The sequence below is a fragment of the Carlito syrichta genome, unplaced genomic scaffold (genome assembly GCF_000164805.1).
Source record: "Carlito syrichta isolate Samal-C Ts95f unplaced genomic scaffold, Tarsius_syrichta-2.0.1 Scaffold316292, whole genome shotgun sequence".
NCBI lineage: Eukaryota > Metazoa > Chordata > Mammalia > Primates > Tarsiidae > Carlito > Carlito syrichta.
Genome location: NW_007260388.1, coordinates 92,761 through 164,849, shown reverse-complemented (window position 1 = coordinate 164,849; position 72,089 = coordinate 92,761). Strand labels below are relative to the sequence as shown.

Sequence of the window (72,089 nt, the reverse complement as noted above, 5' to 3'; positions counted from 1 at the left end):
TTCTTTCAAAAGAGAAGAGCTGTAAGAGACTTTGTCATGGAGTCTGCCTTTCAAGCTACTGTTACTGCTTTGAGGGTCGCAATGTGTATAGAAACCGACAGGCTACCATGACTTTTTTTTTTTTTTTTTTTTTTGAGTTGGTGTCTCACTCTGTTGCCCAGGCTAGAGCACAATGGTATGATCATGCCACCGCAGGCTCGACCTGAGTACCTGGGACTACGGGTGCATACCACCACACCCAGCTAATTTTTTTATTTATTGTAGAGACAAGATCTTGCCAAGTTGCCCAGGCTGGTTTTGAACCCCTGAGTTCAGGCAATCCTCTTGCCTCCGCCTCCCAAAGTGCTGGGATTGCAGCACTTGAACCAACCATGACTTCTTAAATAAAACATGACTGCTAATAACAAATGAATGGGAAATACAGAAAGTTGGATAACTTTATTGGAGAGCTTCAAATCAGTTGGTGCCTCTCTGCCTCAAATCAATCCTCTGAGGAGATACATTGAATACCCTATCTATTGACTTCCTCTTAGGGTAGGTGTGGATGTTAGCCTCTACAACCACACTTGCTTCCACCTCCGCATCCTCCCAGTATAATTATATCACAAGTTAGGGTTAAATCCAACTTTGGAGTTTGCATTGTTATGACGGCATAAACATTGTTTTCTGGCGAGCCAAGTAGTAAACTGTAATTACATCTCTCCTATACAACTTTTTGTTTTTTCTTAGAGTTAATAATTCTTTTTTCCTCTCATTTTTACTTAGCTGTTTTTGAACCTCTTTCTGTAGCCCTCATGTTCTTAGTACAATTTCTACATGGTCAGCCTCATCAGATAATCTATCCATTTCATCCCCCGCCCCGCCCCCCACCCCAAGAAACATCTCTAGAGGCACCATCCTCCTTCACCATCCTTGGCTGTTTGCTCCCAAGGCCTGCCATAGAGCTACCATTTTGGAATTCTTTTTATCCCTCTCCCTGGCTGGGATGCTTCCCTTCCACTTTCTTGAGGAACAGGGCACCTGATGTTTTCACCATGCTGAAAACAGATGTAGGCTTTTAAAAAATGAAGTTCCTCAAAATTGACTGAAAGTGAAAAGTCAAAATGGAGTTTAGAAGAAGTTGTTTCACAAAGCAGTTCCCTGAAGTTTGGCGTAATCCAAAGACTGACAATATTCCAGAGCAGAATTTCCTATCATGTTCAATGGAAGGCTACTAAATGATACCAGAAACGGGTTCTGAGGTCCAGTGAACTGCCACTTCTGCTACGTGAGGACTTTGGATTAACCAAGTTAGAGGTTTCTTTGTGGTAGGCATTCTTAGAGTCTTTAATATGATCTGAGCATTGCAAATCTCCAACAGGGGGGTAAATATGTATGCAGCATTTTCAAAATATATTTGATGGTAGGACCTTTCTTTTCTTTTCTTTTCTTTTTTTTTTTTTGAGTTGGAGTCTCACTCTATCATCCAGGCTGGAGTACAGTGGCATGCTCATGGCCACCATAGCCTCGATCTGCTGGGCTCAAGTGATCCTTCCGCCTCAGCCTTCCAAGTAGATGGAAGTACAGGCATGCGCCACCACGCCTGGCTAATTTTTTGATTTACTGTAGAGATGAGGTCTCACCAAGTTGCCCAGACTTATCTCAAATCCCTGGGCTCAGGCAATCCTCGCACCTCAGTCTTCCAAAGTACTGGGATTATAGGTGTGAGCCACCGTACCCGGCCACTACCCTTTTTTTCTTTACCACAAAGCATCTTTTAGGGCCAGTGGTGCACAGCTCTAGTGTTACCTAGAATACAGATCTGAACCAGTGGTTTTGAACATTCAGAGTTGTGAATTCTGGGAACTTCAAACACATCCCAGCCCAGTTATGTCTCTTCAAACTTCCATCAGCTCTCACCAGGACTGCTGGCTTCCTCAGTGCTTCGAGCCTCCTCTCTTTGTCCCCATTCACACATTTCCAAGAGTGACCGGTGTGATCTTTTGGAAACTAAAGTCAGAACATGCTTTCCCCTGCTTAAAACTCTGTTGGCGTCCTATCGTCTTCAAAATAAAATCCAGACTGTTTGGTGCAGCCCATCAGGCCAGGAGGAGCTGACCCCCAGTACTTTCTAGAATGTTACTTTCTTCTCACACTGTCTGATCCTACTTCCCTGCTCTTTTTGTTTCTGCCTTAGCATCTTTATTAATTTCTCATTACTATTGTAGCAAATTACCACATACTTAGTGACTTAAAACAACATAAATTTATTATCTTAAAGTTCTGGAGGTCAGAAGTCCCAAGTGGATTTTACGGAGCTAAAATCAAGGTGTGAGCAGAGCTGGTTTATTTTGGAGACTCTGTGGGGAGAAACAACTTCCTTGCTTTTTTCAGCTTCTAGAGGCCACAGTGGCCCATGTTCTTTGGCTTTTGGCCCTCTTCCTGGCATCACCTCAACCCCTCTTCCCTCCCTCCCTCCCTTCTTCCTTTTCTTCCTTTCAAGATAGGGCATTGCTTTGTTGCCCAGGCTGGAGTGCAGTGGTATACAACCATACCTTACTGCAGCCTCCGACACTGGGGTTCAAGCGATCCTCTTGCCTTAGCATCCTGAGTAGCTGGGACTACAGGCATGAGCTACCATGACTGATTATTTTTTTTTTTCTCCTGTTTTCTTTTTTTGTAGAGATGAGATCTCACTTTGTTGCCCAGGCTGATCTTGTACTCCTGGCCTCCAGTGATCCTCCCCCCTCAGTCTCCCACAACCTCTGCTTTCATGGTTGCCTCTTCTACCAATTACTCTGACCCTCTGCCTGCTTCTTATAAGAACCCTTGTGATTGTACTTGGCCCCCCTAGATAATCCAGAATCATCTCAAGATCCTTAACTTAATCACACCCTCAAAGTGCATTTTACCCTGTAAAGCAACACATTAATGGGTTCCAGACATTAGGACATGGACCTCTTTGCAAGGCTTTTATTCTGTCTTCCATAGCGTCTTTGCACCTGCTATTCCCACTGCCTGTGTTGTTTTTCCCTCAGATCTTGGCACAGCTTCTTCCTTCTTTGCTTTGAATGACATTTTCCTCAGACAGGCTTTTTTCCTCCCACCCAATCTGCAATACTGACTCCCACTCGGTCACTGGTCACCCTGCTAGCATTTTTTATTATCTGAATTGTACAAGGCTGCCATGAACTGTTGCATAGACAGGACAGTGCACAACCCAGGGGCGAGCATTCACTTAGACTAAAGTGTGAATGGAGTCTGTGCATGGCCTACATAACTATGCATAAGAATCTTTGAATTCTGAAGTTATCCAGTTTTATTGACTGTTTTTTGTTTTTCTGTCTCTAACAGAATTTAAATTCCATGACAACAGGGACCTTGTCCCATTCTGTGTCTGGTTTAACAAAAGAGCTCTCATTGTATCCCAGAATGGTGGTGACAACTCTGGATTCTGGCTATGATGAAATCAACAACCCCCTCCCAATGTACAAGATAAGAACATTCTTCCAGTGAAAAAGGTACTGAAAAAAGAAACTTTGCACCTTTTCAAAAACATTAAAAATACTTGAAATATGGGGCTCAAGAAATAGGAAGCTTTCTCTGGTACTATTAACATGAGCGCAGTGGTTTTGTGGAAAACTGAAAATGACTGCACTGAGAATGTCTGGAAGTCGCATACACACTGAGCTTCTACACTCGCTCTATGCCCAATTCAGAATATTAGAAGAAATGACAGTGATTCTGGAGTGGACAACACCATCTGACTGAGGAACTACTAGAATTTTCTTCTTTAAGCTATAAACAAATGAGACTGTTTCCAACAAATGTGACTTCCCCCAGCATTCTCCAAAAGTGCGGGGTTTCTTTTGTTTAGCAACAAAATAAACAACTTTGCAGAATGTTTTCGAGATGCTACTTCAGTGATCGTGTTAAAGTTTCTTCACTTTAGACAGAGTCTTCACTCACTGTGCTCCCCAGGCTTCACTGGCACCATGCTTCTGGGATTAAGAAACTCATCACTGAGACTCCGCGGGCCTGCTTTGCAAAGCCAAAGGATGCCTCAGCTTCCTCATGTTCTATTTTCCTTGACACTATTCAACTTGAGAGGGGCCCAAAAGAAACAATGACTGATATTATGGACCTGATGGCAGAGAATGGCGTTTAATTTCTGCTATTGGAAAATGAATGTAACACAGAGATGATGAGGACTGTATGTTACCTTGTAGTTTCTAGGAGAATTTCTTCCCCAGTGCATTGATTAATCTTATCGTGATATCAGGGTTGTTTTACAAAGATGATTTTCAAAGAGGAAGAGAATCAAAAACAGGAAAGAATCCCCACAGGTATGCAGGCTACAGGTGTGCAGGGGTTAAAACTGGATGGGAAGATGTTGGGGAGACCTGGAACCCAAGGGGTGACAGCCCTGGGGCTTCCTTTCTCACAGGAACTGTCAGAGGACAATGGGCTCTTGTAGGAGAAAGCAGATCAACCCACACAGGATGGAGGAAGGGCTCTCCTGAACAAACTATCTGCTCTCCTCTTGCCAAGAATCAGGCCTGCCTTTTTGGTTTCTGTTTCAAGCCCAGGGTCCCCTTACGGCATCCAAAAAAACCTTTTCAGATGTGTGGTGCTTTTTGCTTAGTTTTGATTAGGAAGTTTTTTTTGTTTTTTTTGTGGGGTTTTTTTTTGAGTTGGTGTCTTTCTCTGTAGCCCAGGCTGGAATGCAATGGCACTATCATGGCTCACTGCAGCCTCTACCTACTGAACTCAGGCAATCCTTCCACCTCAGTCTCCTGAGCAGCTGGGACTACAAGTGCGTGCTACCATCCCTGGCTAACTTAAAAAAAACTTTTTTGTAGAGACAAGGTCTTACTATGTTGCCCAGGCTGGTCTTAAACTCCTGGGCTCAAGCAACCCTTTTACCTCAGCCTCCCAAAGTGTTGGGATTACAGGTGTGAGCCACCATGCCCTGCCACGTTTTTTGTAAACATTATATACTGAAAATTTTCCAAGAGAGTAGAATTTAGATGCTCTTACCACACACATGCGTGCACACACACACACACACACACACACACACACACACACACCCACACACGACATGGATAATACATTAATGAATAATGGTAAGATGTTAATGGATATGTAAAATAGATGTCTTAATTTGCTTGACTCATGGTAATCACATCACAGTGCATGTATATGAAATAATGTTGTACACTTTAAAATGGACAATAAAAATATTAAAATAAAAGATAAATGTTGAACAATGAAAACATATATTATAAAAATTATTTTAGTTCGGAATGAAGACTAAATTATTTGTAAATAAAAATATTTAATGTTTTAATTCAAATATTCATTATATTCTATCATTGTTAGACAGATGATATCATTTTTAGACAGATGTATATTCTTGATAATGTCTTTCCTTATTCTCAGAGCCCTTTGAGCAGATTTTCAAGTGGATATTCTCTGGAACTTATATTTCTTTTCTTTTTTTAGCCAGAATTATTTTATTTTATTTTAATAGCTTTAGGGGATACCAATAGTTTTTGGTTACATGGATGCATTGTATAGTGGCGAAGAAGTCTGGGTTTTAAGTGTACCTCCCACCTCCACCTGTGCACATTGTACCCGAGAGGTGATATTTCATCCTTCTATCCCTCCCCCACTTCTGAGTCTCCAGTGTCTATTATGGCATTCTATATGCCTTTGCAGATCCTCAGTTGAGCTCCCACTTATAAGTGAGAACGTGCGGTGTTTGGTTTTCTGTTTCTGCATTAGTTCACTTAGGATGATGTTCTCCAATTCCATCCAAGTTGCTACAAATGGCATTATTTCATTCTTTTGCATTGCTGAATAACATTCCACGGTGTGTAGCATATATAACTTTTCATTACCCACTGATCAGTTGATGAGCATTTAGGTTGGTTCCACATCTTTGCAATTGTGAATTGGGCATAAACATCCAAGCGCAGGTGTCTTTTTTTTTTTTTATAACAACTTCTGTTCCTTTGGGTAAATACCTAGTAGTGGGATTGCTGGATTAAACAGTAGATCTACTTTTAGTTCTTTGAGAAATCGCTATACCAATTTCCACAGAGGTTGTGCTAATTTGTACTCCCTTCAACAGTGTAGAAGCGGTCCCTTTTCACCGCATGGAACTTCTATTTCTGATTCAAAGGCGAAAGCTCAGGATGGAGAGTGTTCAGGGCAGGAGAAGCACCCCCTGGGGACACACCCCATCACCACAGATTCCCGCCCCCTCCCACTCTCCTGATGCTCTCAGATTTGGCTTCTGTGGGGACATCTGCCAAATCCAAGCACCTGCTCCCTTAAGAAATCTTTTAAACGAACTCCATTTCCTTCAAAATTTAGAACAAGCTCATGATCCCTTGCCTTGTCTTAGCGAAAACTCAGCTCCAGGCCTCTCTGGGATTCCAAAGTAGGGTAGCTTTAAGAATTTCCTTCCAATTAGCAGCCTCAAGGAGACTGCACAGCTAGACTGAGTCTCCAGGAAGGGAATGGCCTAGGGGAACCTGTCGTTCACATCTGGGGAATTCATGACCACCACATTCTGGTTTATTGTCTTTCAATCCTGACTAGACTGAGTGTTTACAACAGCATCCCTTTTGCTAGGGCTAGAGAAAGAAAATCAGACTCAAAGGCTGTGGTGTTCAAAATGGCCACACTGTGTCCCCACAGTGCTTCAGTGTGCATGACTCATAAAACAGCAAAGTCCAGAGGTTTCCACCTCTGCATAGACCATAAAAACCAGGCTTGATATGCTCTGGGCAGGCGGCACTTCCCCCACTGTCTGCTCCAGCTGCCAACAGAAAGGCTTTGGAGGGTTGTTTTTTCTTTTTCCAATTGTTTAATTTATTTTAAAGAATGAAAGTTGCAATCATTCTATAAATTCCCTTTTTTTAAAAAAAATTAAATGATTATAATCGCATAGGAAATTGCAAAAATATTGAGTTCCGTGTACCCTTTACCCAACTTCCCTCAGTGGTAACATGGGAGGTAAATATAGTATGATATCAAAAGTAGGAAATTGATGTTGCTACAATCCTTTTGGCTAGACCACAGATCGTGTGTGTGTGTGTGTGTGTGTGTGTGTGTGTGTGTGTGTGTGTGTGTATCTAGTTATAATTTTACCAGATGTATAGATTGGGGAACTACCACCACATTCAGGACACAGAACTGCTCCATCATCTTTCAGGGTCTTCCTCACTCCTTAATAGCTCTCCCCTACCCCATCGCCAGCCCCTGGTCACCATTACTTGAGTATCCCTCTCTGTATATCCAGCATCTTGAGAATGTTATAGAAATAACACACAGTGGGTAACCTGTTGAGATCAGTCTTTTCCCACTCAGCATAATGCCCTTGAGATCCATCTGAGTTGTTGTGTAGATCACTAGCAAGTTTCTTTTTATTGCTGGATAGTGTTCTGTTGTATGGGTGTTTAACTATCCACCCACTGAAGAACATTTGAGTTGTTTCCATTTTCTTGCTATTACAAATAGAGCTCTTGTAAACGTTCATGTGTAGGTTTTGATGTGAACATAAATTTTTATTTCTCTGGGCCAAATGCTCCAGCATGCCATCGCTGGGTTAGATGGCAGGTACATGTTTAATTTGACAAGAAACTGCTAATTTAGTGTCCAGTGTTGCTGTACCATTTTTCATTCCTATCAGCAATGAGTGAAAATTCCAGTTGCTCTGAGTCCTCACCAGTAAGGCTGTGCTTTTTCTATCCCTTGGTCATTTCTCCCTTTCAAAAATGTTCTATGATTCTCACTACCTTCCCTGTTTTCCCAGTCTCAGGAAGAGCTGTCTTTTCTTTACAACATCTCTGGAAACTTGTCAAAGGATAGGCAGGACTTATGATCTTGTTCGAGCCTCTGGGAAAGGTCTTGCCCAAGAAATCTGACCTGTGCTTTGCTTCCATTAGAGAGGCCAGGCTTCAGCTGCACTTTCAGATTCTCCCATGGCTCGACTCTAAAGCAACACTGCATTATCTACTCTCAGGAAATTACTAACAGCCCCAAAGTTCAAATACAATCTCAACTCACAGCCCACAGTCAGCTTTTTCAGGTTCACCCAGCTCTCTGCCCATCAGTAATGTCAACAGTCATTGCTACTAGCTCAGCTACTCTCATTTATTGAGTACTTACAGTGTGCCAGGCAATGTGTGAGGAATTTATACCATGGCTCTGGTCTTTAGACTACCCAGCAAGATGGTTATAAATAACCCCGTTGGATAAGTGAGGAAAAAACGGCTACAAAAAGCATAACTCTGACTCAAAATTTTAGAAATAAAGGAACCAGATTGTTCTTTTGCACAATCTCTCACAATTCAAAATGTATATAATATTGGTTTTGGTTATCAAAATGGCTTTTTTGGCTGGGCATGATGACTCAAGCCTGCATTCCCAGCACTTTGGGATGCCGAAGCAAGAGGATTTCCTGATCCCAGGAGTTCGAGACTTGTCTGACAATATGGTGAGATACCATCTCTACAAAAAATTTAAAAATTAGCAGGTCATGGTGGTGCACACCTATAGCCCCAGCTACTCTGAAAGTGGAGGTGTATCACCTGAGCCCAGGAAGTCAAGGTTACGGTAAGCCATGATCATGCCACTGCACTCTGGCCTGGGCAAAAGAATGAGGCCCCAATTAAAAATAAAATAAAATAAAATTAAAAAAAAGACCTTTTCTGTCATTTTGTGAGTTTGAATGTGCAATGTGCTTCTCTCTTCCAGGGTTTTATACTTGAAATTTGGGTAGCTGCTGCCAGGTGGCGCCAAAGCAAAGTTTTATTAATCCAGTGGACCAGCTAGACCTCATAAAAGGCCCCAACAGATTCTGATATCATGGTGCATATTTCCAATCCAACTACAGCATTTCTAGCACATTAAGCTCAATAGTGATTAACATCTCTAATCCGTACATCTGTCTAAAATAATATACTTACAGCAAAAAGTAAAGAAATACAACTGCTAAACTGCTAGGTATAATATAAAACACTTTTTGCCAAATATCAATTGCTTTAAACTGCTGTTTATTCTTAACTTCAACTTTTCTGAATACAGATGCTCCTAAGAAACAGATGTGCTCCAGGTCCTGCAGCATTTTGAGTGATTAAAAGCCATACATCTCTTTGCAGTTCTCTGTGTAGATGAAGTTAAAACATAGCAGTAACTTTGCTTAATATTGAGTTGGTTTGAAAAATGTTTTAAGAGCTTAAGTCCTTTTGTTTTGCTTGTCAATGCCCACTTTCTCACAACCTACCAATTTCCCCCTGTTTCTATCTACATGGATAGATTATTTTCTTTTTCTTCATTCTCCCATAAAAGGAAACAGACAACTGCTTCATATATGCCTCTTATCCCAGTGACCTCTCATGATTGTTTTTCCTAGTTGGGATATTTTCTATACAGAAACTTTCTTTCTCGTTTGCTTTTCTTTGAATTTTAAGAAGGGTGATCAACGTGTGCTAGTTTGCCTTGGAACATTTCCATCTGTGTCCTGGGAACCCCCTTAGTCCCAGGCAAAGCAGGATGGTTTGTTACTCTAGCTTTAAGTTTGATTAAAGGTTAACCTGCATTGAATTTAAGATTAAGATTCAACTTCAACCACAGACCTATTTTTCATTCATTCATTCAGCAAACATATGTTAAGTGTAACTTAACTCTCTCTACCATCCCCAATACATCTAAGTAATTCTTAACATTTCCAACATTCACTGCAGTTTTTTGATGCCAATGATGTGTATGATACATCTTCTTTTTTTTTTTCTTTTTTTGAGTTAGAGTCTTACTCTGTCGCCCAGACTGGAGTGCAGTGGCACACTCCCAGCCACCGCAGCCTCCACCTGCTGGGCTCCGGTGATCCTTCCGCCTCAGCTTTCCACGTAGCTGGAACTACAGGTGCGCGACCACACCCGGCTAATTTTTTGATTTATTGTAGAGATGAGGTCTCACCAAGTTGCCCAGGTGGGTTTCGAACCCGCGGGCTCAGGCAATCCACTCACCTCAGCCTCCCAAAGGCGCGGGATTACAGGCTGAGCCACCGAGCCCGGCTATGATACATCTTCTAAGACTTACAGTACTAAACACGGCATCTAATCTAAATAGATACCTTACTAATGGCTATTAAATGAAAGGAAAACAATGAAGACCTCCTCTTTTCTTTGGGGTCATCACTCTAGAGTCTTACAAGCCTCTGCTGGAAGCTCAAAATAGGTAGCAGAAAAGGGATGCATGGGATATCATGATGTCACATGGTCTTGGTTCAGATAGTAAGAACAGTGTCCAACACTGCTGTAAAATCTGCCTCAAACTTCAGAATTTTTTGTTACACTTCGGGAGCAAAATCGCTCCAAATTTGTTTTCCATGAGGTTAACATTTATATGTATGAGAAGTTAGTATTTAGAAGGGGTTTATAACACAAGAGAAGTCTTAATTTTGCATCAGACCTAAAAATTGAAGAAGAGGAGGTCGTGGTGACTAGGACGGGGGAAGAGGAATTTGCCCAAGAGATTGTCCTTCATTTCCAAATAAGTTCTGTCGCTCTTTCCCAGCCAGACTCTCTATAAAAGGGAAAACTGGACAACAGGCAGTGGGAAAGAGAGCATGTCCGGGCAACTTTCTGTGAAACACGTACACCACGCTGTTTACAAATTCCTGTAGCCAGTCCCGGAATCCAAATGTAGACAACTCTGTTTATGTAACTAAAATAGGCACTTCTACCATGTGATTAAGGTGGCTACTGGGAGTTGGGCCCTTGTGAGGATCATTTGCTGCAGCTGAGGCTGGAGGGGAGTGCAGGGCACAGGATTCTCCTGGGAACCTGGGCAGGTATAAAGTTTTTTAAAGACTAGTTTTCTGGTCCAGAAATCTCCCAGGATAGGCACATCTAAGATGCAGGGGAGAGCTGAGAGAAGTCCCAACCTGGCCCTTTCTTTGCTGTCTGTCACCGAGGATGGAGTTATTCATCCAAGAGATACCAATCCAGAAAGCCGCAACAATGTCCCCTCCCTGCTGGGGGCAGTAAAGTGTCTGAGCCAGCCAGCTCCTTTCTCAGCATGGTGTTTGGAATGCGCCCTCAACCCCCAACACCCGCATCACCATAAGACTTCCAACATATGGTTCCAATCAGCCACCCACTGTCTGGGTCAATAAGGAGGCTTGAATGTCTAGGATCAGGAGACATACAACCCAATAAAACATTCCTTCTGAACCCTGGTCCTGAACTCACCATGCCTTTCACACTTGTGTACCCCTGGTCTTGAGATGACAGGGATGGCCTTCCTCCAAGAAACTCATCTTCAAGGTGCAGCTCAAGTGGCGTTTCCTCTCCAAATATTCTCCAATCCCTCCCCATCCGGAAGATGCCATTGCTCCCTCCTCTGGGTACTGTAGCCACTCACTGCTAGGTCAGTTGCCTTCACTCAGTCACCTCTGACCCTGGAGTCAAGGACTAGGTTTCATCATCTTTACACCAGCCTTGGCCCTGGTATAGTATCCAACATGGGCAATCACGTTGTTAAGTGACTTATCTTTCTGAGTCGTTGGAAGATGACATCCAGGTGCCAGGTATCTGGTCCACAGGCCAAGAGCAGGAGCAGAGGTGCTGTGCCCACAGCTGGCGGTGATTAAATCTTCCCACTAACTCCCTGCATCCTTAAGAAGGAGACCAAACATTCTCATCCTGGCTTCCAAGGCCTGGCGTGACCACCATGTGCCCACCCTAGCTCACGTCATGTTGGACCTCTCATTCTCTGCCTTCCAGACTCCTTGGACTTCTCAGTTGTGGGAATGAGATATGTGCCTTGAGGGTCTCTGCACCCTGTTTCCCCTCCCAAACCTGCTCTCCTGCTACTCCCTCTCTACTCTCTATCTCACGTGCTCGCCAATCAGGTCTCCACTGAAATACCACATCCTTGGAGATTATTTCCTGGACAGTTCCCCCACTCCATGTAGATGAAGTCTCTTTTTTTTTTTTGGAGTTGGAGTCTCACTCTGTCGCCCAGACTGGAGTGCAGTGGCCGCTCCTGGCCACCACAGCCTCGACCCGCTGGGCTCCGGTGATCCTTCCACCTCAGCCTTCCACCTCAGCCTTCCACGTAGCTGGAACTACAGGCGCGCGCTACCTCGCCTGGCTAATTTTTTGATTTATTGTAGAGATGAGGTCTCGCTGCCCAGGCGGGTCTTGAACCCGCGGGCTCAGGCAACCCACTCATCTCAGCCTCCCAAAGGCGTGGGATTACAGGCTGAGCCACCAAGCCAGGCCTGAAGTCTCTTCTTGCATGTCTGCACCACATACCAGGTGCTGCTCTAAGTGACTTGTGTGCACGCCCCCTACCCCCATTGGGGGGCAGGGCTGGGGTCTGAACCTGGGAGTCTGGCCTTGGTTCTCTGTGCTTCCCGCCCAGCACTCAACTGTTGTTTACTTTTCTGCTTTCCAGAGAGCAAGAAATCTCTCTTCCACTGTCTTCCCAGTGCCTAGGCACAAATGAACTAATTAATGAACTTATGAATCAAACAAAGGGGACCTAGAGGAACCCAGGAGAAACAGTTTTGAGCAACCACAATCGAGCAACCAGAATTGAGGCAAGACCAAGCCTGAACTCCATCATGACCCATCACAAAAGAGGCTTCCAGAAAACAAAAGGTGACTGTTCTCTACCCAAATCAGTGAGATCTCGTGAGGTAATGGGGTCAGAAGGGAAAAGTCAACAGAAGAAACCCACAGCTTTAAGCTGAGTGTTTTTTCTTTTTCTTTGGAAAGAACCAAAACAAATGTTTGTTACTGAGTTCTTAGGGGGGATGCGGGAGGCTGTGGCATGCAGCAAGAGGAAGGAAAATCAAGGATGGTCAAAATCTCTGATCTCAGATGCAGACTCAAGGAGCAGGAGGCCCTGCTGAAGTCACACTTGGATGCCAAACTCACGGTGCAAGGGAGGGCACCGTGGCTGCCAGTCCCAGCCCAGCACACACAGACGGCATTCACAGCCCTGCAGCCACAGCCGGCTCCCACCCGCCTGCCCTGCGTGCCCCCAGCAGCAAACAGAACTCTCTGTCTCGGTTCCTAAGTCAAGCCTGCACGGAATTAACTGTAATAATTGGCAGGTGGGCCTCTGGCTTCTGGGTTTCAATTCACCAGGGGCCCATGAAAAAAAAACAACTGAATGTTCTGCAGCAGCCAGTATTTAGCTTAGGCTCCGAGAAACTTCAGCTTTCCATGACAAGAGACGACTGTGTGACTGCAGCTGCCTGGGCCAACCCGTGCTCCAGAACAGCCTTGGAGAAGAGGCCCCTCTGGCCAACCATCAGCTTGCTCCCAGGAGAAACAGGAGGAAGTAGCCCTTTCCTTTGACCTGCTGCCCCTCCTGGGAGCACAAGACAGATAATGGAGAAGAAGGGAGTCTTGCTGGGAGGATTTCTTTCTCTGGGTAGAAGAGAGTGATCACCATCTCCAGGCCACAAATGCCCTTGTAGTCCTTTCCAGGAGCATGTGTGATGGTGGGGTGCTTGTACCAATCCATAACCCAGGAATCATTTTAACAATATCCGCTGCCCACACTACAGGAGTTAGCCACTGCCACCACCACTCCTGTGATGTGGCTGTTGCAGGCATCACTAATCGACAGTTCTTACCTTTTCTGCTGTGTCTTTAGACATGCAGTGAGACTCCTTCTTAACATGGCACCCCAGGAAGCCAGAACAAATTGAGAGGAGTTGGCATGAGAGCAGAAAAAGAGTAGCCACTTCTATTTAGTAACTCAGAAGAGGCCCAAGTTGTTGATTTATCTGTTTATTTAGAGACAGAGTCTCGCTCTGTCGCCCAAGAGCACATAGTTCACTGCAAAGCCTCAAGCTCCTGGGCTCAAGTGAATTCTCTCACCTCATCCTCCCAAGTAGCTGGGACTACAAGCATACCACCATGCCCAGCTAGTTAAAATTTTGTTTTTTTCTTTTTGTAAAGATCGGGGTCTCACTATGTTGCTCAACCTGGTCTCAAACTCCTGGCCTCAAGCAATCCTCCCGCCTAGGCCTCCTAAAGCACTGAAATTATAGGCATGAGCCACCATGCCCAGACCCAAGTTATAATATCATCAGAAAGTTTCAGTGAAGAGAATAATGAAGTGACGCCCTACTTTAGGACTGTGGCTTTGTGCTGGTTATTGCCCAAACAGGGTCATCTTGGGACTCCCCAAAAAATCATCTGAGGCTGATCCTCTCGGAGGTTGGACAGGACTTCACTGGAGACCCAGAGCTGAGACAAACCCTGCCGGGGACACATTCTTTCTGCTCATCTCACCTGCACTTGAAGCTTGTCCCTCAGCTGAAGTTGTTATGGCCAGTCCGCTATAGCCGGCCACAGTACAAAGTCAATTCTGGGAGGCAGCTGTCCCCCCTCAGTGGCTCCCTACCATGTGTCTTCTCACCTCTTTTTCTCAGCAGGCCTGGTGTGGGCTTTTTTTTCTCACTGGAAGTTAATGGAAAGTGCTGGTGTGGGTGGGTGTAGCCTCCAGGACTGGGAAACAGTGCAGGAATATCTTCCTGAGGTCAGGCCCACAGCCCCCATGGAGGAGAAGGCCTGATGTTTATTTATGTAATTATTTTAAAATTTATTTAAAAATTTTAAAAATTTCAATAGCTTTAGGGAGTACAAATAGTTTGGGGTTACATGGCTGCATTGTATAGTGGTGAAAAAGCCTGGACTTTAAATGTACCCTCCACCCTCACCTGTGCACACTGAACTCAATAAGTGATTTTTCATCCCTCCATCCTTCCCCCCCCACCCCTGCGTCTCCAATGTCCATTATGGCATCCTCTATGCTTTTGCAGATCCTTAGTTGAGCTCCCATCTGTAAGTGAGAACATGCCGTGTTTGGTTTTCTGTTACTGAGTTAGTTCACTTAGGATGATGGTCTCCAATTCCATCCAAGTTGCTGCAAAAGACATTATTTCATTCTTTTTGATGACTGAACAGTGTCCATAGTGTATATATGCCACATTTTCATTATCCACGGATCAGCTGGTGGGCATTTATGTTGATTCCACATCTTTGCAATTGTGAATTGTGCTATTAGAAACACGCAGGTGCGGGCATTTTTTTTTTTTTAAACAACGTTTGCCCTACGTTTAGGCTCCAGGTAACACCAAAACTACTCTTTCATAGACCACTGTCCTTGTGACCCTGGACTTCCAACAGGCTTTAGGAAGATGGGTCCTTCCAGATTCCCTTTCCTATCCCTGTTTTTCCATACATTGGAGACAAAAGCTGGAAGTAATTCCAATAGTGCCTCCCACTTCTCAGCTGGATGCCCTGTGTCCTCTCTCCCTCTCACCTAGTTGTACCCTGAGAGGGCTAAGTGCTTGGGTTTCAGACTCCCTGGGATTGGGGCTGCCACTTAAGCTCCCTAAGTCTGTTTCCTCACTTGCAAAACGGGAACGATATCATCTCCTGGGATTGCTGTGAGGACCAAAATAAAACCCACACAAAATACTTAGCATTCAGTGAAACTCCATTGCATACAGGCTATTATTAATAAAAGGTTGATATTTCAACTATAGTGCCTCATAAAATTTACTTTTTTTTTTTTTGTAGAGACAGAGTCTTGCTCTGTTGCCCAGGCTGGAGTGCAATTGTGTGACCATAGCTCACTGTATCCTCACACTCCAGGGCTCAAGTAATCCTCCAGCCTCAGCCTCCTGAGTAGCTGGGACTATAGGCATATACTACCATGTCCCAAATTTACTGTATTGAAGTGTACAATTCAGTAGCATTGAATATCTTCACAATGTAATGCAATCATCTACTGTCTAGTTCCAGAACTTTTTTTATCACCCCAAATAAAAACCCTGTACCCATTAAACAGTCACTCCCCATTCTTCCCCTCCCCTGCCCTAGTGGTCCTGGCAACCACTAATCTGCTTTCTGTGTCTGTGGATTTGTCTACTCTGGACATTTCATATAAAAAGAATCAGATAATATGTGGACTTTTGTGTCTGGTTTCTTTCACTTAGCATAACATTTTCAAGATTCATTCATATTGTAACATATATCAACACTCCCTAATGGTTAAACAATATTTTTGTTGTTGTTGTTGAGTTGGAGTCTCACTCTGTCATGGAGCGGCCACTGCAGCCTCGACCTGCAGGGCTCCGGCGATCCTTCCACCTCAGCCTTCCAAGTAGCTGAAACTACAGGCACACGCTACACACCCAGTTAATTTTTTTGATTTATTGTAGAGATGAGGTCTCGCCAAGTTGCCCAGACGGGTCTCGAACCCATGGGCTCAGGCAATCCACTCACCTCAGCCTCCCAAAGCGCAGGATTAAGGCTGAGCCACTAAGCCCAGCGGTTAAACATTATTTATTGTATGGATAGGACATACCATATTTTGTTTATCTAGTCATCTATTGATGGACATTTGGGTTCTTTACTCATTTTGACTATGGTGAATAGAGTTGCTATAAACATTTGTGTACAAGTTTTTTGTTTGAACACTTGTTCTCAGTTTTGGAGTGTATTTACCTAGGAGTGGAATTGTTGGGTCATATGGCAATTCTGTGTTTAGTGCATTGACAAACCACCAAATTATTTTTCATAAGGGCTCTATCATTTTACATTCCCACCAGCAATGTATATGGGTTCTAATTTTTCCATATCTTTACCAACACTTGATTTTTTTTTTAATTGTGGCCATCCTAGTGGGTGTAAAGTGGTATCTCATTGTGTTTTTGATGTATGTTTCCCTAATGACTAATTACATCAAGCACCTTTTCACATGCTTATTGGCCATTTGTATATCTTTTTTGGAGAAATGTCTAGTCCATTCTTTTGCTCATATTTTAATTGGGTTGTTTATCTTATTGTTGTTTCTCTTATGGATTTTAAGTCATTTGCTAGCCAGTGACCTAAATGGGGTCAGGAAAAAGAGTAAAAAAAGACATGAAAGTGTGTATGAGTCGGGCTCGGTGGCTCAGCCTGTAATCCCACGCCTTTGGGAGGCTGAGGTGAGTGGATTGCCTGAGCCCACGGGTTCGAGACCTGCCTGGGCAGCGAGACCTCATCTCTACAATAAATCAAAAAATCAGCCGGGCGTGGTAGCGCATGCCTGTAATTCCGGCTACTCGGAAGGCTGAGGTAGAAGGATCACCGGAGCCCAGCGGATCGAGGCTGCGGTGGCCAGGAGCAGCCACTGCACTCCAGTCTGGGCGACAGAGTGAGACTCCAACTCAAAACAAAACAAAACAAAAAAACCAACAAAAAAGAAAGTGTGTATGGAAGGTGGACAGGTTGGAAAATTCAAACAGTACAACTCAGATGTGCAGGGACTCAAATAAATTCCCTTTATTTTGTTTAAAACTTGTCTGTCTTTCTTTTGGGTCTTTACTGCTGGTTAGTAGGGAAAATATTAATTTTAGTCCTATCTGCTTTATAACTTAGATTCTAAATTTAAATAGCCCTCGCAGTTATGGTCAGTCTTTCTAAGAAAAACAAAACAAGTCCAAGTTCTAAGTCACTGAGATTTCCCTTACTGAAGGGGAGTCACAGCCTGTGCAAGTATGGGATGCTGGTAGATTTGTAACCTCAAGGCAGAGCGGACCTCTGAGTTTCCTTGGTGCAGTGACTTCTGCCTCCTCTGGCCTCCTGGGCCATGTTCTGTCTTTTAGTTGAGTCTCGCCTTGCTGAAGATGGAAGCCAGAGGCTGTGGCTGTGGGCTCAGCCCTCCCCTCTTGGCTCTGTCAGAAGGCATCTGATCTGGGTGACTTAGCCTCCCCTTGGAGGTCTGGCTGTGACTTCCCCTGGGCCCTCCTCACCAGTATCCCACCCCAAACCCAGCCAGACCCTTGGTTCCCCTGAATCTCACATTCATCACAGGTAAACCATGGGCAGCTCTTGAAAGTAAAGCCTTGGTGCTGAGCCCCTTGCACCACTATTTGCATGGAAGAGCTACCCCACCCACCCACTCCAGGTAACTGTAGAGGCCCAAAGACAGAGCAAGCAGAGTGACAGCATCATGGTGGTTTAGATGAAGGAGTATTCCAGAGGTGGTAACTAAATCAGTCCTTGAAGGATAGGGAAAGCATGTCGGGGTGGGATCTCTGCCTCTGATCCTCCTTGGCTGCCCACAGGACCTGACACGGTGTTAGACAAAGAGAAGCTCACACAATCGATTGCTTAGGCTGACTGTGAGGGATGAAGACCTTGGGATGTTGAAAGCAATACTCTCATGGTTGTTTCCCTTTGAATTAGAAGAAACATTCAAATGACCATCTTGAGCCCATCTTTATCATTGGCCGTGAAATCCCCCAATGAACAAACTGACAAATGCAGAGAGTCTTTTTTATAATCTCTGCCTGCTAGTCCTGCAGGCTCAGAAAGAGCTATACTCCTCTCCCACCTTTGCTCATAATTCCCTCTCCCCCCATCTTCTTCAATACCTTGACCTTGATCCCAAGAAGAACCCAAAGCAGAGAAGATGCCCTGCTCAGAGAAGTGGTTGACCAGTGCTGACTCTGAAAAGTAGAAACTTCTGTTCTCTGTCTGCTGGTGTTGCCACTGCTTGATGAATGTTCACATCTTTATCTGCCTACCAGTGGGCTGCAAAATCGTGAGCATTAAAGGTCTCTGTGATGAGGGGGAGAAAGACCGAGCCTCCGTCATAGGCAGCCCCCATTGGTGTGAAAGAGGAAAACACAAGTGAATAGAATGCTCAAGAAGGCACAATTTGAATCTGAGAAACAGACTTCCTGGAGTTAAAAGAAAACTATTTTTTATTTTAAAAACTCAAAAAATAGACTGAAAAGAGAATGATTATTGTTGAGTAGTGAATTAGAGGTTTAGAAGATCAAGTGAAGGAAATAACTCACAATATAAAAACACAAAGATGGAAACCAGGAGGGAAGAGTAGGAGACTTAAAGGACAAAACGGGAGACATGACATTCAAATAATAAAAGTTCCAGAGGGGGAGAGAGAGAGAAACAGATGAGGAAAAAGTAATATTTAAACAAATAACAGAGGAAAATTTCCATGACCTGACACAAGACTTAGACTGCAGATTGAAAGGCCCAAGCCCCAGACACAATTATTATTTCAGAGACACACACCTAGACATAACTTGGTGAAATCTTAGAATTCTAAGGATAAAGAAAATTGAGGGAGAGAGTGAAGAGTCTGAAGGGAGATACAACTTGTTCTGGTTAAATCTTTGTATTGTTCTGATGAGTACTATGAGAATTTTAAAATAACAAGTATTTTACTTTAAAATTCTTTTATTTATTTTTAAATTTTGATGAAGAAAAATGTGGTAATGGTTTTTCATGATTTTTGGCTGTCTATGGACCCTCTTAGCCCAGTATGTAAAGACACACATGACCCTGGACCTGGCTTGCTCCTTTAGCTCTGCCTCTTACACAGAGCCCTGACCAGCCTGAAACTTTCAGACCAGTCCAGCACTTCTTGTGCCTTGACTTTGAGCTTGGACTGTGCTTGGCATTGAAGTGCCAAGATAAATAAGGCTTGGTTCCTGCCTCGAGAAGGGTATAGTCTCTTGCCCAGTCAAGCCTCTGGGTCTTTGCTCTTTTGCTCTCTGCTGGTTCTCGAGGAAGTGATGAGATGGGGGGAAAATCATGCACATTGTCTCCATCAACCTAACTGTCTCCTATCCCAACAGTGTCAGAGGAAGGTAGCCTGAGGTTATAAACAGTGGTTTCCATGTTTCCATGACGATGACAGGAAGTTCTTCTGAGATATGATGGGTCATTTGGCCACCCTTCACCCAACCTAGGTACCTTTCCTGCTCCTGGCACCCACCTTCCACACATCTGTCCCCCACATCCTCACCAGCCACACTGAAAGTGAGAATTCTCTTATTCTGAGAAACACGTTCTGTATTGGACTCAGGTTCTGTATTTGTAATGAGTCATCTCTTGGGCTTGCTTTCCAAAGACAATGGAGAGCATGCTCCAAAGGCAGGCCACCTTGAAGCAGTGTCACCCAAGTGGAACAAGGGATTGCTTGAGGCTAAAAACCAAGGAAAAAAATTTAAAGTGGGAACTCTCAGAAGGGGAGGGGTTTCCCCTTCTCTGGTGTCTTTCAGGTAAAGGAAGAGAGGTGGAGATGTAGAAAGTTTTAAAAGCCAGCAGGACATACGGCTGGCAGGAAAAGGGAGGTATCCCTGTGGAAATAGCTGTGGAGAGTGCCACATCCGGGACCTCCAGTGCCAGGATCTGCCAGGGGGCAGCTCAGGAGGGTTGTGAGTGATGTTCAGTAGAGGCTGGAATGCCATCATATTGGACAAAGTAGGGTTTTCAAACACCTTGTGAGGCTGAGGGCTAATGAATTTGCATGTCTGAGGGCACCTGACTGACATGATTACGATCTCCCAGGTGCTCAGTGACCCTGAGTGACACCAGGTAACACCTTCAGCACAAGGCAATAAATATACCCTTCTTGCTTGCTTGTTTGCCATCTCTGCTCCTCTCCTCACCACTCCAAAACCATCTCCTAACTCCCCCTCTACCTGCCTGGTCAGGAACTGGCCAAAACCTGGGACTTGGGACTCTTCCTAACTACAGAGCATCTTCCTAATTCCAGAAATGGAGAAACAAGATCATGGGTCATCCCTTCTTCCTGTTCCCTGAGGTACACAGCAAAGTTGGAGCAAAGACCCCAGAGGCCCATATGAGGAAATGTCAAGGCACCCCAGGGAAGCTGAAGGCCATACTGGCCAATGTCCGAGCCAAAGGACATAAAGAAACAGGCTCTCCATGGAGAATATCTTCAAGGATTTGCACTCCTGCCCAGTTGACAAAAGTCCCAAACTGCCGGCTCGGGGAGAGGAGTGCTAGCTTTCTGTTTAGTCTGGCACTGACCAAATGTGCCTGCAAGGACCAAGCAAGCTGTCCAATGGGGATTTCAAGGCCCCTGAGTACCCATGTTTATCTTTAGGCTCTATTCCAGAGCTTGACAATGTGTCCATTTCAAAATAATAATTACAATTACCTGTCTCCAGTAAGATACAGACTTTGGAATCCATGTCAAAGTACAGTAGAACAAAACACCCTAAGAAAAAGCAATTTTGTCTAATGATTCTGGTGCATCAAGAATGAAAATTATCTTAAGAATTCTGAGAATGCACGTGGGCCTTAAACACCTAGGTAAGGATAGGATTTAAAGATGTTACAGTTGAAAGAGATAATTAGGGAAATGGCCGGAGCATAATATTTTGCAAAATTGGGTGTTTTAGCTGGTTCTGGTCATCACACAATGGAAAGACCAGAATTTGAATATTGAATTACCCCCTGACTCTGAGCCAGGCTCCTTCAAAGTCCCCAGTGATCTTGCACTCCGGGGAAGCCAGCCATAGAGACTCTGAGGACTCATGGAATATATTTGGTTCCAGAAATGTCCCAATGAATGCCAAAGAAAAATGGTAGAAAAGGCTTTGAACTGAGGCCAAGCTATTCTCACAGCTGCAGAAACAAAAGACAAATTCCAGAGCACCCCGCACCCCACCCCACCTACCCCCAGCCCCCATATGGCTTTAGGAGATGGCATGAAGCAGAGCTTGACATCAGCCTGGTCGGTGAGCATCCGAGATTCACAATAACCCCAGGAAGAGCCCTTCTGTTGGCCCATCCTATTCCTAAGGTGCACATCTCTGTCTCACTAAGAGTGAGAAGTACCGAAGCAACCGACTACTGGCACTGGGCACCCAGGCCCCTATGCCCCCAGTCACCTAAATATCTGCTTCTCTGCTTCCTTATGAAAAAACACCAACCTCCCAGTCACACACTGACATTCCTGGCAGAAACAGCCTTACTATTCCACCTGAACCAACAAGAAACAAAGCCAGTCAAGAAATCTGCCTATTGGGATTGCGAAGATTTGAATGCCATCAGTCATGTGGAAAACGAGTCTGGCAGAGGCCCCCAAGACCTTCAAGCAAACAACAAAAGGCTGCTGGGTGCTTTCGAGGTCACATGGAGGAGGAAACGTTCATCACAAAGCGAGGCACCGAGTTCCTCTGATGGCCCTAATGAGGACCAGGTGACCATGGATGAATGTGACCATGCTGTGTTAGTCATGTCTGAGATTGCTGTGGAGTCTGGAATGAATGAGTCTACAAACAAGCACATCTATCTGTCCGGGAGCTTGAGCGAATAGGATGTAGAGAAGACCGGGTGGGGGCAGGGGGTGTCATCAGTTACTTGTGGTTCTTTCAGAGAGCCAAGGAATATGTTTGGAAGGACAACTTCAGAGCGTCTGAAGAAGTCTTTGGTCAGCATCCTCCATCTTCTGGATAATATCAGAGTCATTCAAACCATCCAAGCCAGGCCAGATGGAGGTAATATTGTGTCATGTGCAAACTTGTCTTTGGCTCCTCTCTGCCCTTCTCCTAATTCTTGCCCATCTTCCTCCTGGTTGGACACACACACACACACACACACACACACACACACACACACACACACACACACGTACACACACATGTACACACGCACACACACACACACACATGCATATACCAATAAGAACAGTTTAGGGTCTTCCCTTCTCCCCTGCCAAAACCTGTGCTAGGAAAAGATCTGATGTCACAGCCTATGCACTGATCACAGGTCAAGAATTATAATAAGAGTAAACGCCACTGGATTAAACGTTGCAATGTTCACTGTCCAGTGCATCCAACAATGCCTTGGAGAGGGAGGCTCACCTAGCTCTGCCCCTAACTTCATGTGGGGCCTTGGGCATTGGCCACCTTGTCTTGGCCTCAGTTTCCTCATTTATATACAGAGGGATATAACTTAGGTGACTTCAGTGTTTCTCTAGTCTTGACCAGTCCGTAGGCAGTGAAAGCCTCTCATGAGTTCCTCAGAACTAACCGGGCATGTTCATGGAGATACAGATATTCCATAGCTAGGCTTCTTCAAGGTCCCCAGTGACCTTGCACTCTGGGGAGGCCGGCCATAGAGACAGGATGGGGCCTGGGGGACAGGCTGCTGCTTACAAGCTGTTGCTCTCATGAGGCTCTTGGGGAGCATTTGCCATCATATTGGTGGTTTGGTAATACACATGCTGGGGATTCTCCTCTGTCCCTAGTGGGGGCACTGGGAAAATAGACTCCCCTGCCTAAGCTCCTCAAGTCCCTATTCAAGTCCTAATGACTACACAAGGCACCCAACCCAGGCCCCACTTCTTGTTCTAGGGCTTTTTTCTGTGCCCAGCCCAGGTTTACCTCAGATTTACTCCTTGCAGGGGCACCAATTGCACTTCAACCTGGATAAATAACAAGGGTGAAGGATACCCCTAGAATCTGCAAGGCTGTGACCTTGTCTTCTTCTAGTTTTCCCTAATCAATAGTGCATGTATTGCAGGATTCCTCAGTCCACTGCAGACATTTGCAGTTTGCTAATCATCATTTCTCCTGTCCCCAACATCCTGTAAGCGCCATCTTTTTTTTTTTTTTTTTTGAGTTGAAGTCTCACTCTGTCACCCAGACTGGAGTGCAGTGGCTGCTCCCGGCCATCACAGCCTCGACCTGCTGGGTTCCAGTGATGCTTCCGCCTCAGCCTTCCAAGTAGCTGGAACTACAGGTGCACGCTACCACGCCCGGCTCATTTTTGATTTATTGTAGAGATGAGGTCTCACCAAGTGGCCCAGGCGGGTCTTGAACCCATGGGCTCAGGCAATCCACTCACCTCAGCCTCCCAAAGGCATGGGATTACAGGCTGAGCCACCACACCCAGCTTTAAGCACCATCTTTTAAGAAGCCTTAGCTCCCTTGCCTTCAGTGTCTGTCTCTAAGCCTCACACAGGACTCGACACCCCGTTGACTTAACCAGACTCAAAGTCTAGGCCACAAATGACCATTCCTTGTTATTCATAAGTTTTGTGGGCTTTTTTTTTTTCCATAGAAGAGGTATTTGGGTATCTGGGAAAGAGTTTTTAAAATAACTTTTTATAGCTAATGAAGAATTTTTAAATATCGCTTAGAACAAAAGTCCTCTTTGAAGCCCTGTCCCCAGAACACAGCCACAATGAACATACTGTTTACTTGCTACAATTGTTTACTTTGCTGCAAATTGAATTCAGAGAGAGGGCTTTGGGGGCCTACGGTTGCACAGATCTCAGCCTGGAAAAGAATTCAAGTAACCTCAACCCCATTCCACATGCTGCACCTCAACTATGTGCTATGGAATGGTGTTGTGTTTGGAGCGGCTTCTCATCAGCTCCAAGTTGGCCCTGGTGTGAGGCGGGTGGCAGGCAGTGGACGGGTCTCTCATTATGACTCTGAATTTTAGATCCTAGGGGACAGGGATTAATAGAACAACTCCCTATTTTTGACTTGTGGAACAGACTTATGAGTTAATTAGGGATAGAAGGTGGGGGTGTGTGGGAAGGAAGGAGAGAGAGATACTCTGTCCTTGTAGCATAAGCTTCGTCCTTTCTCTTCCACTTCCCTCCTCCCCAGGCCTGGCATTATGAAAATGCACCTTCCCTGGTTCTGAGAGGACGTCTAACAGGACTCGATGACCTCCTTAGTCCTATCTTTCCCCTTAATTTACCCTACTTGCTATCTGTTATGGGTTGAATTGTTATCTCCCTCCTTGATTTATAGGTTGAAGTCCTGGCCCCCGTAACTCAGACCCACTAACTCAGAATGTGACAGTATTTGGAGACAGACCAAATACTGATTATGCTAAAATGCAGTCTTTAGGACAGGCTGTAATCCAATCTGACTGGTGTCCTTACAAGAAAAAATTTGGACACATAGGAAAACACCAGGGATACACACGTAGAGGAAAACCCATGTGAGGACACAGTGAGAAGACGGCCACCTGCCAGCCAAGGAGAGAGGCCTCAGAAGAAACCAAGCCTTTCCACACCATGATCTTGGACTTATAGATTCCAGGACTATTTGACAACAAGCATCTGTTGTGGAAGCCACCCCTTCTGTGGTACTTTGTTTTGGCAGCCTGAGTAGACTTGGACACTGTCATAAGATCAGCCATCCTGGAGCTCTCTCCAAGCTCCAGTTTCCTGGTCTATAAAGTAGCAATATTATCTCTAACTTGCAAGGCTCTCATAAGGGTTAGCATTACCCATGACACCTGGCACAGGGTCTGTGCACAGAGTAGGCACTCGCTAAATGATTGTGATTGTCAGAATTGCCATTATTGCTATTAAGGAACAACTCAATGTTTCTGTGTTACTTACAGATCCCATCAAATCTCTATCCACTGATTTGATGAATAAGTACCAAAGAATTTCATGATTTTGGTAATCCTGGAGATTTTTATTCTCCCTGGGCCACTGTGTTGCACAACTCTGGAGGTGTTGACCCTAAATCAATTCCCTCTTTATGATTTTACAACCCCACCAATTTCACAGAAAGTCAGCATTTTGTAGTGACCATTGGTAAGACAAAGCTTTGTCGAAAGTCCATATAAATGATATCCACAAGGGCTACTCACCTGCATGCCAAGTTCTGATAAATTAGTCAGGTATGATTTCACCCTTGTATAATGTTTTCTCTCCCCAAAAGAAATCATTTCTATTCATTTAATTTTAAAGATGTGTGGTACAATTTAGTGTTAGGTATATAAATGTTCATTATGCAGGTACCCTTGTTGATGAGGTGTGCCCCCAACTCCCCTGGCAGTTTCCCTTTGCTGCCAATTCCACCATCCCCTCTCCTGGCAGTTTCCCACTAAGAAATCATTTTTATTTAGGAATTGGTAACTGTCCTCTCTTGTATGCATACCAAGAGACATAATAGAGAAGAGAGGTTTACACACTGAGCCTTCTCTTAAGAAGAGGGTTTCCGGGGACACTGTGGCTACTCGTTGATGATGGCTACACCCTTTGCCAACAATCTAGGCCATTAATCTACATTTAGTTTGTTTGTCATAGAAAATACTGGATGTTGACCCTCTGTGAATTTGAACCTCTAATCTGATAAATTAGAACCTTCCGAAAAGGTCTCCCAACCCACAATGATTTGAATCTTAGCCAAATACCACTTCCAGACCTCACTGTCCCTCAGTGAAGGGAGCACTGATAAGCCTCGATTTTTGACAGCCACTGAGACTCTGCCCAAGTCTCTCTTTTTGGACAAAATTTTCTGTAAACACTCTGTAGGCCCTGCAAAGTTGTTTTTACCACAGTAGTTATTTCAGATTTCTCATCTCTGTTTAATTGATTTGGGGTACAAACAAACATGCAGTCAACAGTAACACACCAGAGATGAATGTCTGGTATTATGTTTAGTTACTGTTTTTCAGTTTTTAATATATTCTCTCCTTCCTGGCTGATCACTTCACCTGTAGGATTGTAAAGAAGGCCGTGGTCATGAAAAAAGGATTGCCTTCATTGACACTAACTTTCGTCATCAGTCTTTGGTGACAACTTCCCTCTGAGGCTGGCGTCTCTTTCTTCTACTTGGCCTCAGGAAGCAGCAACCCACTGGGCTGTCTCTGTACCTGAACTCTTGTCCAGTGTCCACCCTCACCTCAAAGGACCTTCCTCTCCCTTCCCACACACAGGCTCCCTCCTCACATTACAAAGCCATCTTCTTGCCAGCCGCTGCTCTTCCCCAGTGGGCCATTTCTCGCCGTCACGATTCCTGACCATGGGGTCTTCACCCAGCACTGCATCTTCGCCCGGAACACTCAAACGGTTCACTTCTGCACATCTGCAGTCTGACTCCCATCCCACTGCCCCATCAAACAAAGCTCCACCCCGAGGCCAAAGACTGAGCCCCTGAGCAAATCCTCACCCCAGGGAGAGAGACAGAAGCACAACAGTTTGAGCAGGGGATTGGAAACCAGGCCTGGTGGAGATACTCCACCTCATTCCAGAATCACGCACAGCAAACTTCCGGACAGTCAAAATGGCACCTGGGCATCCATCACCGGCCTGCTGGAGGTATCATCTCCTTTCCTTCCCTGCCCTACGTCTGCCATCCCATATTGCCTCACTCCAAGTGTGCTGACCTGCCCCATTCATCTTCTTTCTCCTCCAAGATGTTTTCCCTAGGTCAGGTGTGGTGGCTCATACCTGTAATCCTGGCACTTCGGGAGACCATGACAGGAGGATTGCTTGAGGCCATGAGTTTGCGATCAGCCTGGGCAGCATAACAAGAACTCATCTCTACTAAAAGAAATTTAATAAGAAAATAAAAGAAGAATTCTTCCCCATGCTTCCCCTAGTCTAAGCAAGCCCCACCTTTCTGCATTCATGAGAGACCCGCATAACTCATTCTGCACTGCACTTCAGTTCTGCACTGCAGGTGAGCACCACTGTATACTTAAGGCAAGTCAGGTTGTCACTCAGCTCTTCTGTCCTATAGCAACCCTACAGAATAGGTATAATACTATTGACATCCTTGTTCACATTTCATAGGTGAGGAAACTGAGTCCTAGAGCAGATAACAGTATATTTGCCCAGGTTCTCTCTTTTTAAGAAAGTAACAGAAGCCAGATGCGGTGGCTCATGCTTGTAATTCCAGCACTTTGGGAGGTAGAGACAAGAGGATTGTCTGAGCTTAGAGGTTTGAGACCAGCCTGGGAAAATTGACAAGACCTCATCTCTACAATAAATTGAAAAGTTAGCCTGACGTGATGGTATATGCCTGTAGTTCCAGCTACCTGGAAGCCTGAAGCAGCAGGAGTGACTGAGCCTGGCAGGTGGAGGCTATGGTAGCCATGAGCATGTCACTGTGCTTCAGCCTGGGTGACAGAGTGAAACCTCGACTCAAAAAAACATTTTTTTTAATTAAAAAAAAAAAATAACAGAGCCAGAATTAGATTGCAAGTTCAGCTCCAACAAGTATGTTCTGCCTCATATCTGTATCTGTTTGGCACATGTCCTTGAGCAAGGGGAGCTGCCCAAGTCATCCTGGACCAGGGGGCATGTCCTCTTCTAGAGAGCTCTGAGCAGTTCTGAAGAAGACCTGACATTTATGGCTGAGACTGCTTGACCCCTTCCTCTCCCTTCTAGATTCTTCTCCCTCCCCACTTCCTTTCCCTCCCCAAAGACAACTGTGTTGCCTCCCACATCTCCTGCTGAGTTGTCACCATTTGAGAGGGACCCAACTTTTCTTCTAAGGAGCAGAAGAAAGGAACAGTTACATCATGGATTCTATCCTGGGCCCTTCACTTATTCACTGTGTAGTTTGGAGCAAGTTACTGAAGCTCTTGGTGCCTCAGACTCCACAGCTGCAAAATGGAATGATAATAGTACTTTCCTCTTGCAGAGGCTGTGAGGATGAAGTGCTCTCATAAGCACCAAACAAGCTTTATGATCATTATTTGCATTCATGTGGCCCTAAGGAAATATCCTTCTCTTGGAGATAATATTTAAATACGAGGCTCTTGAAAGTGGAAAACACTACTTGAATAGCCAAAGAAATACATCTCTAACAGTAGAATCGCAGTCACCATGGAAGGCCAAAAGTCCTTCCTTGCACCCTCAAAATCTTATTCCCAAGGTGGCTGCCCACATTTGCTGGCCATACTCTGAGCCCCAGGGACAGCCTCACGAACTGGTTTGCACAAAGTGGCCAGTCACCTCTCGGCAACACTGAACTCGAGGTTTTAATTCATCAGATGCGTGCAGTGGAGATTCATATGCTATTTAAATTAGCTCAGTGGAAGATTTACCTCTGCCGTGGGGGGACCATCATCCCAGAAATGCAGCAAATGACAAGCAGACCCCTGACCCCAGACCGGCAGGCCAGAGGGGAACTGTGTAGTGGGAGAACAAACAGCCCTGGGGGTTTTGCCGTGCACAGTTGGAGCTGTTACCAGTCCAGATCGCGACGCCTTGTTTATTGATTTCACAGGCTCACAGACCAGAACATGATGAATATCACTTTTCCACTGGGGCGAAAGTCACACGGCCAAAGAAGCGAGGCAATCATCCAGAAAACAAAATTGTTTTTGTCGGAATGTGCCATTGGAGACACTCTGAAAAACAGGCTCTTCAGGTAATTACAGAACTTAAGCAAAGCAAGGCACTTGTGTGAATTATCTGCATAACTGCCTTCGTTCTCCAGTTTGTCCACGAAGACGTGACCTCGGTGAATGGCCAGCTCACCTAAGCGAGCACATTCAGCGTCAGGCAATGATCATAGTGATGATGCCAATTTAATAAAGGGAGAACTAGGCTCTACTGAGCAGCAGGCTATGGCGACTGCTGGTGTTTAAGGACTTGTGTTTAAGGACAATTCCTTTGGCGATGGGTTTGATGAATATTTTTTATCGCTAGTTGTCTACAATAATCCTGGAAGTTGTCATTCTCACCTTGAGAATCGTCTATATTCCTGACCTTATCTTGTCATCTTGGATGTCTTTCCCTGATCTCTGTCCCCTCACTTCTGGAGGTGTCCTCAGCATGCAGGTTCCTCCAGGGAAGCCATCTTGACTGTATTGGCCAAACTGGACACCACCTTGCAAAATCAGCACATTTGCCTGGAGACGCCCTTCGCTGGCTAGGCAGAGTTAATCCCTTTGGGGATCTGAATACCAGAGCACATCTCTGCCTTTCTCAAAGCCCTCACACAGTCAGGATCCCAATAGGAGATTTGTATGGTAAAAGGGATCATTCAAGGAGGGAATAATTAATTACAAACGAGTGTAGTGGAACTGTGGTGATGGTACAGGACCCTGGGTCTAGTAGTGTTGGTGTTGTAATGGACCCTCCACCCTCCTGATGGGACAAAGGATGCTAAGACCCCAGAACATGGTGCAGAGGGTCATATGGAGCAGGCCATCTTGAGAGGAGCAGTGAGGGACACAACCAGCCAAGAATCACTTTGCAGAGAGGAGCCAGGGGAGTAGTCCACAGTGCCTCCACCTGCCTCTGAACTCAGGCTGGGTATCCTGCTAGCTGAACCCGATGAGGAGGTAGTGTCCCCACGATCCCATCTGTAAGCCAATCCAGGGCAGAGAGCAGAGGGGGAGAGGTGCAGAGTGGTTGTAAGAGAGTGAAGACAAGATCTGCAGCAAACAGAGCAATCAAAATCCAACTATAAAAAGAAACCTGGCCAGGCATGGTGGCTCATGCCTGTAATCCCAGTGATTTGGGAGGCCAAGACTGGACGATCGCTTGAGCTTAGGATTTCAAGACCAACCTGGGCAACATAGTGAGATCTCGTCTCTATAAAAATCTAACCAGGCATGGTGGCATGCACTTATAGCCCCAGCTGCATCGAAGGAGGAGGAGGAGGAGGAGGAGGAGGAGGAGGAGGAGAAGAAGAAGAAGAAGAAGAAGAAGAAGAAGAAGAAGAAAAGGAAAAAGGAAGCCAGCTGAGAAGTTCAGAATTGAATTTCCTCAGATGGTGTAACCAGTACACCCTGCATCGCACAAGAATGAACAGAATCTAGAACTTGCTGCCTTGAACTAGGTTAAGATGATACTTTTACTTTGGGTCTATTAAATTACTAGACCCTAAGAAATTTGTATTGTACATAAAATTTTAAGAATGAAATTTCAAGAATGGATAGCAATAAAAATAAGTAAGAATAAAGAAAAAATCTATTATACTAGTACTTTTGTAATTGTTTTAAGTGTAATTACTATAAAATTTGATTACCATTGTGATAATATTTACATGGTTTGAAGTGTGAAAAAGAATTTAATATACTAGACTTGTGAATTTAATTGGAATGATTAGAAAATTTGATTAAAGAAGCTTACAATCAATGGTTAAATATCCGGGAATTTTTAAATTTGTAAATGTATAAGTTTTATTGCATAAGTGGTGTTTGATTTTAAGAGAACAATATTTAATAGGCTTCTGAGATGAATAAGTTGGGTATTAAATTAACTACACATAACACTAAGTATTGCTTAAAGCCCTTGGACATTCACAAGGGTGTGTTGATGCTATTAGGGACCCAGTGACTTAAGCCCCAACCTAAGTCCCATCCTGTCCATGAAGTCTTTATTGATCCTTCTAGGGATGTCTCATCTCTCATTTCTTCAGTCACTAGGATCATTTTGGGGGGGTGTCTCTGCTGAATAACCTAGTTCTTGTCCCCTTGTTATTTGGGGTATGAATGCCTTAACTTCCCACTAGGCTGTAAAGTCTTTAAGAGACAAAAACTTAAACAGTCTCCATTTATTTTCCATTTCTCCAAGCCTAGCACTAGACACATACTAAGTACTCAATATATGCTTGTTATTTGATAGGTTGGATTTAGACATGTATAGAATAACAATGTTATACTACAGATATCCAAGTAAATTAAATCTAAGTTTTTGTCAAGGAAGGAGTTAATACAGAGGTACCTGGTTTGGTCCAACTGAATATTTGGGAATGGGAATGATTTATCAAGGGCTTCCATACTTCATTTCTAGGAAGACTCCTCTATTCTTTTCTCACCTCACCATCACCATCAAGCACAAGTAGACTTTTCATCACCACGAACTTTATTTATTTATTTTTTTGGTAAGAGTAAAAATTTTTTAAATTTTAAATATGTGGGGTACAATTCAGGTTTAGGTATGCAAATGTTCATTATGCAGGTACCCTTGTTATTACCACAAACTTTGTAGACTCTGAGTTCTCCAAAGGTATAAGACATGACCTAGTCATTTGAGGAACCTCGAAACTCATTCACAGAATTCATCAATTTAAAAAATGTCTAATAAGAAGCTACTGTGTGCCCAGCACTGTAATAGGTCCTAAGAAAACAGCAGTGAAAGAAGCCATGTCCTGCTCTTAGCAGGTCATGATCTAGTCAATATCTCACAGAACAGCAATACTGAGCAGTACATGCTGAGTGATATGAATGAGTGACAAGAAGTACTGTAGGACTTGTGAAGGAAGAAATGACAGAGCAACAATGTGGTAGGGTGACAAGGTAGACCTTAGGGGTGGAGGTGGGGGATCTATTCATATTCCAGACAGGTGAACCACATAATAAGAGAGGTAGACATTGATTTCTGTTCTGGCTATATTATGTGTGAGGCACCATTATATTAGGGGGTCAATGCTGAGATAGAACCATATAGAGGAGATTTGGGTAAGCCAGAGCTGAGTAAGGACAGTCTCAGGAATAATTTCTGCACGTCCCAGGTTGAGGATAGATCCATACATTGCACATTAATAGCATAATGTATTAAAAGTAGTGTTTTTAGTTCTAGACATTCCTTTCTGCTTACCAGCTATGTCTCCTGTTCTATAAACTGGGGTATTCCAAAGTTAGGACATTTAAATTGATACAGCCAAGGTGGGGGTGACCTGAAGATATGCAGTGGGGGATGGGGCAGGAGCAGGAATAGGAATTAAAGAAATGTCGGCACGGGAAATCCATGAGTGAGATACTATTTTCCATCAGAAAGAATTACTTCTCTTGAGGATTCCTGAAAGGGGGCAAGCCTAGGAGGGTGCCTCCATGCTGGGCATGAATCCTGGAGAAGCAAAAGCTGGGTGCTTGCACAATGAACATTTGTATACCTAACCCTGAATTGTACCCCACAATTCTAAAATAGAAATTAAAAAAAAAAATGAAGTTGAGATGGACAATAATAGAAAACGGAAAACAACCCAAATGTCAAACAATAGGTGATAATTACAAAAATTATGACACATTCATACAATAGAATATCATTTTTTAAATTATACTGTAGATGAATATTTAATGATTTGGGAAAATACGTACAATATAATGATGCAGGGCAGTAGGTTACAATGAGAGCTGGTCTTTGGAACATCATTTGTTTCATTTATAAAAGAGAAAGATGTGGTCTTAACATTAACAATGCGGTTCTTTAGGTATTAAGGTGAGAGGTCATTTTCATTTCTTCTTTGTGCTTCTCTATGTTTCACGCAACAAATTTGAACTATGACTGTAATCAAGATTTTTTAAAATGTTTTTATAGAGGATATTTTGCATACAGTCTCTCTTTATAATCTTTGTGTGTGTGTGTGTGTGTGTGTGTGTGTGTCAGAGTCTCACTATGTTGCCCAGGCTGAAGCGCAGAGGCACACTCATGCTACTGCAGCCTCAACCTGCTGGGCTCAGGTGATCCTTCCACCTCAGCCTTCCAAGTAGCTGGAACCACAGGTGCGCATTGCCACGCCCAGTTAATATTGATTTTTTGTAGAGATGAGGTCTCGTCAAGTCAACCAGGCTGGTCTCAAACCCCTAGACTCAAGCAATCCTCTTGCCTCCACCTCCCAAAGTGGTGGTATCACAGGCATGAGTCACCAAACCCAGACTGCTTTATATTCTGATGTCAATTAATCTCTCAGAAATATGTCAGTAAACACTCCGTCAATAAAGAGTATTTTGTTTGTCCCTGGCTCTGAATCTTTTGAAGTGTGTTTTAGTGGATGTTGGGGAACTTTTAGTGGGTTTTGCCCAGAAGGTTGGGATGTTTTTGGTAGGGAACAGTGAGAGCAGCTGCAGTTGATGGAAGGACAGAGTGAAAAGGTTTGGTGGTAGATAGTTCATTCTCTTCTTCTCTCCTGTAATGCAAACATCCTCTGGTCTAGTTCAATATAATAACTTCAAGCTACAAACAGAGGCCAGAGTGGGTATCTGTCCGTGAGGATTATGTAGCTGGTGATGTCTTTGTAAACAGAATTAAGAAACATTATTCTTATATGCCAGCCATGGAAATAGTTCTCCTCTCTAGTGGATTGTCAGCTTTTTGCATCCCAGGATGTTAAAATGTAATTGCTCTAGAAGAAGGAAAAATAAAAGAGGTGAACACTGTGAGTGCCTTCCACCCTCTAAGATGCAATTAATTAAAAATAATGATTAATCACTCTGCCAGTGACCTTGTACTAAACATTCTGGAGAATATAAAGACATGATGTTCCAGTAATCTTTTGCTATGCAACAAAACCCATCAAAACTTAGTAGCCTACAATAGCAATGGTTTTATTATGCTCTGAATTCTGTGTATTAAAAATTCAAACAGGACTCAGAAGGGGTGGTTTGTCTCTTATCTCTGATGGCCTTGAGCTTCAGGGTTTAATTCATGATGATTTGAGGACTGGAATCACCTGAAGGTTTTTCACAGTTGGACTGTGTTGACTCAAGGCCTGAGCTCAACTGGGACTGCTGGCCAGAGTGCCTATGCTTGGCCTCTCTATATGGTTTAGGCTTCCTCACAACATGGTGGTTGGGATCCAAGAAGGAATATCTGAGAGGGAGTGTCCAGAAAATGAGCCCTCCAAGAGAACCAGCAGAAGTTTCATTGCTTGCCTTTCCTAGTTTCAGAAGTCACATAGTATCTCTTTTTCAGCATTCTATGGGTCACAAGAAAATCACCAAGTCCAGTTCAGATTCAAGGGGAGAGCAATTAGATCTTGTCTCCTGATGGCAGAGTGGCAAGATCGCATTGCAGAAGATTATGCAGAATGTGAGATATGTTGCCTATATCTTTGACTCAAGACCTTCTTGATGAGAACAGCTGCTTCTGAAGTCCTCATGGCTGTTGAGATGTGATTATCTTGGCCCGGTATTACCAGAACTTCTAATTTTTTGGGAGAAGCCTGCAAAAATCTTGATTTTAATCTGAAAAATCTTTTTTTTAAAATGTTGATAACTAACTCCAAACATTTTAAGAATGTTTCCAAGTCACTGTCCAATGTCGCTTTTTCCATAAAGTTTCCTCTTATTTCCCTATGACAGTACCTGTCCCTTCTTTAAGTGGTGACCATTTTCTTTACTCTGATAAAACAAGTTTTCAACTTTTATATAGAGGAAAGGTGAGAAATAGAATGTCACTTAGAGAGTGACAATGTTGAGGGCAAGAGGAAGATGACATTGATGGTTATGGGAAAGAAACTAGGTAAGGACCTGGGTTGTAGAAGACAGAAGCATGACAGAGCAGGAGAGGAACTGTGTCTTCTTTTCTTAAGAGAAAGGAGGGAGGAGAAGAGAATACAAAAAGTTTTGTCCAACGTGAAACAGCACTTTGCTGAGAGCAAATTATATGCCAGGTATTGTTCTGGGCACTCTTCTAGGCACTGGGGACATCAGTAAGCCCAATCATGATCTTTGTGGTGCTTCTTACCTTCTAGTGGGTTGTCCTATCTTCTAGTGGGCCCAGGTATCTGCTGAGAATGAGATGCTGAGAGTGGTGAGGATTCATAGGAGGGGAAGAGTAACCGTCATGTGTAGTGAGCTGGGAGCTCTCTGGAGTCGATCCTTAGTCCCGCAGAAATTCTAGAAGGTGACCTTGCAAATGGGAACCCATGAACAGAATCCTTCGGAAGCTTGGGAGGAGGGACATTAATACATAAAATGACCCTGAGTTGAGGATTAGGACAGGGGAGGCCAATGGAGTGAGGTGTATGTGGCCTTTAAATGGTGGGGCTCCAGTAAGGCACAATGGCTCATGCCTGTGATCCTAGCACTTTGGAAGGCTGAGGTGGGAGGATTGCTTGAGCCCAGAAGTTTGAGACCAGTGTAGGCAACATAGTGAGACTTTGTCTCTATAAAAAAACAATTAACCAAGCATGGTGGCACATGCCTGTAGTCCCAGCTACTCAGGAGGTTGGGGTGGAAGGATTGCCTGAGCCCAGGAGGCTGAGGCTGCGATGAACTGTTATCGTGCCACTGTACTCCAGCCTGGGCTACAGAGTGAGACCCCCAAAATGGGAGGAGAGGCTCCAGGAAAGGCCCAGTGGAACCCAAGGTGGGAATAGACACAGACTCTTTGGGCACAGGCTCCTCACAGGAGGTCTGGGGAAACATCTGGGACTGAGCCCAGAGGCCATGCGAATCTGCCAATCCTGCCAAGGGCCAGCATTGTGACTGCACCCTGACTGGTTGATGGATAGATCCACCTAGTCATGAGATAATGTGGTCCTGTCCCTCTGAGAAAAATGATGGTCCCACAAGTAGTCAAATCATTTTAAGAATGTGGTAGAAGGCTGATCATTCATTTAAAACAAGAAAAACACTCATGCGACTTTTGTATTTGATCCAATTATAAAGGACTGGAAGGAAAATTAACAGCTGCAACTTAGCTGAACTGAACGTGTGCTGTAATATTCTGTAGCTATATTAGCAATGTTTTTCCTCAAGGACTTTATTGAAAATATTTCATTTTTTTTTTTAAGAGATGAACAGTTACAACCAGACTGTAACAGAACTTGTAGAGATTCACAAGGAAGAATATTAGAATGCGTCAGTAAATGAATAAAAGCGAAAAATGGGGGCTAAACATATACTAAACTAAAAACCAAGAGAAAGTTTTCCCTATGTCTACAGATACTGGATAATCAAATCAGATCCATCTCTGTTGGATGCTTTCTGTAAGAGTATTCAGAAAGTTGTTTAGTTTCTGTGAAATGAGGCATACCTTCCCAAATTTTATTTCCAAACTTAAATTTGAACCTGGAATCAAATTCAATTCCTCCCTCACCATGCTATGCATCTGTTGAAAGGAAATTTGAGACAAATTTTCTATTGTACAGCAAAATCAATGCCAATTCATCCTGATGTTTCTAATCAACATGTCTCATTTTCTTCTCTGTTCCCATAACTTTTAATCATTTGTGGTACTCTCCAAACAAACTCTTCTGTTCTTCTCCTTAGTGTCTCCTCCTGGCTTACGATTTATATATGTGGAAATCATTTGAGACTGGATGTCACTGATCAATGACAAAGCAATTCTTTGGGTCTTCAAGACTCCCTGCCATTTTAAAATACAGAGCTCTGTCTCATGGACTCCAGGAGATCCGGTAGAATCTTTTAAAGAAAAGGTGAAGTTCCTAATTAGAAGAGAGGCACGAAGCCACACAGTTTCTTAACTTGGAATTTGAGAAAACAAATCATGGTCTTAGTGCCACGATCCCTGCTAAAATAATTTTCACAAATGCTGGAGGCCTAAAATATTTGATTCTTTCTCAGAAATCCCATCCAATAATTTGACACTGGCACATTCCCACCTGGGCTTTCAGTTCTAGGCTGCCTCTCGTCCAGCCCTGCCATTTCCCATTCTTGATTGATCTCTTTGGGATTGTTTAAAATATATGGGCATATTTTCAGCTTCAAAATATTGAGAACACTTCCAATAAGTTTTACAATGATTGAGGCTGTTTTGGAGAACAAGCTTTTCAAGTAGACCTCAGGCCAGAGAAGTTCTAGAGAAACCAGGCCTCACGCACCTGAAATGCTGGGGGCAGAGTTGGGGCTGACACTGTAACCCCAGTCTGAAAACTTCCTGCTTGCCTTGATCTCCCTCTTAATTAGAGCCATGCACGTTCTAGGAATAGAACTATGGAGCCGGGCGAAAGCCACTGCTTAATTTAGGCAGTTTTGTGGTTGAAATCAAGACAGCAGGACAAAACACTCACAGTGAGTTAATCCACGACATATGAGCAACTGAGTTGAAATCTCCTTTGCTCTCTGCCTACAGTGAATCCAGGTGATATAACTGGGTAATGTATTTTCCCACTGCAATTTTTCACAGGGCTGAGTAGATAAATGAAATTTTGTGGTCTCTCGAACCATTCCACACTACCGATTTTTGGCAAACAGAGAAATTCTTCCCTGCAGCACTCGTGTCTATATCCCACTGGACTGAGTTTTCACAACTAAGCGGAAAAGCCCCACAAACACGTGCAATGCAGCAGGCCCCTAGGCTTCATTCTGTCTTCAGTCTTTCTCCATCAGATATCCAAAAATGTCAAGGAGGATTGCGAAATCCTCCCAACAAAACTGATTTTAATTCACTCTAGTCAAAAACAAATAAACATACAGCACTTAATGGGGGAGGGCAGTGAGAGAAAGGTTGTGAAAGAATTGTTTTTTATTGTAGGTGACCAGACATCCCCAAATTTAGGGATGCTCTCTGGGAACTATCATCTGAAGATGTATTTACCCACTTGGGAGATGTCGGTAGTAGGAAATAGACTCATGACTGAAGGAGGAACAGGTGGAGCCTGGTAAGGCAGTGAGGAAGGGTGCGTGGTGCAGTTGTGTTAGAAATGGCTTTAGGGTAAGATGGCAACATGTGGAGAACATTCTCCAAAGATGGGCCCATTGGGTGGGGTAGCTATGGGAGAGAGTTGGAGGATACTTACATCCTCTCTTGACTTAGAATACTCAAGAAACTTGAAAAGGAGCAAACTTGATCAGTCACCCCAAAACTTGATCAGTCACCCCAAAATGTAGGAATAGAAAGACATTACTTCACACATTCTTTCTCCTTTACTTTCTTCTGCATTCGGAGTCTGAAGTGATCACCAACAAGTTTGAAAAAAGAAATGGTTTAATGCATAGAATATAATTTCAGAGAGATGTAATGGGAAACAAAGCCATTTTATCAAGGAAAACAAAGATAATACAATTAGCTTTACTTGAGAAATACTCCCTCAGATTCAGCTTTATATATGATTTTAAAAAACTGAGACAGAGTCTTGCTGCCACCCAGCTGGAGTGCAGTGGTGCAATGATAGCTCACTGCAGCCTCGAACTCCCGGGCTTAATTGATCCTTCTACCTCAGCCTCCCAAGTAGCTAGGACGACAGGCACATGCCACCACAACTGGCTACTTTTTAAATTTTAATTTTTATAGAGATGACGTCTTGCTATGTTTCCTAGGCTGGTCGTGAGCTCCTGGCCTCAAGCATTCCTCCTGCCTCCACCTCCCAAAATGCTGGGATTACAGGCCTGAGCCACCACATCCAGTCCTTGTTTCACCTTTAAAAGAATCTCTCAGAGATTGGTTGGTTATGACTGTGGGCGAGATGGGTATCCCACCAAGCAGCTGGAGTCCATTTTGACCTGTTGATACCGGTCATTAAATATTTTTAGTATTGCTATCGATGGCTATACACTGAGGTCAAAAACAAAGGAAAGAACTGAGTCCAGGAAGCTGAATTTGAATCCCAGTTTCACAACTCCCAGGGGGAACTTGACCTTCAGTTTCCTCCTTCCCCTTTCCTTTAAGCCACAATGATACATCACATCTCAGGTAACTCAAACAACAACATCAACCAATAACTGCTCTAGAACTGAGTGCTACCAGCCTTTCTCCTCCATCAGTCATTTCGCAAGCAGATGAAAAGGAAAACAGCAGGTAAACATCAACCCGTGGGGACTGTATCTCCAGAGACTACCTTTAAGTCAAACTTTGTTAACCCTTCACCTTAGTGTTGAAATTGGCAAGGCTTTGCTACTTCCTCATAAAATATGCAGTGTCATTAATAAGGAGATAATATGGATCCTCTTATGTCTGTCGAGGTATCAGTTTTTAACCAGGCATCCGGTTCCCCTTTGTATCTTTGCCTTTTCAAATCTGAGAAGGTTTGCTCATCAATTATGTACTTCTGCCTCCCAGGGAAGACTCCTTCACCTCCAAGTCCAGAGGAAAAAAAAAATCCATCACCTGAGATGAGCCCATCTCTCTGTGTTCTCAGGTTAGTTTCTTCTTCCATATTATCAAAGAGAATTGTAAAAATTGAATTTCACCATCATTTTGGTATTCGATGGTGATTTCCCCATGAAATGTCCACATTTGCATTTTTATAAAACTTCCTCTGTATTTTCAGATCTAAAAACTTATAAATGCAGGATAACTGTCTATACATTTTGAAGAACATTCCCATGGAAGGAGCACTTAGTTTAATCTACATTGTTTCAGAAAGAAGAATTAGAACCTAAGGGGTGTGATATACAGGAATGGATTTCTTCTTAAAAATAAGGAAAATTTTTTCCTTAATAGTTTGAGCTGCCCAAAAAATGGAACCTCTTGCTTCAGGACAGTGGGGCCAGTTACTGGCACTGAAAAATGACACCCCTAATAGTATTTCAAGATACTATCCACCAGGGATGTAGAAAGAGGGGTTCAACACTGAATAACCAATATGGTTCTTTCCAATCCAAAAGCTCTCAATATTGAGGAGTGTGTTGGCCCACTTGCTGGAAGACAGAGTACTCAAAATAATCTTTTTCTTCATTTAAGTCTTCCTTTAATAGAGTTTTATAGTTTATGGCTTTATTTTTGTAAATACTAGAGTTTTTGCTTGGCTTGGTTTCTGCTTTCTGAAATTTAAAAGTTACAGCAAAATAAAAGGAGTAACTTAAACTTCCGTATTCCCACAATTTAGAATTAACAAGTGTTAACATTTTATCATATCTGCTTCTTGTCAATTTTTAGGAAGAAAAAGAGAAAGAAGGGAGGCTAGGAGAGAATGAGGAAGGGGAGGGGAAGGGAAGGAAGGGAAGACAATAGGTGAAGCAAGGAGAGATATTAGCTATGGTCCCTTAAACCATCAAACTCCACTCCCATTTCTCTCCACATTTCTCCAGAAACTAAAATGATTGTGTATAACTCCATTCCTTAAAGTGTACGTGTGTGTGTTTGTGCGTGTGTGCGTATGTGTGTGTGTATGGGGGGGACCCCCAAAATACCCGATATTTATTTATAGAAAATTGTGTACTTATTCTTATATGTTTAAACTTCAGTCACCTTCAAGGTATTCTCTGTTTGATGCAATACACCTATCGAGACACTTTTTCCAATGCTCAAACCTGTTTTTGAATTCATCAATTTTGATGCCTTTTAGTACATCTGCCATTTTTTGTTTCACTTCTTTCACAATGGCAAAACATTTCCCTTTAAGGACTATTTTTCTTCCAGGGAAACCAAAAAAGTCTCGAGGGGCGAGACTGGATGAATATGAGGGTGGGGCACTGGGGTCATGCTGTTTTTGGTCAATAACTGCTGGATACTCAGTGCAGTGTGGGCAGGTGTGCTTGTAAATCACGCATCATGAAATGGGCAAATGCACTGAAAGAATCTCCCAAAAAAATTCACTAAAGCTGAATGCAGTCTCTCAACAACATCCTTGGCTGGTACATGGATGCCAAGGGGTTCCTAGTCAGGGAAACCTGTGCTACAAGGGACCCACCCTCCAAAAAATAATTCCATATATATTTTTTAGATTTATATGCATTCATTAAAATACACAGTATGAGCCAGGCTCGGTGGCTCAGCCTGTAATCCTATGCTTTTGTGAGGCTGAGGTGAGTGGATTGCCTGAGCCCGCAGGTTCGAGACCCGCCTGGGTAGGTGAGACCTCATCTCTACAATAAATCAAAAATTAGCCGGGCATGGTAGCGCGCACCTGTAACTCCAGCTACTCGTAAGGCTGAGGCGGAAGGATCGCCGGAGCCCAGCAGGTCAAGGCTGCGGTGGCCGGGAGCGGCCACTGCACTCCAGTCTGAGCAACAGAGTGAGACTCCAACTTTAAAAAAAAAAAAAAAAAAAAAAGTATGATTTTGGTTTTTAAAATATACAAGTACATTATCTGTATAAATTCCAACAAAATCAAATTTGCATCTTACTTTTTATACTTTACCTTTATGTTTTTTAAATCTTTATGGAAGATGGCTGTGACATTTTAAACATGAAGGGTCTGGTCACAGTTATACCCAGAGGAGACTCAGACCCGGGCCTGGCCTTGGTGGAGCGACTGGTAAGGCAGGGGGCTGCTGCTGTGCTTCTGGACCAGCCCAACTCAGGTAGGGAGGCCCAGGCCAAGAAGTTTGGAAAGAGCTGCATCTGCCCTAGCTGACGTGACCTCTGAGAAAGATGTGCAAGCAGCTCTGACTCTAACAAAAGAAAAATTTGGCTGTGCAGATGTGCCTGTCAACTGTGCAGACATTGCAGTGGCCATCAAGACATACAACTTAAAGAAGAGCCAGGCTCATACCTTGGAGAACTTCTAGCGCGTTCTCAATGTGAATCTCATAGGCGCCTTTACTATGATCCACCTGGTAGCTGGTGAGATGGACCAGAAAGAACCAGACCAGGGAGGCCAACATGGGGTCATCCTCAACACTGCCAGTGTAGCTGCCTTTGAGAGCCAGGTTAGACAAGTTGCATACTCTATTTCCAAGAGAGGCATAGTAGGCACGACATAGTAGGCATGACATGCCCATTGCTCAGGATCTGGCTCCCATAGATATCCGGGTGATGACCATTGCTCCAGGTCTCTTCCAGAGAAGGTGCACAGCTTCTTGGCTGTGCACCTGTGTCCTTCCCCAGCCAACTGGGTGACCCTGCTGAGTACGTTCACCTGGTACAGGCCATCATCAAGAGCCCATTCCCCAATGGGGAGGTCATTCGACTGAATGGAGTCATCCGCATGCGACCCTGAAAGAAGAAAGCAGAAAAAACACACACTCCCTCTGCCCTTCTTTCCCTGGGATACTACTCTCCAGCTTGGGAGGATGCCCAGTACCATTTTGTAACTGCCCACCAGTCACCCTCTGTGCCTAATAAAGTCTCTATTTCTCACAATAAAATAAATACATCCATTCATGCTGGTATAAACCGTGTGTGTGTGTGTGTGTGTGTGTGTGTGTGTGTGTGTGTGTGTGTGTGTTTTTAAGTGTTGAAGGGTATTTGATCATAGGAAAATATTACCTTTTATTTATTCATTCCTATATCTAGATATGTTTCCATCATTTTCCTTTTTTCCATGATTACAAAAAATGCTGGAACAGACACCGCTATGTATAAGACCCTCATGTAAACATACAGAAGGTTGTCTACTGTGTATACCAAAGCATAATTCCTAGGAGATAGAGTAGGTACATTTTCCATTTTCTTTTTTTTGAGTTGAGATCTCACTCCATCACCCAGGCTGGAATGCAGTGGCATGCTAGGCTCTGGTGATCCTTCCACCTCAGTCTTCCAAGTAGCTAGAACTACATGTGTGCACTACCACACTCAACTAATTTTTTATTTATTGGAGAGACAAGGGCTCGTCAAGTTGCCCAGGCTGGTCTCGAACCTGTGGGCTCAGGCAATCCACTCGCCTCAGCCTCCCACAGTGCTGGGATTACAGGCAGAGCCACCGAGCCCGGCCTCCATTTTCTTAGATGTCGCCAAATTTCTCTCCAAAATGCCCTTATCAATTGACATTTATGAGAGTACCATTTCCCCTACAACCTTGCCAACAATTAAGATAGCTTGTCAGATCGCTCAGTATTATAGATTCTAAATCCATCCAAGTTGCTGCGAAGTTCATAATTTTGTCCTTTATGGCTACGTAATATTCCATCGTTTATATGTACCACATTTTTTTTTTCTATCACAGAAACAAAGAACTGAGTATCACATGTTCTCACTCATAAGCTGACCTAGAACAACTTTCATAGTATTATAAGAAAGGGATTAGCAGCAGTGGGAAACTGTTGGGGGGGTCACACCTCATCAACAAGGGTACCTGCATAATGAACATTTGTATAACTAAACCTGAATTGTACCCAACATATTTTTTTTTTTAAAAGATAGCTTGTCTATTTAATTTTGCCAATGCCATGGCTGGGAAGTGGTCTCTCTCTGTTTTTTTTTTTCTTCTTTGTTTTCGCTGAGCTTGAGCAACTTTTTATTTATTGACCATTCATATTTCCTCTTCTGGGAATAAATTAATTTTTAAATTCTTATTTATCTTATCATGTGTTGTGTGTACTAATTCCTGGACTATTTAATGTGTCTCCCAGTCTGCTTTTAATCTTTTGCCAACAGAAGTTTTTATGTTTTCTGTATGCATTTCAAAAGTTGAAGTAGTTTAACTTGTTTCTTTTTCTTTATCATTTGAGCCTTATAAGCTCTTTTTTGAAAAAAAGGTTTTCTATACTCTAAGATTATACAGATATTGTCCTTTATTTTCTTTAATCATTTAAAAAATACTTTTTACATTTCGCTCTACTGGTGTATATGTAAGGTGTGTAGCATGAAGTAAGGATCTAATTGCATTTATACTGCCCCTTTTCCTGCACTGCCCAACCTCAACACTGTAAGTTTTCTTTCTCTTTTTAAGTTTTGGAGTCTCAAAACTCACACACTCACGGCCACCACAGCCTTGACCTGTTGGGTTCAGGTGATCCTTTCGCTTCAGCCTTCCAAGTAGCTGGAACTACAGGCATGCACTATCACACCTAGCTACTGTAAGATTTTTAGGATATAGTTTCTGCCACCCCAGAGCTGGCCTGTCCTCATCTTAGTTTAGTGGTTTTTCGTATACATTTCCTTTGGGCCAGAAGGTGACCAAGTGATATGATTTCAATTGATTAGTGCGTATCACAATACACACTAGTATAAACATGGAGTGACAGAGAATAGTCCTGAAATTCCATTTAAATAGTATGGTCCTATCTGCTTGACTGGTACAGACTGTCTCCCACATGTATTCAATGTAGGTGTTTTGGGAATTTTAATGTGTCCTCCAAAATTTATAGATTAAAACACACATCCCCAGTATCTTAGAATGTGACTAGAGATCTGATCTTTAAAAAGATAATTAAGTTAAAATGAAGTCATTAGGGCAGTCCCTAATCCAATCTGACTGATATCATCATAAGAGGAGAAAATTGGGTTACACAGACAGACACTAGGAATTTGTGTGCACAGAGGTGAGACCATATGAAGACATAAAGAGAAGGTGGCCATCTGTCAGCAAAAGAGAGAGTCCCCAGAAGAAATCAACCCAGCAGACATCTTGATCTTGGACTTCCAGCTTCCAGACTGTGAGAGAATAAATGTCTATTGTTGAAGCTGCCCAATCTGTGGCCTTTTGTTGTGACATCCCTAGCAGGTTAATACAGTAGGATAATTCCCAACAAAGATGGACAAAGATGCTTGTAATTACATGCAGTTAGACTTAAATCACTCAACATGAATTTTTCACTATGGATAGTGAAAAATTTATGAGTAATTCATACTACAAACTCACCTGGTCAAAGGAAGGCAGCCAAAGAAACTGTATGAAGGTCCATTAGAATCGTTTATTTCTCAATAAGTTGGGTTGTTGTTTTTTTTTTCAAGTTAGCAGGCAGGAGGTGACCAATCACAATAAGCTGTATTAATTTCCTACTTGCCACTATAAAAAAAAATCACCACAAATGCCATGGCTTAAAATAACACAATTGCATTATCTTATAGTTCTGGAGATCAGAAACCCTGAAACAAGGCATAGACTTGACAGGGCTGCCTTCCTTCTAGGTTCCAGAAGAGAATCCATTTCCTTGCCTTTTCCAGCTTCTAGAAGATGACTAGTTTCTTTGGCTTGTGGTCCCTTCCTCTGCTTCAGTATCACCCTGACCCCTGCTTCTAGGGTCTCCTCCCTTTCTCTGGGTCTCTCTCTACCATATTTTAAGGACCTTTGTGACTACAGTGGGTTTACCTAGCTATTCCTGGATCATCTCACATCTCAAGGTCTTAGTTGCAATCACATCTACTAAATCCCTTTGACCATGCAAGGTAACATATTCACAGGTTCTGGGGACTAGGATATGGACTTCTTTGGGGGCCATTATTCTGTCTATTACAGTTGTAAAACAGTTCAGTGAAACAATTTTAAAAGAAAATAATCCCATTATGTTCAAAAGTAGAGAATTTGAAAAGAATGAAAGCATTGAAAACCTTCTCGCTTTTTAACTCAACAGAAGAGCTTTCAAATTAATTTTTAAAAAGCTGTCTATTAGTACCAGAAGTTTTCAAACTAGTTTCTAAGTCCTTGTTAAACTTAAAAGGTGTTGTTTTGGTTAATGTTCTGTTTAGTTTGAGCCCTCTGCAGGGCTTTTTTCCACATTCAGCTGGATTCCATCTGCCAATGTGCAAACGGGCCTGTTTTCACTTAGGCCATCCTCGCCTTGTGCAGCCCCAAGGCAGAAGTGTCCCAAACTACTGAAAATGCCTCCCTATCCCCAGCTTCTTCCACATCTTATGCAACACTGGGAGACGAGCTTCAAGTCAGAAGGGCAGCTCTGTTGGAGACATGGGGAGACAGTCACTGCTATGGCCCAGCATGATTCAGTTCCTTCGCTGCTTCTGCTATGGACCCTCTCAGGCAGTGTGAACTGTGAGTTCTTGCCACCAAAGACCTCCAGTGGGGGTACTCAGTGTCATGAACTGACGGCACTAAATTACAGCCCGCCTCAGGCATTGAAGACACACTGTACGGAAGCCGCCTGCAGGCAGACTGGGATGAACACGCCTGTACATTTGCCAGAAACCATACTGGGAGCTTCAGATACAGAGAGAGCTCCACCAAGTGCAGCTGAGTGATAGAGGTGGCAGAGCTGATTGTTCCAGAAGGCTGTTACATTCCCAAAGGGCACATGTTAGAACAACTCACTCCCCAGGCTATCGAGAAAGCATGTTTACCAGCAGCGCCTGCTTATGCTGTACTTCAGAGATGGCAAGATGCCTTCATCATCTGCGAGTGTATCTATAACAGATATAACTCTGAACATGCACACACGTAATCATGCACATGCATGCTGGGTGTGTGTGCATCCATGCATGCCTGTCTATCTGTCCACACCTGTGCATTCGTTCATTTATGTGTGAGTGTGTGTATATGAGCATGTCCTGCTTTTACAAAGATTCAAGAGGTACCAGAAGTGGGATCTTCCAACTGCCCTTCCAGCCTCTCTCACCTCTCCTTGATGATTCTCAGAGATGCGGGTTTCTGCCCGACACCAGCCTACCCAGCAAGCCACCCCTTCAAAGTTTGGGGAGGCAGGAAATGTCAGAGGCATGAATTCATTGCTCCCTCCAACAGTGAGGATTCTCCCAGCTTTTGGGAGAAGGTCCTCCATCCATTCCACACTCCCTAAACCCAGAGAAGCCATTGCTCCTGTCTCCATCCTAGAGCCCAAGATCTCTCCCCCAGCCAGGCAACAGTGCACAGAGTGGTTAGGCCCTGCATGTGACTCGAAGTCGGTTGTTTTTCTCAGTAGGTAACAGCTACTCCAAAGAAGCAGCTGAGATACAATCTCATTACATTCTGCAAACTCTTTTTTTAGTAATAGACTATTTTTTAGAGCAGTTCTAGGTTCATAGCAAAATTGAATGGAAAGTATGAGGGGAGGACCCCAAAAAACCCACGGAGTTATCTTTTGGAGGGCCGGCCCCTTGTAGTACTGGCTTCCCCGACTAGGTAAGTGTTCTAGGAGCCCATTGGCATCAGTGCACCAGCTAGCATTGTTCTGAGAGGCTGCGTTGCAGAGGAAATGTCCCGAGTTGTGGCAAACAGGTTCAGCAGTTTTTGACCCCAAATGGCATGACCTCCGTGTCCCACACTCTCTATTCACCTCATCTTGACCCAAGTGACTTTTTCTTGTTTCACAGATGAAAAAAGTCCTCAGAGGGAAACATGTTGCCCATGTGGAAAAGATGAAACAAAAAATGACAGAAGCACTAAACAGTATTAAGATAGACTAGTTCAAACACTGTTTTGAGCAGTGGAAAAAGCATCTTGATAGGTGTATTGCATCAAATAGAGATAACTTTGAAGGTGACTGAAGCTTAAACATGTAAGAATAAATACATAATTTTTTATAAACAAATTCTGGGATCTTTTGGGTCTCCCCATATAAAGAATGCCCATACAACCCTGCTCCTACACACATACAGCCTCCCCCACTACCAACATCCTCCACTCGAGTAGTACATTTGTTACAATCGAGGAACCTGCATGGATGCATTATTGTCACCCAGAGTCTGTAGTTTACATCAGGATTCACTCTTGGTGTTGTACATTCTATGGGTTTGGACACATATATAATGACATGCATCCACCATGATACCATCCTATGGAATAGTTTCACTGCCCTAAAAAATCTTTTGTGCTCTGTCTAGTCATCCCTTCCTCCCTCCAATACTTGATCTTTTTTAGTCTCCATGGTTTTGCTGTTTCCAGAGTGTCATATAGTTGGAATCATATGGTTTGCAGCCTTAACAGATTGGCTTCTTTCATTTGGTAACATATATAAGATTCTACCATGACTTTGCATGGCTTGAGAGCTCTTTTTTTTTTCTTTCATTTTTTTAAAGCACCAAATGATAATTCATTTTCTGGACGTATCACAGTTTATTTATCCATTCACCTACTGAAGGACATCCTGGTTGCTTCCAAGTTTTGGCAATTATGAATACCACTGCTATAAACATCTGTGTGCAGGTTTCTATGTGGACATGTTTTCAACTCCTTTTGGTAAATACCAAGGAGCACAATTGCTGGATTGTACGGTAAGAGTATATTTAGATTTGTAAGAAACTGCCAAACTGTGCTGACTCTGTAAAAATTTAGCATTTCTGCCTGACTTTATTTTTCATGAAGCTATTTATTAGTATGCCGTAATAGTAGTAATAGTAGGCGCTTGAAATCCTCATGGGATGGCACTCTTGATTCTTCCAGAATTCCCCAACTGAAGAATGTGGAAAATTTGTACAGGCTCCTGGCGTCTTCCTGACTCACATGTCTACTGGGAGTTAAGTGTTTCTTGTACATCTCACACACCCTTCAACTTTCACAAAACATCTAGATTTTACTTGATAACTTTTCACACACACATGAAAATTATTTGTTTTATAGCTTCCAAAGAGTTTAAGGGTCAAGGAGAGGAGATCAACACACTGTCCTGGAATGAGGATGCTGGGTGGTGGGCTAGGCACATTCAGAAAGCTAAACAATTTGTTCTCTATGGAAGATTCGTGGCATAGATGTTTCAGTGCCCCAGCAAAACGAGGGCCTTCTGAATCACATGGAGAAATTCAAAAATTCAAGTGATAGGTCCACAAATTCTATACAGCACCTTTTAAAAAAAGATCCTGTGAAAGAGATTGATTCACATTATTAACCTGATCTAATCTAAGGAGCATGTCATTAGCCTACTCTTCAATTGCACAGTAGCATAATGACAATATAACAACAAGAATATTGAGAATTTTTTTAAAATCGCTGATCCATTCATTTTTTTAAAAATCGTTCTGTTGGTTTCTCTATTCAGAGATAAAGAAGTAGAAACAAGAACTGGTTACCTACTGGTGTCCCTAGCAATACAGTGACATCACTCCCAAATAGACCACTAAAAATGCTAGAGTTTTTCATAAAAATATATTTTTAAGCACAGCTTAACTGGTATCAGAACAATGGATGCCTTGAAAGTCAGAAACTTTGAGGAAGCATTAATCTAGAGAGGAGAGCTAATGCTGGAAACATTGGTCACCTACAGTGGGCCATGTCTTGGTGGACTAGCCCAGGCTTTAATAGGTCATGCAATCACCAGGGGCAGGCAGGGTGAGGAGATGACTGGGAGAAACCTCACATAAGGTCAAGATCACTGAAGAACTGAACTGGAGAAAAAGAACCTGCCCCTCGGAGGGATCCAGGAGGAGACTTGCTTATCTCCATCTCTGCTCTGGGAGGAGCAAGAAAGAATTGTGCCACCTGAGAATTTCTAATAGCAAACCAAAATTCACACTACTTGGGAAGCTCTAAAGCCAACAATTTATATAAAGTGACACCAGGTTGGGAGTGTTCCCAGGAATCAAAAAAAAAAAAAAAGTAACACTTTATTTGACTCTAGGCCTCAAAGAATTATCACAGATCAAGTTCTAAGGAATACAATTTTAAAATTCCCTAAATTTGTGAAGAAACAAGCCACCATAAATGAAAATCAAGAGAAATCATAACCTACAGAATCAGACATACAAAGATCACAGATATTGGAAAAATCAACACAGAATATGAAATAAGTTTGCATGACAATTTTTCAAGAAATAAACGAAGTGATTGAATAGATGACAAAGAGATTATCAAAATATATCAGGCAAATTTGATAGAAAACCAAAAAGTATACCAGAAATGAAAAACAGAGGTGAATGCAGCACTGAAAGAGAGAGAGGTAGAAAATATAAAAGCAATTAAGAGACTTGGAGGATAAAGTGAGACAGTCTAACATATGACCAGATCTGAGTTTCATGGATAATAGAAACAATGTAGAAAGGCAATATAACCATGAATCTTACCAAATTGATGAAAAATATCAATCCCCAGATTCAGAAAGTCCAAAGGACAGCAAATTAGGTAATTAAAAAGAAGTTCTCACTTTACTTCAGCAGGGGTCAACAAATTACAGCCCATGGGCCAAATCCTGCCTGCCACCTAGATAACATTTTTGGGAACAGCATCGCACTGTTTGTTTATGAATTATTAATGGCTACTTTTGTGCTACAATGGCAGAGTTGAGTAGTTGCAACAGGGATCTGTATGGCCTGCACAGCTAAAAATATTTATTATATAACTTTTTACTGAAAATGTTTGCCTAACAATTGTAGAACATCAAAGCAAAGATAATATAATGAATGTGTACATTTTATGTTGACTTTATAGCAAAATTAGGATTTTATCTCATAACTCTTAACATTTGAGAACTCTAATGGTTCTCAAAGTTGGTCCCAAAATAAGAACCAGTAGCATCAGCATCACCTGGGAACTTGTTAAAAATGCAACTTCTTGGACTCCATATGCCTTCAGGAAGACTCTAATGCCAGCAAAAGTTTGAGAACTACTACTCTTGACTAATTTACTAGACCAGAGGTTCTTAATCTTCCAATCATTCTAATGTTCTCCATTAGAATCACCTGGGGAGCTTTTAAAAAAATGTCAATGCCTGGCCTCACTTCCAAAGATTCCCACTTGATAAGTTTGGAATGGGATGTGGGAATTGGTATATTTTAAAACCTTCCTAAGTCTGGGTTCAATCTTTATCTGGGTGAGAACCACTGTACTACAGGTCGCTGTCTTTCTTATTTTATTGCTGGTGAAACAAACATGGAGAAAATCAGACAAATTTCCAAAACTTTCTCTGTGTTGCATAAGATATTCTTGATTGTGCAGACTAAATAAAAACAAGGGGCATTTGGGAGTGAGGAGGACTATTTTGTTGATATATTTGAACCACCTAACTAAGCCAGAGTTAAGTCTTACCCTTCCCCATCTTCCTCTTGGAAAAGAAACTGTTAAGCAATGAAACAGCCAAATATCAAGCCATTTGAATGGATAGAGAAAATGCTTTATACACAATCAACTTTGTTAAAAACAATTTGAGGATAATGTAAGGTTTTTGTGAGACCCAACTATACCAACAAAGAATGAAATTTGATGAGTTAATAAACCTTAGCCCAGGGAGTCTTCTGCAGCGTAGGCATACAAGACGGGGACAGATGGGGGACAGAGTGTTTGTACTAAAGTTCTCACAGATGTGGGGGCTAGAAGAGGAAGGCATAAGAAGGCCTGCCCTGTAACCGTCTACTGTCATAATAGTGTCACTGCTTCCCAAGAACCAGGACATCAAGTCATCACTTAGGTTAAAGGGACTATAGGACCAAGTGCTTCCTTGACAGAGTCATAAAACTCAGGGGAAGAGGATTATGGGGCCAGGAAAGGGCTGAACACACTGCTTCCCAAACTGCAAATATGCCCATGAGTCAACACAGGGTCTTGTTTATCTGTTGATTCTCAATTGGGAGATCTAAGTGGAGCCTAAGATCCTGCATTTCTAACAAGTTCCCTGGTGAAGCTGATGCTACTGGTCCTCAGACTACACTTTGAGTAGCAAGAATGCTTCTGGGTCCAGGACCCTCCAACAAGTTCTCTCCATACTCTTCCTACAGTCCCTACCTACTGGCAACAAAAGCATGCAAGAGTGGACAAGATGTACTCAAGATTGGTTCTCTGTAATTTCTTCAAGTGTACCGATCCATTACCCTTTCCAAACTTGGCAAAATTCCACTGGCATAAAAAGGAATACTGGGAGTTCATAAAATTTTTCACCTAAAATTTCTTTCTTTTTTTTTTTTTTTTTTTTTTGAGTTGGAGTCTCACTCTGTCACCCAGACTGGAGTGCAGTGGCTGCTCCCGGCCACCTCAACCTCGACCCGATGGGCTCCGGCGATCCTTCCGCCTCAGCCTTCCGAGTAGCCAGAATTACAGGTGTGCGCTACCACACCCGGCTGATTTTTGATTTATTGTAGAGATAAGGTCTCGCCAAGTTGCCCAGGCAGGTCTCGAACCTGCAGGCTCAGGCAATTCACTCACCTCGGCCTCCCAAAGTGCAGGATTATAGGCTCACCTAAAATTTCAAACTAGCATAATGTTGAACCATCATGAAGATAAGTGGTTTTCATAATAGGAAAGCCCACAAAATGGCCACAGTAATTTGCATCTTCATGGTTTATAGGCCAGAAGTTTCAACTTGAGCTGAGGGAGAAGTAAAATAAACAGCTGGGGTTCTTTTACCACTTACCAGGCTACTTACACACTTAAAAGACTGATGCTGGAAACCACATTCCCATCCACTCTGAGTTTTCACCCATTCCCTTGGAGCTATAGCTGGTGGACATTATTGTAATATTACTATGAGTATTTGTTTAAAGCTCACCACACACTTATGGGGATCAGATTTGATTCCCCATGGAAACCTTGGACAAAGCAATTGAGAAAAATGATTGTCATGAGCAAAGCTTGAACAGAAGGGGGAATGAGAGGGCTGGAAAACACTGGAACCAGAAGAAGCCATGGGTCTCTGCTTGTGGACTCCACACCAGAAGGTCAGAGCCCAGAAATTAGATCTAAAACAGTCTTTTAGTCTAGGGTAGAGTTGAGGACAGTTGTCTAGGTGTAGAGGTCATGTAGGGTAACCACTCACTGAGTCAGGGTTGGAAAATGGCCAGCACGGAGAGCAGAGAAAGGAGAGAGGGCTGGTCAGGCAGTAGCTGAGTCTGGATCACTAATGTTGGCAAGTAGGGGGCAGCTGCTAAGTGACCTGTGACCTGTCCCTGGCAACTTCACCAGGAGTTCCTTTTCTCTGGGGCTTAACAAAGCACAGACCATCATGTCATGGACCTGGCATCTTTCCAGCATTGCTCCATCTTCAAGACATCTGATTATCTTTCCAGCATTGCTCCATCTTCAAGACATCTGATTAAGACGTTATAGGGAAGAAGACAGGTGCAGACTGGAGGGTTCTATCTCAGTTGAGTAGACCAGGCAACAGGACATCATGGATATGTGGCCACTGGGGACTGCGAATTCATTTCTAGAAGTTCATTTCCTGAGAGGTGGGATACAAACTGACAAGGTTCAGTGTTGTTACCCTGGCTGGGCACTAGAATAATTCAAGGGAGTGCTTTAAAAATTGCAATTCCCTGATTCTGTGCCCAGGGATTCTGATTTAATTGGTGTAGGGAGGGACTTTACAGGATTCCAAGGCCTAGATAAGGTTGGGTTAGAGGAATACAGGGTGATGAAACAGGTAACCATTTCTACACTAGTCATCTCTCTCTTCCTGTTTTTGAAAGGCTATCCCATGACTATCTCATGTTTTATAGTCTTTGAGTTTTATTTATATCATCTATTTAATTAATAATAGCCCTTGGGTTTATGTATTGCTTTTTTTTTCAGGAAATACTTCTGAACACTAATTTTAAATATATATATATCTTTTACTTATTTAACAATGACTAATCACTTACTATATACAAAGCTCTGTTCTCCAAGGGAGACGCACAAAATGACAGGAAATGACAAGAGTGGGGAGAAGGAATGTTGAGACCCCACACAGGGTACTAGTCGCACCCTCATCCATGATATCACTCCTCTGTTGAAGGTAGACGTCCCCCTGGGCACTGAGCTGTTTGGTAAAGCCGTGGGACATTACGTAATGTATGTATGTATAATGCTCAGCCCCACACCTGGAACAAAATAAATGCTTTTAAATCATAATTGTTTATTACCACAGTCCTTTATGTCAATCTATCCAGACAGAGGAAGATAAGAGGAAACTGTCGGCAGCTTTGAGATGAGGTTTTTAAAAGAAGTTGTGAGAAAAATGACAAAAGTGTCAGGAAATACAAATTTCTAGATTATAAGAAAACAGACGAACTGTTAGGAGAAAATTAATTAGATGAAAGTGTCATGATTCTGGAATGACACTTTCTGGTTCCTGTCAGGAACACCAGAAGCGCAATGACAGGAATTTGGAGGAGAAATGGATTTAAGTCATTTTCTGAAAGAACTTTAACAACTGAGGAACATGTGGAAAAAAGAAGAGGTAATGTTTTTAGTTAGCATTCTGGTATGACTTTGTCATGTTTAGCCAACATATTCTTTGAGGACAGGGACATTGTTTTAGATTTCTTTGTACATACAGTGTCTGCCACATGGTAAAGAGCCAGTAAGTGTTGAATGAGCGAAGGAGACATTACTGGGTATTTCTTCTTAACCTTATCTATCAAATCAGGCATTATTCACATTTTAATTTAGCATGGGTAAGTCAGTGATGGCTTTTAAAAATTAATACTATTCTTAATTGAAAAACTATAACAATTGTTATAATTGCAAAATTGTTATAATTAACATTTCTATCACCTCGCTTATCAATTTTTGTGGTGAGACATTTGAAATTTACTCTTAGCTATTTTGACATATACAATGCATTAATGTTGACTATATTAGCCCTGATATACAATCAAACTCAAAAACGTATTCCTTCTAACTGAAACTTTGTACCCTTTGACCAACATCTCCCCATTCCCTCTTCCCACCCCCTCACCCTCTGTTAACTACCATTCCACTCTCTACTTCTATGAGTTTGGCTTTTTTAGATTCCACATGAGTGAGATTATGCAGTGTTTAATCTTTCTACACCTGTCTTATTTCACGTAGCATAATGTCCCCTAGGTTCATCCACGTTGTTGCAAATAATAGGATTTCCTTTTTCTTAAATGTTGAATAATATTCTATTGTGTATGTATATCACACTTTCATTATCCATTCAAATGTAGATTGACAGATAGATTCCATATCTTGGCTACTGTGAATAGTGCTGCAATGAACATAGTGCAGACATCTCTTTGACAAACTGATTCAATTCCTTTGGATATATACTCAGAAGTGGGATTGCTGTATCATATGGTAATTCTCTGTTTACTATTTTGAGGAATCGCTATACAGTGTTTTTCAGAACAGCTGTGCTAATGGACATTTCCACCAACAGTGTACAAGGTTTCCCTCTTCACATCTTCACCAACACTTGTTATCTTTATCATTTTGATAAAGACAATCTAATAAGCATGAGGTGATACTTCATTGTGGTTTAATTTGCATTTCCCTAATGATAAGTGATGTTAAGTATTTTTTGACCATCTGTATATATATTTGGAGAAATGGCTGTTCAGGTCTTTTGCCCATTTTTGAAAGGGTTTATTTGTTTTTCTTGCTGTTGAGTTGTTTGAGTTCTTTATTTATGGAGGATATTAACCCTCTTATCAGATGTGTGGTTTGCCAATATTTTCTCCCACTCTCTGGGTTGCTCTTCACTCTGTTTCCTTTGATAGGTTTTTTAGGATGACAACTTTTCATCCCTATTTTGAATCCCAACTATCAACTTCCTCAAGTGCTCAGTAACTTTATGATTTCTCATGATTATGCAGTCACCTGGTGTGGAGATGCCAAGAATGCATGTGGTCACGTGCTCGGAAGAGTTTTATAAACTAAATTAAGCATCATCACTCATCTCCCATAGTGTATGCACTGATAATTAAAAGAGACTAAAAAAATATTTGGCCAGGCATGGTGGCTCAGTTTGTAATCTCAGCACTTTGGGAGGCTGAGGTGAGAGGATTGCCTGAGCCTGGGGATTTGAGATCAGCGTAGGCAAGTTGGTGAGACTTTGTCTCTACAATAAATAAAAAAATAAGCCAGGTGTGGTAGCACACACCTGTGGTTCAGCTACTTGGGAGGCTGAGGTGATAACACTCATTATTCAATCATTTTTACCAACAACAATAAAGCGTTTCTTGAAATTGGACTAGTCAGTTTTTTTTCCCTGATTCAATACAATTTTCTTACAATCTTGTCAGAGAACAGTGAGTTTTTAATATTTTTAACAAATAGATTAAAAATTATCTGAAATGCTTCCTCTGGAAGCTTTTTGAACAGGTTAAAAATTGTTTTCAATCTTTAAAAATGTGCAGATTGTGGATATTTATAGGTAACAAATCATTTTCAACAACACAACAAAGTAGTAGAAATGTTTCCAAACATTTGTTTTCCAAATGCTTTCTTGAAAATCAGTAACTTTTTTACTTGAAGTTAAAATATCGCCTTTACCTTTGCATTACATTTATCACTTCAAAAATATCTGCCAGTATCAAATCACTGACAGCCATATGTCCCAGAAAGTGTCTGTGAATATGCAATAGTAGTCTCACGTTTCTGTAAGTGGGACAACCTTTATAAGTAGACAACAGCAGACAACCAGCAAATCACTTTGTGATACAAAATATCTTAATCACCATACCCCTTCTATTACAGAACACTCTAAAAATTCTTGTATATGTCAAGGTTTTTTGTGGCTGTTTTATTGCTTCATTTTGTTTTGAAAGTTAGACTCACCACTGTCATCCTCTAAAACTTCATACCTTCCCGCGGCAACTTCCTTGTAGCTTGCCTGTAAAAGGAGTAGTAAATGAAAGTCACCAATGAATCTATCTCTTTAGGGTTATTCTGGGATTCCTTTTATATTCTGGTAAAATCAGTTGCCCCATGAAGGGTTACACTAATATCGCTTTCTCATAAAACATTGTTCTTGTTATAGAATTCACTTAGTGTTAAAACTATCTTCTCCAGTCCATCTTTCTTTGAGAGGTTCAAAAGGAAAGTAGTCCTGTATGTATTCCATTTCTGAGCAGAATTAGCAAATTCCATAAGTTGAGACAAGTTAGAAACATTTGTACTTCAATCCAACTATGGAGTAAACTTCCTACACTGTCTAATTTCTCCTAGTATTTATTTCTTCAACTCTTCAGTGATGTTTTTAGGACATCTACCAACCGTATTTGGTGACCAAAAAAAATGCATGTTAGTTTACTTTCCAATTTATGTTCTATATATTCGTTTCTGGCTATAGCTACCACAACAGAAATGACAAGTGTTTCTTCCACAGTATATAGCTTTTTCCCTTTTACTGCTAAACAAGAAAATTCTATAGTTATTTCCAAACAGTTATCATCAACTTTATTGTGATTTTTGAAAAGCACTAAATTGAGAATGATTAGTGAAGGGCTCTAAACATTCAAAGAATTGTAGAAATTTACCCTCATATTTTGGATAATGAATTTTTAAATGTTCTGCAACTAGTGTCAACTTCATACCCACTTTTATGGATAGCACGATGTGCACTACACATTTAGTTTCAATTTAATTGCTAATGGTAGAGATTGTAATTTCATATTTCAGGCAAGTTTTTCTTTTCAGTCATTTTAATTTGTGTGTGCGTGTGTTATTTCCAGAGCAGATTAGATTAACATTGCTTTGCCTCATCATGTGACCAACAAAGAGCTTGCATCAGAAGAGCGGTCAGCCCTGATATTTTTCTTTTTCTTTCTTTCTTTTTTTTTTTTTGAGTTGGAGTTTCACTCTGTCACCCAGGCTGGAGTGCAGTAGCACACTCACAACCACCCCAATGTCAACCTGCTGGGCTCCAGTGATCCTTCTGCTTCAGCCTTCTGAGCAGCCGGAACTACAGGTACGCCCCACCATGCCCGGCTAATTGTTTATTTATTGTAGAGATGAGGTCTCGACAAGTTGCCTGGGCTGGTCTCAAACCCTTGGGCTCTGGCAATCCACTCACCTTAGCCTCCCAAAGTGCTGGGATTACGGGCTGAGCCACCGAGCCCAGCCAGCTTTGATATTTTCCTAATCATTCGCCACTGTTTTCATTATTAGTATTAATTTACTAGTAGTATTATTAGTATTACCAGCAATTTCTCTACAGTTTGGTTTTGTTAAAACAAGATAACCCATGAACACACTTACCTAAACTCACATAATTGGTGATTTGTCCTCAATCAATTTGTGAAGGCTCTCAGTGTGAATGAATGATTTCAAGAGCTGCTGTCAACCATAGCAGAGGGGAGGGTGGGAGGATGCACTCCCCACAAAGTAACTCAACATAAAACCAGCAACACAAAGACCAAATGTAGACATTAGTGTTGTTCCATATACTGAATGTCAGCAACACTGAAGGTCTTTCTTATTCTTTTAGATTTTTTTTTTTTATTGCGCACACAAGAGAGAGAAAGGGCCCTGCTCTGTTGCCCAGGCCAGAGTGCAGTGGTGCTATTCTAGCTCACTGTAACCTCCAACTCCTGGGCTCAAGTCATCCTCCTATCTGAGCCTCCCAAGTATCTGGGATGACAGGTGCTTGCCACCATGCCCAGCTAATTAAGTCTTCCTTCCTTCCTTCTTATCTTTTTGAGACAGGGGTGTCCCTGTGTTGCCCAAGATGGTCTCAAACTTCTGGCCTCAAGCAATCCTCCCACTTCAGTCTTCTGGGTTGCTGGGATTATAGGTGCTAGGTACCATATCTAGCAAAAAGGCATTTTAATACACTTTTCCTCATACCAATGGATCATGATGTGCACCCTGAAGGGTGTACTCTGCTTTGGAGACTATTGTTCCTAATTTGTCCCTGATAAATAAATAAAAATGTATTAATTATTCGTTCCATAAATATAGACTTTCCAGCTATTCTCCAAACCTATTTGTTCTCCTTCATAACACACAGTAACTACATTTCTTAGTCTTCCTTATGGCTTCTATGGCCATGAGAATTCTAGCCAATGGAACGTGCCCCTTCCAGACCCAGGCTACGTATGTAACATCTTATGCAATATTCCTCCTCCTCTTCTCTATTGGATGATTATGTGGAACATAGTACCACTCTCACCACTTCATTAGTGATTGAACTTTAGTGAGAATCAAACTTGCATTGTGTTAAGACACTAATATTTTGGGAGTCTATCTGTTACAGTAGCTAGTGTTACCTTAATTAATACACTTCTCAAATATAAGACATTTTATAGATGTCATGAGGGCTGCAAAAATAGACATATTCCTGACCTCAAGTATATAACACATGTGCACAAATAGTTATATTATGAGTCAATTTAGAGCACAAGCACCATGAGAATGGCCCAAATTAAGCACAATGGCAGTTTAAGCAAAGAGAACAATTGTTCTAATTAGTGTGACAGACAATGTTCCATGGAGGAGATAATATTTGCAATGGCCTTTGGAGAGAGATTTCAATAGATAGAGTTAAGAAGGGGTCTTCTCAGAGAAGAGAGGTGTGGGCCTTCTGTTTGTACTGAAACCTTGAATGCCTAGCTATGGTGTTTGGAATTGATCCTGCAGGCAATGAATAGGCAATGAGAAACTTTGAGTGAGTGAAGATGCAGTCCCAATGGGAGTTTACAGAGAGGGAAAAAGGTAGACTAGGGGGAGCCCAGAAGACCTGTGTGTTTGTGAGATTAATTTGGAAGCAATCACAAAGGTCAGACTAGTGCTGTAGTTAAAAACTCAATTTGTGGGTCAACTAACCTGCTTGGGAACAATGGGTCTTCCATTTATCAACTGTGCAAACCTTGGATAAGTTACTTGACTAAGCCTCAGTTTCCCCATGTGCAGAAAGTGAATAACAATAGAAGGCATTTCATAGGAACACTGTGCACAGTGATATAATGCACATTAAGCCTCAGCGCAGTGCCTGGTGAAGGGTAAACACTTAATAAACTCTTGTTATTATCATTTGTACCCCAAATGTGAGATAATAAGAACCTAAACTGGGTTTGTCACAGTAATAATGAAAAAGAGGAATGAGTGTCAGAGACATGCAGGGAAGACAGATGAATAAAAAGAACTCCAAAATTTGGTCTCAGTTGCATGGAAGAATGTTCTCCCACTGGGAAAATGGACTGGCTTTCTGAGGCAAAACATAACTGCATTTTTAGGCAAGCCAAATTTGAAAGGAAAGCCAGAGACATTTGCAGAAGAAATGGAAGAAGATAGTAGACAGAGATAATTTTTAGAAGGAATACATTTTTGGAGAAAGATTCCAAAAGAGAAAGAAGATGCAACCAAGAGATAGGTTAGGGTCTGAGCTGTAAAGTGATGAAGACACACATCCCTCTCTTTTCCTCTGAGATAAAAGAAAATGAGAAGAAAAAGGGAAGGAAGAATCTATAAAAACAATGATATGTAGAACAAAATTTGAGGTTGCTTAGTGGTACCTAGCCCTGACTTTTTCTGAAAAGATGGTGTGCTTGGGGTAGAGATGGGGACAGAGATCTTAGCACAAAAAGAAACCACCACTGAACACATGCCATCTCCCAATCCCATTCACTGAAGACCCACACATGAAAGACCCTGGGCTCAGTGCTCTGCAGAGAAAATTTTTAAAGGACATTATTTTTTTTTTTGAGTTGGAGTCTCGCTTTGTCGCCCAGACTGGAGTGCTCCCGGCCTTGACCTGCTGGGTTCCAGCAATCCTTCCGCCTCGGTCTTCCAAGTAGCCGGAATTACAGGCATGCGCTACCACGCCCGGCTGATTTTTTGATTTATTGTAGAGATGAGGTCTCGCTGCCCAGGCAGGTCTTGAACCTGCGGGCTCAGGCAATCCACTCACCTCAGCCTCCCAAAGGCGCGGGATTACAGGTTGAGCCACCAAGCCCGGCAAAGGACATTATTTTTAAAAAGATTGTTGAATTACCAACTTGAATGACCAAGACTGTCAAATGGCCCTGCTGGTGGTTTACAGGGATAGTAAACATTCACTGTCCTAGAGAGACTGGATTTAAGTTAAAGGTCCAAATTGGTGGTGGCTCACACCTGTAATCCCATTACTTTGGGAGGTAGAGGCAAGAAGATTGCCTGAGCCCAGGAGTTGAAGACCAGCCTGGACAACTACAATTAAAAAAAAAAAAAAATTAGCAGGGCGTGGTGGCATGCACCTGGAGTTCCAGCTTCTTGGAAGACTGAGGCAGAAGGATTGTCTTAGCCCAGAAAGTCAAGGCTGTGGTAGCTATGAGCACGCCACTGCACGCCAGTCTGGGTGACAGAATGAAATTCCGACCTAAAAAAAAAGTCCAAATTGGCTTTCTTTGCTCTGATATTATTGATAGACAGAATCAACCCTGTGGGTATGACCCATTGGGGTGTTTGCCAAGTGGGCCATGCTGTAATTTGACCTCAGTGATCCCAGACAAGCTCTGAAGCTATTTATTTAGCACAATTGGTATTAAAAGAAAGATGGCAGATTGGTGGGCTCATCACAGGTTAAGCTCCTGTCTTCTTGCACCAACTTGCCTGTGCCAACAACAGCAGGGCCTTCATTGACTTCTCAACCTCCAGCCTGCTCAGACACTCCTTCACCTGATTTCATCTTTGAACAACGTGACTGAGGAGAGAGGAAGATGCACATGGGAGAGATACCCCTAGAGATGATCCTGCCTGACTACTGGAGCAAGGTTTCAGCTACAGTTGAGTTTGAGCAACTCAACTTGGAAGCTCGTAAGGTTGAAGACCTCCAGCCAGGAGGGACAGGCACCCCACCAGAAGGTACCGGTCACATGAGAACCTTCCTAATGAAGTGAAGCCTTGTTTATTTTTTTCCTGGTAGAGGTAATTGCATGTGACATTTCTCTGAATCATTTATTTATATATTTTCTCCTTTTTCAGAATAAGAAATTAAACAGATGGAAAAATCATACTTAAAGGGTTTTCTTATTAGTTCTGGCAGTCTTTGGCTCCAGACAACTGCTCAGCCTCTTTCCCTGGCTAGAAATAATGCCTGGAAGTGTTTATGCTGCCTTCAGCTTCACAGAGGGTAAGCATGGACCACATTTTCTCCATTTGTTCCCTTCATCAAAGTCTTCTTCCAAGTCCTAGTACAAAGATGTTTTATTGAGGTCCTGGATCCCACTCAGAAGCTTTTTTGTTTAATTTGATTCTTCTTGTTGACGTTAGGAGTGCATTTGAGCATGTCTCTGTCCCCATCTTCTAGCCAGAATTCAGAGCTCCTTGGTAGATGGTTGGACATGGATGAAAATGTCCCTGATGGTGAACACAGCTGGGAACATGTGCAACTGAGGAGAGGACAGACAGGAGGCGTGGGTGGACCAAGAGAGGGGTTGTTTCTTTTCTTTCCTTGGAGGAGATGCCAGATGGTAGAGCACGTTGTACCAGCATCTTTATGGGTACAGGCCCTGGGAAGATGGGCCCAGGAGGCTATCTAGGGAGTCAGTAGCCTACTGTGACTCCCAAGACAACCAGCTTCTCCAAGGCTTAAGCCAGATTGAACCCTCAGGATCTGCAACCCTATATTATTCCTTCTCCACTGCTCAGGGAAGAGTTTACATTCAGAAGACAGAGTTAAGAAGAGTGACAAAAAAGAAAGAAGAATGAGATATGACTTAATCAAGGAGACTTTGGGTGCTCCAGACATTGACTGAAGTTTGGAAAAGACTAGGATTGAGAATGTTGCACAAGTGAACACCCCACCTCCCTATCCCACACCTGCTTCCTATCTGTGAAACTGGAGATCCTTTCCCATGTCCCCATCATCTTCTGTCTCTACCAAGAAGGAAAGCAGTATCACAGCAGTATATTGCTCCCAGGAGACACCCCTTCATCACCCCCTGATATCTGATCAAAATTCTTGCATACCAGCTGGGTGAAATACCATTCTTTTCATGCTCCCAAAGTACTCAGCACTTAACTCGCATTGTGTTGTAAGGCAGTGATCCTCAACTTTTTGGCATCAGGGACCAGTTTCATGGAAAACAATTTTTCAACAGACAGGGGGTAAGGGTGGGGGTGATGGTTTCAGGATGATTCAAGCGCATAACATTTATTGTGCATTTTATTTCTATTATTACATTGCAATATACAAAATGAAGTTGTAATTATACAACCCACCATTTTTAAAAAAGAGGCTCAGATGAAAGTGGTAAATAAAATAATGGGTGGGCCACACACAGACTAAAATAAGTGTCAGACTCTGACCTGCCATCAGATGCAGCTGTACAAGAGAAGTACCTCTACTCACTTGCCACTCAACTGACAGGGTTTTCATATGAGTCTTCAAGCAATTGATTTATTATGGTCTCTATGCAGTCAAACCTCACTGCTAATGTTCATCTATATTTGCAGCTCCTCCCTAGCACTAGCATCACTGCCTCAGGTCCACTTCAGATCATCATAAAACCTAATCATCAGACATTAGATTTTCATAAGGAGCACACAACCCAGATCCCACAATAATGCAGTTTATAATAGGGTTCGCACTTGTATGAGAATCTAATGCCACCTCTGATCTGACAGAAAATGGAGCTCAGGTGGTAGTGTGAGTGATAAGGAGTGGCTGTAAATACAGATGAAGCTTCACTCACATGCCAGCCACTCAGCTCCTCCTGCTGTGCATCCTGGTTCCCAACAGGACATGGACTCATACCAGTCTGTGGCCTAGTAGTTGGAAATCCTTGTTGTAACGTACCTGTTATGTATCTCTCTTTATCACTAAACTGTAGTCTTTGAAATCAGGGGTTGTCTCTTGGTGGTGGATTTTCCAGGGTTTAACAAAATGTCTGACTCATAGTTCAATAATTCTTTGTCAACCAGATGGATATATGAATAAACACACAAATGAACCTTCTCACCTCCACTCATCCATCCCCAGTTTGTGGTTGATGATTAACAATACCCGAGAAACATTTGTTGCATGCCTGCTATGCACCAAGCATTATGGTGAGCCTGGGAAACACCACTATAAGAAAGGAGAGTTGAGACCTCCAAGTTCCATTCAGGCATACAACATGGCAGACAGGAGAGCCCTGGTTGCTGTGTTCTCTGCTGTCTTTCTTGACCCAGGAGGGCCAGGTATCTTGTTGGAAGGCAGACATGGTGCCTTCAGCATGGTGCACTCCACTGGCTCTCACCCCAATCTCCTCTTAGCAGTTGTTCCCTTGGGTTATTTGAAGCCCTCTCTCCTCTCATGATTCTCAGTGAGTCAGAACCATTTTAACCACTTGTGTACTTATTTGTATCACAATGACAAGGGGTGTCCTACTGATATTTATTTGGTGGGGGCAAAGAATGCTCAATATCCTCAAATGCCTATGATAAACCCCCACAGAAAAAAGTCATTCACATTCTGCTTGATTTTCAAATATTCCATCCAAGGCTCATGTAGGTAAAAACTCTGCTCTGTCAGACATACCAACTCGAGCATTTCTTGGAAGGTTTTAAAATATACTGACTTTTCCAAGATAACAACTACCATGTAAATTGACGGAGGATTGTATTTTATTTACCAAGAGTCATCCAGCATTTGGGACTCCAAGTCACTAACAATAGTGCTCCTTGCATGATGTTTGAGTTGCCACCACAGCTAACTGGTGCAGGCTGTATTCCTGTCTTTCACAGAGAGGCAGTATAGTGGTCCAAGTCTCCAACTTGGGTGTTATATTTTCTACTATAGCCTTGCCTGAACATTTATCGCAAGAAACATATAATATTTTATTTTATTTTATTTTTTTAATTGGAGTCTCACTCTTTCTCCCAGGTTGGAGTGTAGTGGCATATTCATGGCCACCCCAGCGTTGACCTGCTGGGCTCCAGCGATCCTTTCACTTCAGCCTTCCAAGTAGCTGGAACTACAGGTACATGTTACCACGCCTGGCTAATTTTTGATTGATTGTAGAGATGAGGTCTCGCCAAGTTGCCCGGACTGATCTTGAACCCACGGACTCAAGCAATCCACTCACTTCGGTCTCCCAAAGTGCTGGGACTACAGACTGAACCACCAAGCCTGGCCCATAATATTTTATTATAAATTGCTTTCCATTTATTTTTAAGCCAGAACTTTATGCTGACCTTTAAGAAATAATGTATGTAGGGAGATTACAGCATTACTTTCTGTTGCGCTAAATTGTGCCCTCCAAAAAAGATATGTTGAAGTTCTAACCCCTGGTACATCAGAACACATTTATTTGGATATTAGACTTTACAGAGATAACTAAGTTTAAACAGGTCATTAGGGTGGGCCCTAATGCAGGGTAACTGGTGTCCTTATTATTTGGACACAGAGACACACATAAAGGGAAAATAATATAAAAAGATAGAGAGAGAAGATGGCCATCTACAAGCCAAGGAGAGAGTCCTGGAACAGACTCCCCTAACAGTCCTCAAAAGAACCAGTCCTGCTGACAACTTGATCTCAGACTTCCAGCCTCCAGAACTGTGAGACAATAAATTTCTCTTGTTTAAGCCACCCAGTCTATGGTACTTTGTGATGGCAACCCTAGCAAACTAATATTATTTCATTCCAGAAAAGTAAGGAGGTGTGAAATATGTTCTAAAAAAGATGACACTGGGTATGATGTGGTTGAGAACAATTGCTCTATTCAGACTCTCAAACAGAGCTGCTGAAAATGGCTCCAAACAGCAATAGTAATAAAAAAATCAGTCTTGGTTTGGCAAAGGGCAACACCATAATGGATAATTTCAGTGTCAGAAATAATCAAAGTATTAAATATCTAGCAAAAGAAAAGAAAAGTAAACCTCTAACTATGGAAACTTCCTGAACTTGAGAGGGTTTGACCACAAGGCAATTAAAGTCAAAAAAAGAAAGAAAAAAGAAACCCATTTCATACTTGGAGAAAGCTCTTAAAACTCTTCTTGCTATAGACAAATAGGCCCACTTATATTTGTAACGCTTTTTACTGTTTTTGAAGCACTTTGTGTACTTTATTTCATTTAGCTCCTACAACAGTCCCAAGAGGTACACAGGGCAGATAAAATTATCCTCATTTTATAAATGAGAAACTGTGGCTGTTACAGCAATTTGCCCAAAGGCAAATAAACATTAAATTTTTTCTTATTAACTAAAATTATTTTGGTTGCAAGAAACAGCTACCAATGAGAGTAACTTAGACATAAAATAATTTGATAGTGCAGATTCCCCAGTCAAGGAAACCATTGGCCTTGGAAAGCCCAGCAACTGGCCTTGGCAAGACCAGAGCTACCATTCTTCCAAGGCTTTCCTTTGCTGGGAATTGAGTGTCTTCATCCCTGAGACATCAGTGAAGATGACTTCACAGCCAAACTCCAAGATCTGACTCCCTGATCAAATTTCAAATTCCCAGATGAGAGAATCTGATTGGTCAAGTCAGCTATCTAAACCTGTGCCAACCAATTGTATCCAGGGTAGGGAGGCCATGTAGTATCAGCAAGGCATGTGGAGTCTTGATCATATGGATTGGAGGCAGTTTCTAGAGAGGAGGAAATCATGCCGTTGAACAAGTCCCCAGAAAATCCACCCTTTGCCCTCTCAACATACTCTGACCCTCCTATACATCCAGATATGCCCCTGGGTAACACAGTGGAGGGACACACAGGCACAAGCACACTCACCCACTCACTCCCCAGTAGAAACAACTAAAAGCATGTCCAGCTGATAGTCAGGAGATGGAGTAGTAGTATATCAAACTTGATTGTTTTTCTTCCTAGGCTAACAGGTAATTTCTATTTCCCAGCCTCCCTTGAAATTAGATGAGGCATGTGACCAAGTTCTAGCAAGTGACATGTGAGCAAGAGTGTTGGGCATCACTTCCAGGTCTCACTCCCTTGTTTTCCCACTTCACAGACTTGATGCAGATGACTACAGTGAACTTAGCACCTTTTGTATACTAAATATGGAAAAACCACTACATGGAAGGAGGCTGAATCCCTGAATCATTTCTTGGAGGAGAGGTACCAGTAGATAAGGAACACATTTGAGATTTTAGGAAAACAAGAAATGAACTTCTGTAGTGTTTCATGAGCCAATGGAACAGAACAGAGAATGCAGAAATAAGCCCAAATACCTACAAGCAACTGATCTTTGACAAAGTAGACAAAAATATACACTGGGGAAAGGACATCCTATTCAACAAATGATGCTGGGAAAATTGGATAGCTACATGCAGAAAAATGAAATTTGATCCCTATCTCTCCCCATACACAAAAATTAACTCAAAATAGATTAAAGAATTAAATGTCAGACATAAAACCATAAAGATCCTAGAAGAAAACCTAGGAAAAACTCTTCTGGACATCAACCTAAGCAAATAATTTATGGCTAAAACCCCAAAAGCAAATGCAACAAAAACAAAAAATGCAAGTGGGACTTAGTTAAAGTAAAAAGCTTCTACACAGCAAAAGAAATAATCAATAGAGCAAAGAGCAAATAGGCAACCTACAGAATGGGAAAAATATTTGTAAACCATATATCTGACAAAGGACTCATACCAGAATCTACAAAGAACTCAAACAAATCAGCAAGAAAAAGCAAATAACCCCACTTTTCAAATGGGTTATGAACAGACATCTCTCAAAAATGACACGGACAGGGCACCCCCCTCAGGTCCCTGCCCACTGTGGGAGAGATTTGCTGTCCTCTTAATAAATCCTGCTTTCTTAAAAAAAAAAATAGACATGACCAGACATCTTTCATGAACAGACATCTCTCAAAAGAAGATATACAAGTGGCCAACAAACATATGAAAAATGTTCAACATCACTTATAATCAAGAAAATGCAAATTAAAACCACAATGAGATACCACCTACACCTTGTCAGAATGGTCATTAAAAAAAAAATAGATGTTGGCACGGATGCAACAGAAAGGGAACATTTCTACACTGTTGGTGAAAGTGCAAGTTAGGACAACCTCCACGGAAAGTAGTATGCAGATTTCTCAAAGAACTGCTAGGTATCTACCGTAAGGAACAGAGGTCATCATAAAACTAAACATCTACACCTGTATGTTCATCACAGCACAATTCACAATTGCAAAGATGTGGAATCAACCTAAATGCTCATCAGCTGATCAGCGGATAATGAAAATGTGGTATGTATACACTGTGGAATACTATTCAGCCATCAAAAAGAATGCAACAATATCTTTTGCAGCAACTTGGATGGAATTGGAAAATACCATCCTAAGTAAACTAACTCAGGAATAGAAAACCAAACACCACATGTTGTGGAAACTACACTAAGGATATGCAAAGACACAGAGAATGATATAATGAACACAGAGATCCAGAAGGGGAAGGAGGTAGGATGGAGGGACAAAAAAAAATCACCTATTGAGTACAGTGTGCACAGGTGGGAGTAGTGGGTACACTCAAAGCCCAGACCAAAAACTATGTATCTTGCAAAACTATTGAAATAAAAAATAACAATTCTAGTAAGAAAAAGAAAAAAAAAAATTCTGTAGTGTCAAATCCTGATATATTCTTGGATTTATTTATTTATGATTTGTTAATTAAATTATTTTTTGAGTTGGAGTCTCACTCTGTCACCCAAGCAGGAGTGCCATGGCACGCTCACAGCCACCCCAGCTTTGACCTGCTGGCCTCAGGCAATCCTTCCGCCCCAGCCTTCCAAGTAGCTGAAACTACAGGCGCATGCTACCATGCCTGGTTAATTTTTTTTTATTTATTGTAGAGATGAGGTCTTGTCAAGTTGCTCAGGCTGGTCTCAAACCTTCAGGCAACTCACTCTCCTTGGCCTCTCAAAGTGCTGGGATTACAGGTTGAGCCACTGAGTCCAGTCTTGGATTTAATTTTACAACAGTTAGTGATATCTTAATCAATACAGAGGGTGACACTAAGTGCATCCTTTTCAGAATGTTTCTAGACTCCAAATGGTGTTTGTTCCTCTCCTTTCCATCAGTCATTTCTCTCTAATTGACACCAATAGGCTCTACCACCTCCATTATACATTATATTAAAGAGTAAGGAAAGAAAAGAAGAAACAATTTTAGATATGAATGAAGAGACTGAGTTGGTAAGTCTACAACTTTTGCTCATAGGGATTCCCTTTTCTCCGGGAACCATAGGAATGGGCTACTGGTAGCCATGTTTATACTGCATGAAGTTGCCTCCTGAGGGCTGACTGGTGTAGAGGAAAATTCCTTCCCTACATAGGCCAATCAACTTCTCTGTTCTGGGAATTTGAAATGTGAATGACAGCAACAGAGACCAGGAGGTAAAAACTAACCACACTGATAGAAAAGTTCCAAGGAAAGTTCTATTAACTTCTGAGGTTGGCATTCTAATGCCACTTCACTTCTTGAAGTGACTTGTTTAACTCTTCCTGAATTACATGATTTGCTACATAACCTTCTAATAAACTCCTACTTATGCTTAAACTTTTACAGTCTTTTTTTATTGCAGTGAGCAGAACTCTCTAATGAAGAAAGCAGCTCAAGAAGAGATTTGCTGACCTTCTCAGTACCCAAAGCAGGGGGCTTTTCAACAATTCATTCATTCATTCATTTAAAGAATATTTATTGATCTTACTATGTATCAGGCATACTGTGCTAAATATTGAAGATTCAGTGATAAATCTCTGCCCTCCTGATACTTACAACCTAGTGAGGAGAGGGGCATTAATTAGGTCATCTTTCTCACGAGCATGTAATTAGAAACTGAGATAAAGGCTTGAAGGTAAGATTCAGGTCTATGAAAGAGCATAGAAAAAAGATGGAATTTAGACCTGGGGACTTGAAGAAATGACACTTGCACTGACTCCTGAATACTGAGCAGACATTACATCATGGGAGAAAACAGTGTTTATCCAAATATTTACAGAATTCTGTGATGGAGGCTTAAATAGAAGTATACAAGGAGTACCACGCAAGCTCAACAAAAGTATTTTAATTTATCTAAAGGGAATGGAAAAGGCGTCTCATCGCAGGTGAGATTTCAGTCGAGTCCTGAAGGGTTTTTAAAAAGTTTGCAAAGAATAAGAAAGAATATTCCAAGCGGTTTGGGTGGGGGGGTGGGGGTGGGGGGGGGAGGGAAGCATGTGCAGAAGCATAAAGATATCAAAAGTTCAGAACGGTTATGTGGCCATAGCATTCAGGGGAAGGATATTTGTGAGTGAAAAGGATAATGAGGAAGCCCAAGGTCCAACTCATTAAGGGACTCACATAGGTCATGCTAAAGACATAGGACTCAGTCCTGTGGGCAGTGGGAAGCTAATGGAGGACAAATACAAGGAGGTATTACAGTAAGATTTGTACTTTAGAACTTTCATTCTAGGTTTTATGAAGACTAGATTCAACCTAAGAGAGAATGGAAGCTGAGAAGATAAGTAGGAGCCCTGAGCTGCCTCTGCATTAATAGTTATTAGCTACTAAATGAGCCACTATAGGCCTAAGGTCTACCATCTGAGCATTCATTGTAGAAGGAGTAGTTTCAAGAGTCTTCCTCTCCTACCTCACTCATTGCCACCATCTTGGGTGGCCCAAGCTGTCTTAAATGTAGCTTGCGTGGCTCCTAACTGGTCTCTTTTGCTGCACTTTTAATCTGTCTTCCACTTTGTCAGTTGGTGATGCTCCCTGAGACTCATGACTGATCTTATTACCCCAGCTCAGCAAGCTATACATTGCCTACAGGATCAAACCATAGCCCTCTCTTCCCCATCAAGTACTCACTCTCTTTACTCATTAACACTGACTTTTCACAACATTATCTTTAATTCTCACCAAAACCTTAAGGTAAACATTATTGTCTTTATTTTACAGACTCAGAGAGGCCAGGTTACAGATCAAAAATTAGGTCACAGGTCACAGGCCAAAAATCACAGGCTAGTAAATTGTGGAATCACATTTTGAATTTAGATTCGTCTGACTCCAAGACCCATATCCTTTTCATAGCACGTTAATTCTAATGTATTGGGGTTCTCTAGAGATACAAAACCAGTAGGAGATAGATATATAGATATAGATATAGATGATATAGATGTAGATGTAGGTGTAGGTATAAGTATACTTATATCTAAAATGAGAAATTGGCTTACATAATTATGGAGGTTATAGTCCTAGAATCTGCTGTCTGCAAGCTGGAGACTCAGGAAAGCCTATGGAATAATTTAGTTTGGGTTCAAAGGCCTGAGAACCAGGGGGAACTAATGGTGTAAGTTCCATTCCAGGGCTGGAGAAAATGAGATGAACCATCCCAGCTCACGCAAGTAGGCAGGAAACAAAAAGGGACAAATTCCTCCTTACTCTGACTATTTTCTGTTCAGGTCCTCAGAAGACTGGATGATGCCCACCACGTTGAAGAGAGCTATCTACTTTACAGAGTTCACTGATTCAAATGCTAATCTCATCCAGAAACACCCTCATAGATTCAGCCAGAAATAATGCTTAATCTGGGTACCCTGTGGCCAGTCAAGTTGACACATAAAATTAATCATCACAAGTTCACCCCTCATCAACTTGGTACCCATATGCATCTCCTTAAACCATACTTAATCTCCACATGAAGACAATAATAAGGTCATAATTCTGTCTAACATAATACAACTATTCTGCATACAACCAAAACATGCTAACTCTTTTCCCAAAAGAGGAAGTAAAGTCCTTGAGTGATGTATACTCTTTTCCTGGTATCTCATGATTTAAATACTATGGTGTAAAATTAACAATAAATTCTATGACATAAAGTCAATGCATTTTATGTTATATGATAAGGGAATAAGAGAAGATAGAAAACAAAGGTATACACACACTTACAAACATATTCATAGCAGAATGTGGAGGAAATTCTCATGACAATTACAGATTATTTCTGGAACTAGTTATGTAGTTGTAGCTGGTATTTGTAACTACCTTCCTCTACTACCTATTCTGTATTTTCATGCCTTTAGGAAGCATCTCAGCTAGTTGTGGTTCTACCTGATGGGATGACCCAAAACTTCATTCCTGAAAGGTCTTGGCCATTACTAGTCCCTTCTAGATTGGGCTATTGTAGTTTTACATTTGCTTTAACCAAAGGGCATGGTAATACTGAGAAACACCATAAGACATCTTATATATTCCATACATATTCTTTCTTACCTCCGTTGTGGAGCTGTAGTCCAATTTTCCCTTGGTAGTCAAGATCAGTCACCCCAGCCAACACCATAACTCCCTTTTTTGCCTATTGATTTGGAGCCATGAGGAGCCTGAAGTGACCAAGTAGCAATCTTAACTTCCAGGTCAGTTGAATGATTGCTGAGTCTTCTGGTGAAAGCATTTCACCCTCTGGAAATAAGATCTCTAGCCCAGGAGGCTAAACTTTTGCTAGTGGGTCACTAGAGGAAATAGTGAGTAGTGTCACTCCTATTTCTACCCCTTGATTCTGGATCCATGAATCCTGGCTAAGGAAGAAGCAGCACCATATATTGGACACTGACTCAGTGCATATACAACCAACTGGAGGACCTTGCCCAAGTCCTGCAAAGTATTGCCACCCAGCTGGTACTGTAACTGAGTCTTCAAAAGGCCTTTTTACCATCTTATCAAGTCAGCTACTTCAACACGGTGGAGCACAAGTTAAGACCAGAATTCCACAAG

At 42.3% G+C, this 72,089-nt stretch overlaps 1 pseudogene; it reads left to right on the top strand.

Moving 5' to 3' along the window:
* Positions 1 to 41,401: 41,401 nt before the first annotated feature.
* Positions 41,402 to 42,154, top strand: LOC103276652 (annotated as a pseudogene).
* The last annotated feature ends 29,935 nt before the right edge of the window (positions 42,155 to 72,089 follow it).